The sequence below is a fragment of the Ruditapes philippinarum genome, unplaced genomic scaffold, assembly GCF_026571515.1.
Source record: "Ruditapes philippinarum isolate M1 unplaced genomic scaffold, ASM2657151v2 ctg3147_1_1_1_1, whole genome shotgun sequence".
NCBI lineage: Eukaryota > Metazoa > Mollusca > Bivalvia > Venerida > Veneridae > Ruditapes > Ruditapes philippinarum.
Window position 1 is genome coordinate 600 of NW_026865689.1, and position 72,089 is coordinate 72,688.

Genomic DNA, 72,089 nt, shown 5'->3' on the forward strand with positions numbered 1-72,089 from the left:
TGATTTTATTTTGAGTGTAAAAAAAATCTGAACATGTAAAAAATCTAACTGTCGACACTTGTATATTTATCTTGTTGTGTCGCCATAAATCATACACATTTACAAAAATGTATAAATGCTATTTATAACAGATGTTTACTATTTTATGATATCATCAGTTGATATAAATTTACAAAAAACTTTTCCCTTGTTGTTTTTGAAAAGGAGTAATCTTTATTAAAGACATTCGCTAAAGCTTATCATACGAACATCATAGATGCGTATGAAAAGTGTTACCGTAAAAAAAATCAAATTCAAGGGCAGGTAACTCAAAAATGGTTGGTCTGGGAGCATTATCCTAGTCATTTGCATGTCAAAATAAGAGCCCTAGGCATGTAAGAGTACTTCTCATCATGTCTATAGGACAAACACTCCACTTAATTTATGAACAAGGGATCAAGTAAAACCACATCTGTTCTAGCGTGAAGTAACTTCATAGTGTTTTAGAAAATTGGGTGATTTTCTAGCCATTGTTGAAAACTTTCACAATTTGTGAGGCTAGGTTGAATAGTTTTTATATATCATACTTAATGTTATATGACGTTCCACTATAGACAATTAGGAATGAGACTTAGTAGAAAATGAATCAACGCCAAATCATTATCATAATAATATATACATACAAGAACATTTCATCATGTTTAATTGCTCTTTGTATATAATTTATAATCTTTAACATATAACAACAATTATTTCGAAGGACAGAAAGGTTGAAAAGCGGCTGACCTTCAATATAAAATATAGAAAAATATTTGGTTCAATCAAACTCCTCCTACTTTATAATGGCTTAAAATATATGTAAACTTTTTATTTCTTCAATAAATATGGAATATAAATTATAAGATTTATTGTTAATATGACAGAAATGCGTGGTGTTAATAATGATTAATATAAATCAAATTTATATTTATAGAATAAGATTGATATACTAACAACGCAGTATGTGTTCTTTCTCGTCAAAGTTTACCGGATGTCGGAAGTTAGACGGTGATTGGCGGCTTCATCAAAAAAAGTTTACTAACACTGTTAAAGTTTTATTTTTTTAAACACTTCCTAGGATAAAGTTATATAAGAGGCTGTAAAACAAATTGATGTTTTTAAATTTTTATTTTTAGAAAATAAAACACAGTACTTCTGACTTCATAGTATTAGAGATATCCCCCACTCAGGCTTAAACATCGAAAGGACTTCAGCAGCCGGCTTCGGTCAATTTAACGTTTAATGGCTTACGGATCAAGTTTGATTTCACTTCGATACAATTTTCAAAAATTCTAAGGAACGTACCATTTAGATTCTGGTGCTATGTATAATTTGATCTTGGTACAAACATACCAACTTGTACTGTACCGTTTGATATGTTTGACAACTCATCACAAAATGAATGTACATAGGACCGGAATATTCTTTCAATATTAACCAATGTGATCCTGTAATTTCAAAATGCATGAACTAATTTTACACTAGATTTGTGGTTTTTCAGTATCAGATATATTGACAAAGTGGTATACAAATAAAATTCAACATCGTTATAAAAAAAAATAAAAGAATTGAATAATCTTTTGTTTTTTGTTTTTTTTTTCTTTTTGCCTTTTTAATGTCATTGATTTCCATGATTCTATGGTTTTTTTCCCACAGTTTTAAATCTTCGGAGGTCTGATAGAATACTTGACACTGTTAACGGTGTTCACAAGCAAGCATTCTGTCACTGACGATATTGTTTTACACGAAACATTTGATTCTCATTTTTATAATATGAGTTAAAGTTATGCAAGGATACACAACACTTCTTCTTGTTGTCTACATGTCATTTTATAACCTTTATCTACCAAAACAATATTCTGTTGAAATTCATATTTTACTAAAGTATGTTTTCCAAAAAGCATAGAAAATCATTTATAGTTTTTGTTATTCTTTTATTTATAATGGACATCATACTGGTATACAATTCCAGCAGGCATTTTACTGCAATTCCAATTGGAAACAGACATGGGATAGATAAATAAATAAATTAATTCATTAACGAATGACAACAATGTCATGCATCTGTCTGGATATTTAATAGTATACTTGAAGAAAAACTTATCATGACAAGGAGGGATAGTTTACTGAGCTTCCACGTCACAAACTGTTTCCTCACACAACACAAACTTCGTACACAAAATATAAACGCTTCTGTGACAATGCATCATCTGTTTGTGGCCATTAATCAGAAGTTAAAAGTGTCATTTAAAATACATTCTTGTCACTCTTACCTTTAATTAAATCCGAGTTTCTGGGCATCTAATCATTATTAATGCACAATAAATATGTATTTCCTTAAAGCGTATTCATGTGTGTCCAAAACCACTGTTATATCATATCATGCAGTGAAAATCGTCGCACTATTTCGTTTTTCGCGGAGATGCAGAAGGAATAAGTTGTATGAATGGGTGATAAAATGCGAGGAGTCTTGTTATTCTTGGTGATAGTGGCAGGTAGGATTTCAGATTACTCTTGTTTAAACACGGTCACCACAACGGCCAACATAACAACCCCTTTAAATAAAAAAAGACCAATGGGTTTTCTTTGTGAAAAATATATACTAGAAACGTTTAGTTTTTATCAATTCATTTGTCTTGTAAATAATATTGTTCATTTTTACGAGCAACGAAAATTAAACATACATTATCTGAAATAATTTATACTATCCTTCTAAACTTATCTATCTTTTTCTTTGCACCATTTATAGAGGAAGACATCAAAAAGCAGTTTTAAAAAGCTATTTAAAACTAAATTTAAATATTTTGAAAAAGGATGATATTACTAAATTAGTTATAGTATAATAATAGATACAAACGAAATGAGAGAAATAGTTTAAAGATGAAAAATAAATATAACTTTATGAGCACAAATTATATAAGCCTATAATCTGCAAGCGTAATATCAGAGACCAGAAGACATTTTCACAAAAATCTTACGACAATTGACAATTTTTTTATCTTAAGAGATTTTGTTTTTGTTTAAGTATATTTGCAGAAAGGTTTGAAAAAAAAGTTCCCTTTATAAGAACGGGAAAACAAACGAACTTAAATGCTGTTATGCAAACATATTATACTTGTTAAATGTTCTAAAACTTTACAAACCATTTGAAGCATAATAACCTAACAACTCGCTTTTTTTACTGTTTTTTATTAACACAAAGACAACGATGAATAAGGTTTACGAACGATATTAGACAAGCAAACAAAAAAACTATAAATGATAAATTCTTTACACTAAAAAGATGCAAAATTGTACATGTAATAAATTATTTATAAATCATTTATAGAGAAGTGTTTAAGCTTGATAAATATCTCATGTTATGCAATAGCAATATTTTATGCCAATCTACCAGTCAATTTAAGACTGCGATAATCAAGCCACCAGGTAACGATAATATTGAATGATAAAATTTGACCCGTACAATTTAAATCTTACATTATCGTAGAAAATATATTTGTCATTCAGGCTTTATTATCATTTCATATATTGAATACTTAAAAATTACAGTTTTATGCCTTCTTCTTTTACTTCCTGCAAGATTGAAAAAAAAAACATTATTCATACACAATTATAAGAGTTATATTTATAGATAAAACTTGTCAGGCACTTTGGTCTGTTAGTTTTCCATTTTCCATGTAATGCAACAAATTGAATGTTTTATGGTTTATTTTCTAATATATTAATTAAACATGCTTTTAGTAATAGTGTTCCTTTATTCTATGCATCTCCAACAATGTCTGTCAATGGTTGGAATTTACTTTTAATTATTGTAAGACAAGATATTCATAAAAAATATAATATTTTTGTACAAGGCAAATGGAAAACTAATGGACCAAAGTGCCTTACAAGTTTATCCGTTTAGGATTAGCAATGATTGTACAAATGGAAAAGGTTTTCACGTGCATTGGCATTGTCAATAGTGTTATTGGATAAAGCATTTAATGAAATTTCACAACACTGAATTTCAACACCAATTAACTTTGTGACAAAGCAGCATTTGCTTGAGAACTATGTCAATATTTTTATGACTTAATGCCATACTTTTGTATAACATTGACAATGAGAAGTTTGTGTAATGAACTTTTCATGCTATGAATTCAGAACTGTCCGCTGTTAGAATGTGAGGAAATCTGATATCGAGATGGAAGATTAGATAAGCCAACAATATGACATTTTTCAGAGTATTCATACGCTCTGGGTGACCTATACGCTGTCATAATATAATATTCAAGTCATTTTTACCGCTAATATTAAAACGGTTTGACCGTTTCTGTTTTCTGTGTTTGGTATGAATTCATTTAGTTATTATTTCGAAATATTTAAAACATGAAATATTGGAAATATGAACATTAGCTTGTATGTTACATGTAAATATGTCCCTTCCACCCGTCTTAATAGTATTTTCAATTATAAAAAGTACAAATTTAATTAGAAGACATTCAACCAAAAACCCTTCTCATGAATTGACAATAGTTCGTTTATAGAAACTAGAAATACGCACTAAACGTCACAATTATCCCAATGAGAAGCTGCGTTACATCATAAAACGCAAATGACGCCATAATGCACGTTTAAACGCTAGTGTGCACAATACTTTGCAATAAATATTCATATTTGAAAAAGACAGCTTGCGAGTTTTGTAAAAAGTCTCCCCGTACATTTAATCAATGATGTTATATTTTCGATCCTTTAAGATCGTTCAGCACGACATTATTGTTGTGTATACATGATTGTCATGTTATGTGGTACTTTTAGTTTCTTCTATTCGGCCATTTTCAACTTGGGTGGTTCCAGTATTCCTACTTGAATACTGTATATTCACCCTTAGGATATGTTGCCTGCTTTTTAAATTTGTCTTTTGACGTCTTATCTGTGATATGCAGGCTTCATAACCTCAGACCCCCTTTCAAAATTCCATTTTATCTAGTTCCGCCCATTGTTTTCTCGTTTAGGGCAAAAGCATTCTTTTACTTGGGGACCATACGCCGCCTTTCATGGAATGGCACTTCTGTGTCACATTGAAGGTTCCATGATAACCGTCGTATGAACACATCTGCGGATGTTTCTAAATTCAAAATTTCGCCATTTTCGTGTTAAATGTTGAATTCTGCTTAAGCCGGTGCTAGGGGGCGTGGACGGTAACTTGCACTTTACAGTACCGTCTATGAACAGGCTCAATCAAACCGAGCCTGCAACATTTTCAATTTTGTTGTGTTGGACTTTCTTTAGGGATTCTGTTTTTCTCTATTTTAATCGGTGTGCGGGTAATTTATTCGTCCATGAAGCATACAATCAACAGCTTTGGTTAATATTGGAAGATATCAGGTTTAAAGCTGTCATTAACTTGAATATATTACCAATTACATAAAGTGCAAATATTCTCTTTTGTGACCTGGCACTTTTTTCCAAGACCTCATACATATAAAATAAACTTTGTAATAAAAGGTTTGTTTGATCGCACAGCCTTAAAACCTTTGCCCAAGACCCCATACGAGTAAAACGAAGTTTGTAATTACTTTGTTTGATGGAACAATGATTTATGATCGGTAATTAGATGAGATGTGGTAATGCCTCTTATTGTATTCTTGTAATAATCTGCATAAGCACACAATTACAAAGCATTTTAAATGACATATATTCAGATAAGCACAGTTGCATGTTGTCAAAGCTTAATTGTAACACGTCTTTCCATCCATGTTATGTTTCAAAAATTAAAAGTTACAAAAATTTAAATGTGACTATTTTTTTTTCTTTTAAAACACGTCTGCGGATGATTCTAAATTAAAACGTTTACCATTTAATGTAAGTTTTGCTTAAGCCGGTGCTACGGGCGTGGACGGTAGATTGCAGTTACCACTATCGTCCATGAACAGACTCAAATGAAACAAGTCTGCAACATTTCTCAATTTTGCCGTTTTTTGGCGTTCTTTTGGAATTCCTTTTTAAATCCCTAAATTTTATAATGGATAGATGTACAAAAAAATAAAGCAAATTTCATTATTTCATGAGAGAAAATTATACGGTATTACCTCTTCCGAATTATTTTTTCTTGAATTAATCAGGACCGACAAATGCTTGAAAGCAATTTTCATAATTTGCATTCAGATTATGACATATACAAGTTACAAATGCTTTATGCAATGCATCATTGTCTCCTTACTTATCTTATGTCACTTATGATAAAAAAAAGATTTGGTCTCAGCGTTATGGTGACCGTGACTTTCATCTATATATAGCAGTTGTTTATTTTATCTCAATGAGTTATGGTGTTTTGTTTCAATTTTTATGTTTAGCTGGCATTTGATTAAACGGCGCATTAATTATACGGTATATAAAAAATTGTTGCAACATGAAGTTTCATGACAAAAAATGTAGGTCATTGTAACAAATCAAAATTCAAATACATTAAAGCCTTTTGTCTAATTGTCACCAATGTCTTAAAATGTTTTGTTGGCAAATTTGTTAACAATCACAATTGTATAGTTTATAATTATTTTTGTAACTGCACAGCATTTTTGTATTATACTGTATAATTGTGACGCCATTTTCATTAGACAACCGTGACGTTTACATTATCATTTATTTATTTATTTATTTATTTATTTATTAACAAACATTCAACATCTTATTTTCTTGAATTTGTGTTCAGGTTACTCTTAAAGTTTTGTCTTAACGAATTCAAAAGTCAACACCTTAAACATGCCACAAGAAACACATGTTGTTTTAAACAATATTTGACAAGTCATATGCTTACGTAGTTTCTACAATATAGAAATTTACAAAAAAATGTATTTATGCCTTATATTATATTCATGTTCAAGTCCCTATTTCGTGAATTAAGACAATGTTTTCTGGCATTAAACTCGTTCATGGACAGATTATTAATTATGATGACAGACATTTCTGCAGTGTGGCGTAGCATAATGTGCACCTGATAATGTATAGATACACGTGCATAATTTCAGTATCTTAAATCTAAATTATGACATTTAGACAATATAAAAATAGTCAAGAAAATAAGGCACAATGTTGTAAATTAAGAAAATTAAGAAATAAAAATTGGCAAAAATAGACTATGTGAAAGATACGCGATTTAGATTGGAAAAAATAACAATTTAATGCACTACTAACACGGAAAGGTGCGGGGAGAATTTTAATCTTTTTCATGTTATGTTCGGACAGTAACACGCTCAGTTGCTTCGCGAATCACGTGAAGTCGTTAGATATGTCGAGCTTATGTACTGTCAAGTGCATACTGATTGTACAAACAATGCACACATCATGTTTGGATAGAGTTTCAGCAGTTTCCTTGAGATTTACGTACACAAAGTGACACTGTGTGTCAGAAATTGAATAGGAGTATCATGGGACAGCTGTCTTAAGGTGTAGGCTTATATTTAAATCCCTTTACTTTCCTTACACATATTTGAACCGCGTCACGACAAAACCAACATAATATATTTGCGACCAGCATGGATCCAGACCAGCCTTCGCAACAGCGCAATGTGATCCGGATCCATGTTGTTCGCTTACAAACCCTATTACAAGTAGAGATACTGATAGCGAACAGCATGGATCCTGATCAGACTGCGCGGATGCGCAGCCTGGTCTGGATCCATGCTGGTCGCAAACCCATTACTTTGGTTTTGTCGTGACGCGGCTCATTTTTAAACATTACATACAGGGATTTTTTTAGCCATACAGACATTCTGTAAACTGTTCATTTTATCTTAGATATTATTATACTTTTGTAACAGATCCTTTAGATTGTATGGCGTGTAATGCACATATGCGATGTAAGCATGATCCATTGTTAACGCAAGCTGATACCTCAAACTTTTCAGATCCATTAAGCCCCATAAACGGTTTTATTTTTATTTCTCAAAAGCTTTTTATTGTTAATGTCATGTTATAGTATTGACCAATTTCCTGAGCCATCTTTTGCAACTGTTGCTTTTTGGCAACTAATGCAATAATAGTGACTAAATATTTTGTATTGCAGCCAAAATACCACTTTGATTACATTTTGTGATTACATTTTGATACTTTGATTAAAAAAATTCACAATCGGCGATATTTATCAGGTAATAAGCATTCAATATGCTCTTAACGTTATAAAACTCATAAGTGCCCTTTCTAATGAAGGAAAAAAAATATTCGTTTTGATTCATAAGGCATGTGATTTGAATATATGTATTACAAGATGGATACTTCTGATATTTCAGCGTCTAAATGTATGTATAACTGATGGGTGACTAAAAAATACGTGTACATTCTGTGAAAATGCCTGTCATCAATTTAAAAAAGTGTTGTTTTTTTGTTTGTTTGTTTTTTGTTGTTGTTTTTGTTGTTGTTTTTTTCGGAAGAAAATATTATATTTGCTACAAGATATTATATCTCGAATATTTGTGCAAATTGATGGCAGATATATAGTTTATTTTACCGGTACTTTTAAAGCTGCTTGTTTTTTTTCCTTCAAATTTTGAGCTCTTTTTGGTAATTAATGTTGATGTGTCGCCGTTTGCAATTCTTTGTTCATTTCACAATATATTACTTCAAAGTTGTCATTGAAATTAGCATGATTTTGTTGGCATGTTGCTTTAAATGAATTTATTCATTTAGGGACAATAACGATATCATGCACACAATTATCAAATAAAAATTCAACTTAAGTAAACCTTTAATTCAGTGTGTCCATTTTTATATTTTCAGTTTCATCTGTCAGATCACTGCATCCGCAACCGAAAGGCGAAACATCTAAAGTAAAAGACAATGCAAGCGCTAATAACAAAAATAGTTATGGATTTACCAAAACAAAAAAAGGTAAAAGGCCGAGCAGAATTGGAAATATCGACGTTAATTGGATAAGAACAGTTGGTGCTGATATCGGTCTACGTGGTCTAGCTCAAGCTAAAGCCACAAACGGTGGAACAGATGCACCAAACTACGCTAACTACGCGCCACCAGTAGATGGTTTGAAGAGCTACAACACTAATAATCAATATAAATCCAAAGATATTGACATCACTCAAAAGTACAGTAACAATAAATTAAATATAAGTAGAGAAATGTTAGGGAAATATTTAAGGGCATACGGAAATGGAGGCCAACAAACCGATAACTCAAATTCAAATGCACAACAATCAAACATGTCCTGGAAGTTTAAACAGACAAAGAATTACGACGGGAATGTTCAAATGGACGGAAACTCGGGAAAGCCAAAAATAAAGATCACTAAACAGAAATATTCAAACCAATTCAAAATAAACAAGGCTTATGATCCTTGGAAACCAGACTTTGGCACAAATGATTTCGGAAATAAAGAGAGTCAAGTTCAACAGGTAACCACTTATACCTCTGACTCCAACAAGTACAAAACAAAAGGATTTGCAAAACCTAGTAAGCCAGTGTCTTTAAATTACAAAACAGTGCAAACCCAATTGAAGCCTGATTTTGGTAAACCTGGTAAGCAAAAACTTCAAAGTCAACAAACATCGTATAAATCAGCTGAAAACCTTGAAAAATATACGTTATCAAAATCTAGTAAAAAATCTGTTACAAGTGAATCTATACATAATTCAAATGGGAAACAAGTAGAATACAAATCTTCGGAAATCAAATTCGGTAAACCTCAGGTACAAAAATCATACAAAACAAAGATGATACCGGAGGTTAGTTATAGAAACGCACAACCATCGACTCATAAAAAGATGCCCCACAACTCGCCTGTGACATTATTATCTTCAAACAACAAGAACAAGTTTGAAGACTTTGAAAAGGTTAATACGAAAACAGTACTTGAAACTTTAAGAAAAGAATATTATAAACAGCTAGGAAACATGAATGTGAAAATGTATTCCGTTGGAAAGCAATCGACTCTATATGATTCTGCTAAGAATGGTATGAATCAACACAAGATAAAGTATATAAATAATATAAATCCTGCTTATTCGAAACTGGACATGTCTGAAGTGCAAGGATCCTATGATAAAAAGTCAAATAATCTTGAACAAAATGTTAGAAGTTCGGTGACAATGGTGCAAAAGTCCGAAAAATTGAAACATTTGACATCTTACACAGGTAAATCTGACTCGGGATCTTCCTCAAATATGATGCCGGACTTTGGTAAGCCAGAGAAGTCAACAATCAACGTCAATAATGATAAAATCTACAAATCTGGAAAATCTACATTCCCGAAATCAGACTTTGGGAAGCCAGAAAGTGTTGTTACCTACATTAAAAATAATGATAAATCAGGAAAACCTTCATATTCAAAACCAGACTTTGGGAAGCCTGATAATTCTGGAAAATCTACATACCCGAAACCAGATTTTGGGAAGCCTGATAAATCTGTAAAATCTACATATCCAAAACCAGACTTCGGGAAGCCTGATAATTCTGTAAAATCTACATACCCGAAACCAGACTTTGGGAAACCTGGTAAATCCGGAAAATCTACATATCCAAAACCAGACTTTGGAAAGCCTGACACATCTGGAAAATCTACATACCAAAAACCAGACTTTGGGAAGCCAGATAATTCTGGAAAATCTACATACCCAAAACCAGACTTTGGGAAACCTGATAGATCTGGAAAATCTACATACCCAAAACCAGACTTTGGGAAGCCTGATAATTCTGGAAAATCTACATACCCGACACCAGACTTTGGGAAGCCTGGTAATTCTGGGAAATCAACATATCCGAAGATAGACCTTGTTAAGCAAGAAAGTGTTGTTACCTACATTAAAAATGATGATAAGGTAGGAAAATCTACATACACAAAACTAGACGTTGGGAAGCTTGATAATTCTGGAAAATCTACTTATCTGAAACCAGACTCTGGGATGCCTGGTAAGTCTGGAAAATCCACATACCCCAAACCAGACTTTGGAAAGCCTGGTAAATCTGGAAAATCCACATATCTGAAACCAAACTTTGGGAAGCCAGATAATTCTGGAAAATCTACATACCCAAAACCAGACTTTGGGAAACCTGATAAATCTGGAAAATCTACATATCCAAAACCAGACTTTGGAAAGCCTGATAATACTGGAAAATCTACATACCCGAAACCTGACTTCGGGAAGCCTGGTTATTCTGGGAAATCAACATATCCGAAGATAGACTTTGTAAAGCAAGAAAGTGTTGTCACCTACATTACAAATAATGATAAAGTAGGAAAATCTACATACACAAAACTAGACGTTGGGAAGCCAGATAATTCTGGAAAATCTACATACCCAAAACAAGACTTTGGGAAGCCTGATAAATCTGGAAAATCTACATATCCGAAACCAGACTTTGGGAAACCTGATAAATCTGGAAAATCTACTAATCTGAAACCAGACTTTGGGATGCCTGGTAATTCTGGGAAATCTACATACCCGAAACCGGACTTTGAGAAGCCAGATAGTCCTGGAAAATCAACATATTTGAAACCAGACTTTGGGAAGCCAGATAATTCTGGTAAATCTACATATCCAAAACCAGACTTTGGGAAACCTTATAAATCTGGAAAATCTACTTATCCGAAACAAAACTTTGGGAAGCCTGATAATTCTGGGAAATCAACATATCTGAAACCAGACTTTAGAAAGCAAGAAAGTGTTGTTACCTACATTAAAAATAATGAAAACATAGGAAAGTCTACATACACAAAACTAGACTTTGGGAAGATTGATAAATCTACTTATCTGAAACCAGACATTGGGATGCCTGGTTACTCTGAAAAGGCTACATACCCAAAACCAGACTTTGGAAAGCCAGGTAGTTCTGAAAAATCTGCATATCCCAAACCAGACTTTGGAAAACCTGACAAATCTGGTCAATCTGCATATCCAAAACCAGAGTTTGAGATGCCTGGCAAATTGGGAAAATCTACTTATCCGAAACCAGAATTTGGGATGCCTGATAATTCTGGAAAATCTACATATCCAAAACCAGACTTTAGGAAGCCCGATAATTCTGGAAAATCTACATACCCGAAACCAGACTTTGGGAAGCCTGATAAATCCGGAAAATCTACATATCCAAAACCAGACTTTGGAAAGCCTGACAAATCTGGGAAATCTACATACCAAAAACCAGACTTTGGGAAGCCTGATAATTCTGGAAAATCTACATACCCAAAACCAGACTTTGGGAAGCCTGATAATTCTGGAAAATCTACATACCCGAAACCAGACTTTGGGAAGCCTGATAATTCTGGGAAATCAACATATCCGAAGATAGACTTTGCAAAGCAAGAAAGTGTTGTTACCTACATTAAAAATAATGATAAAGTAGGAAAATCTACATACACAAAACTAGACTTTGGGAAGCTTGACAATTCTGGAAAATCTACATATCCAAAACCAGACTTTGGAAAGCCTGACAAATCTGGAAAATCTACATACCAGAAACCAGACTTTGGGAAGCCTGATAATTCTGGAAAATCTACATACCAAAAACCAGACTTTGGGGGGCCTGATAAATCTGGAAAATCTACATACCAGAAGCAAAACTTTGGGAAAACAGAAAGTGTGGTTACCTACGTTAATAAAAATCAAGCCGAAAAATCTACATATCCCAAACCAGATTTCGGCAAGCCTGATAAATCTGGAAAATCTACATACTCGAAACCTGACTTCGGGAAGCCAACAAGTGTAGCTTCTTATAACGGAAATAATGATAAACCAGGAAAATTATCATACCCGAAACCAGACTTTGGGAAGCCAGATAGTATTGTTTCCTACGTGAATAAAGATAAATCTGGAAAATCCATATACCCGAAACCAAACTTTGGAAAGCCTGGTAAACCTGAAAAATCTACATACCCGAAACCAGACTTTGGGAAGCCTGGTAAACCTGAAAAATCTACATATCCAAAACCAGATTTCGGGAAGCCAGAAAGTGTAGTTTCCTACGTAAATAAAGATAAATCTGGAAAATCCACATACCCGAAACCAGATTTTGGAAAGCCTGGTAAATCTGGACAAAACACATACCCGAAACCAAACTTTGGGAAGCCTGGTAAACCTGAAAAATCTACATACCCGAAACCAGACAGCTCAGTTACATACAATGGAAATAATAATAAACCAGGGAAATCAACATACTCGAAACCAGATTTCGGGAAGCCTGATAAACCTAAACAATCTACTTACTTGATACCAGACTTTGGGAAACCAGAAAGTGTAGTTTCCTACCAGGTAAATAATGATAAAAGCGTTGAAGCTAAAGGAAAGGTAATGAAAACAGTTTCCTTCACAGCAGCTAATAATAAACTTAAATCTGAAAAGTTTGAAAAACCTACAAATTCAAAAATAAGTTATGTAAAGCCTGAAAGTCCAGTTATCTACAAACCAGTTGATGGACAACAAAAGAAAGAAATTCAAGGGAATGCAAACTATGACAAACCAAGTCAAAAGGTAGGAAGTATTAAGTACATTAAACCGGACTTTCAAAAGCCGAGGGAGGCAAATTCCAACATGTATTCGGAAAATATCCCAGACAAACCAAACTTTGGTAAACCAGAAAAGTCAAAGGGCGCAGATTCTTACAGACCAACTAATGAAAATCAAAATCTGAACTTCGGAAAGCCTGGTAAAGCAAAACCATACAATGTACTTAATAATAAACCTTCTGTTGGCAAACCTTATAAGCCTACATTTAGAAATACAGAGACTAAAAGCATGAATGGAAACACATACAATCCATCAGAGGAAACGTATCTTACATCAGCATCTCAAAATATTGATATAAATGCAAAATCTGTTTTAGAAACCCTTAAAAGATTTTACATGCTTCAAAATAAAGGAACAACAGGATCAAATTCTGTCGCCGGCAAATTCGATTTTGGCAAGCCAGAAAAAGAAAATTCCTACAAACCAGTATCCAAAGGATCAACAAGCTATCAACCTGAGCAGAGCAAATCTAAAAAGATTATGATTGATAAATCAAAAGCTAACACTGACAAGGTCAAGCCTTATCAACCTAAATACGAACAAAAACAAAACAATTATCCATCAAAACCTTATTTCGGTAAACCGTCTAAACCAGATTCTATTAGCTCAAACACAGTTGTATCAAAACCAATCTCTAAGTCAAAAAAAGTTAAAACCATTTTTGAAGGAAAGGTTGTTTCTTCAGAAAACACAGTAGACTACAGTCAGTCACAACTTGATATCAGAGATATACTTTCAAAGAGTTCCCTTTTAAACAAATTATCTTCATCAAGTTCTAACAAATTTGATTTTGGAAATGCAAAGAGTGTGTTGGAGGCCTTGAACAACATGTATTTAACTCAAAACAATATGAACAATCAAAATCGTTTGGTAAAGGCGTCTAAATCTACCATGACACAATCACAGTCTTATCAGCCTACGTACGGACAGAATATGGATAATAGCAAAACGAAACCTAACTTTGGAAAGCCTTCAAAACCTCAAAACTATCAGCCTTCAAGCGGACAAAACAATGATAATAGTCAAGTAAAACCTAATTTTGGAACGCCTTCCAAACCTCAGACTTATAAACCTACAAGCGTAAATTACAAAGATACTAGTATTTCAAAACCTGACTTTGGAAAACCTTCAAAGCCTCAAATATATAAGCCTCAAAATGGGGACATGAGCAATAACAGTCCAGCGAAACCTGATTTTAGAAAACCTTCAAAACCCCAGCCCTACCAACCTCAAAATGGCAAAAACACCGACAACAGTCAAGTGAAACCTAACTTTGGAAAACCTTCAAAACCCCAGACGTATCAACCTCAAAACGGGCAAAACAATGATAACAGTCCAATGAAACCTGTTTTTGGAAAACCTTCAAAACCTGGGACTTATCAACCTCAAACTGGGCAAAACAATAATAACAGTCCAATGAAACCTAGTTTTGGAAAACCCTCAAAACCCCAGACTTACAAACCTCAAACTGGGCAAAACAATAATAACAGTCCAATGAAACCTGTTTTTGGAAAACCTTCAAAACCCAATGCTTACAAACCTCAAACTGGGCAAAACAATAATAATGGTCCAATGAAACCTGATTTTGGAAAACCGTCAAAACCCACGGCTCACCAACCACAAAACGGACAAAACAATGATAACAGTATAGTAAAACCAGACTTTGGAAAACCTTCAAAACCCCAGCCCTACCAACCTCAAAAAGGTCAAAACACAGACAACAGTCAATTGAAGCCTAACTTTGGAAAACCATCGAAACCCCAGACTTATCAACCTCAAACAGTACAAAACAATGATAACAGTCCAATGAAACCTGGTTTTGGAAAACCTTCAAAACCCAATACTTACCAACCTAAATCTGGGCAAAACAATGATAAAAGTCCGATGAAACCTGATTTTGGAAAACCTTCAAAACCCGGTACTTATCAACCTCAAACTGGACAAAACAATAATAACAGTCCAATGAAACCTGTTTTTGGAAAACCTTCAAAATCCCAGTCCTACCAACCTCAAACTGGGCAAAACAATAATAACAGTCCAATGAAACCTGGTTTTGGAAAACCTTCAAAACCCAATACTTACCAACCTAAATCTGGGCAAAACAATGATAAAAGTCCGATGAAACCTGATTTTGGAAAACCTTCAAAACCCGGTACTTATCAACCTCAAACTGGACAAAACAATAATAACAGTCCAATGAAACCTGTTTTTGGAAAACCTTCAAAATCCCAGTCCTACCAACCTCAAACTGGGCAAAACAATAATAACAGTCCAATGAAACCTGGTTTTGGAAAACCCTCAAAACCCAATACTTACCAACCTCAAACTGGGAAAAACAATAATAATGGTCCAACGAAACCTGATTTTGGAAAACCTTCAAAACCCGGTACTTATCAACCTCAAACTGGGCAAAACAATGATAACAGTCCAATGAAACCTGTTTTTGGAAAACCCTCAAAACCCAATGCTTACCAACCACAAAACGGGCAAAACAATGATAATGGTCCAATGAAACCTGATTTTGGAAAACCGTCAAAACCAACAGCTTACCAACCACAAAACGGACAAAACAAGGATAACAGTCAAGTAAAACCAGACTTTGGAAAACCTTCAAAACCCCAGCTCTACCAATCTCAAACTGGGCAAAGCAATGATAACAGTCCAATGCAACCTGTTTTTGGAAAACCCTCAAAACCCAATGCTTACCAACCACAAAACGGGCAAAACAATGATAATGGTCCAATGAAACCTGATTTTGGAAAACCGTCAAAACCAACAGCTTACCAACCACAAAACGGACAAAACAAGGATAACAGTCAAGTAAAACCAGACTTTGGAAAACCTTCAAAACCCCAGCTCTACCAACCTCAAAATGGCAAAAACACAGACAACAGTCAAATGAAACCTAACTTTGGAAAACCATTGAAACCCCAGACTTATCAACCTCAAACTGGGCAAAGCAATAATAATGATCCAATTAAACCTGATTTTGGAAAACCTTCAAAACCCAATGCTTACCAACCACAAACTGGGCAAAACAATAATAATGGTCCAATTAAACCTGATTTTGGAAAACCGTCAAAACCCAATGCTTACCAACCACAAAACAGACAAAACAATGATAACAGTCAAGTAAAACCAGACTTTGGAAAACCATCGAAGCCCCAGACGTACCAAGCTCAAAAAGGGCAAAACACGGATAACAGTCAAATAAAACCTAACTTTAGAAAACCTTCAAAACCCGAGACTTACCAACCTAAAATTGGACAAAACAAAGCTAACGGTCCAACTAAACCAGACTTTGGAAAGCCTTCAAAACCTCAGAATTATCATACCTCAGATATGAACAATGCATTAGAGAAAACCGGACAAACTCAATCTGAAGTGAAGTACGGTACGTCAAAGCAAAATAATGTCAAACAAAATTTTGCAAAAGATGTATTCTTTAAGAAATATTTATCATCGTCAACTCAAACTTTAAATTTGAAAAATGCTAAAAATATGTTGGAACAACTAAAAAAGATGTATTTGATTAACAGAATAAAATCAACCACTGGGTTTGGCAAGAACATCCAAAATTACCAAGGACAAAACAAAGATAACAGTCAAACAAAATATAGTGCTAAAACTATGCCAAATAAACATTTGCCAACATTCGGAAAACCAGACAAACCAGATGTTAACAACAACGGATATACTGTTAAAACTATGCCGGATAAACCTTTACCGAAATTCGGAAAACCAGACAAACCAGATTTTAACAACAATCGATATCCTGGTAAAACTATGCCAAATAAACCTTTACCGAAATTCGGAAAACCGGATAAGCCAGATGTTAACAACAACGGATATACTGGTAAAACTATGCCGGATAAACCTTTACCGAAATCCGGAAAACCAGACAAACCAGATGTTAACAACAACGGATACACTGGTAAAACTATGCCAAATAAACCTTTACCGAAATTCGGAAAGCCAGATAAACCGGATTTTAACAACAACGGATATCCTGGTAAAACTATGCCAAATAAACCATTACCTAAATTCGGAAAACCAGACAAACCAGATTTTAACAACAACGGATATGCTGCTAAAACTATGCCAAATAAACCATTACCGAAATTCGGAAAACCGGGTAAGCCAAATTTTAACAACAACGGTTATACTGGTAAAACAATGCCAAATAAACCTGTACCGAAATTTGGAAAACCAGACAAACCAGATATTAACAACAACGGATATCCTGGTAAAACTATGCCAAATAAACCATTACCGAAATTTGGAAAACCAGACAAACCAGATATAAACAACAACGGATATGCTGCTAAAACTATGCCAAATAAACCATTACCGAAATTCGGAAAACCGGGTAAGCCAAATTTTAACAACAACGGTTATACTGGTAAAACAATGCCAAATAAACCTTTACCGAAATTTGGAAAACCAGACAAACCAGATATTAACAACAACGGATATACTGGTAAAACTATGCCAAATAAGCCTTTACCGAAATTCGGAAAACCGGGTAAGCCAGATATTAACAACAACGGATATACTGGTAAAACAATGCCAAATAAACCTTTACCAAAATTCGGAAAACCGGATAAGCCAGATATTAACAACAACGGATATACTGGTAAAACAATGCCAAATAAACCTTTACCAAAATTCGGAAAACCGGATAAGCCAGATGTTAACAATAACGGATATGCTGCCAAAACAATGCCAAATAAACCTTTACCTAATTTTGGAAAACCAGACAAACCAGATTTTAACAACAACGGATATCCTGGTAAAACTATGCCAAATAAACCTTTACGGAAATTCGGAAAACCGGATAAGCCAGATGTTAACAATAACGGATATGTTGCTAAAACTATGCCAAATAAACCATTACCGACATTTGGAAAACCAGACAAACCAGATTTTAACAACAATGGATATCCTGGTAAAACTATGCCAAATAAACCTTTACCGAAATTTGGAAAACCGGATAAGCCAGATGTTAACAACAACAGATATACTGGTAAAACAATGCCAAATAAGCCTTTACCGAAATTCGGAAAACCAAATCAGCAAGAACTGACTAATAACGGTTATAAGGTAAAAACTATGCCAAGTAAACTACCGAAATTTGGAAACAAAAATAAGCCGGAAATGAACAACAACGTTTATGGACAAAACGCAACACCTATCAAATATATTTCAAGCTCCGGTAAATCGGGAAATCTTAAAATTCTTAACAAACAATTACTGAACATTGAGAAGTCAAACAATCAAAACTCTTATAGTGGATATAGTTCAATAAATAACAAACCAAACTTCGGAAAACCGGGAAAGCCAGAATTTAACAACAATGGTTACATTTCAAAAACAGCTTCAAATTCAAACAATCAAAATGACAAAGCTGTTTATCAACCTACGCCTATATCCGGTAAACCTGTATTCAAAAACAACAAATACGATTCATCAAGAGGGAACCAAATGCAGTCTAAAATCACTAGCCAAACTTCACGCTCTGGAAGTGTTAACTATGATATCAATTACAAATATCAAAGACAAAATGCAGGACAAACATCAGGAAAACAATATTCTACAGCAGAACTTAACTTGTATGATATAACAAGTACAAACCCAGAAAAAACGAGCTTCGTTTTAAAAACTATGAGAAAACTGTATTTAGAACAGCAAGGCAATCTTCTAAACAATAATCAAGCAACTGGACAAAATACATATCAATCACAAAACAATGTCAATACAGCACCGGTTAAACCGTATCAGCAAAACATACAACAATATGCAAAGCAAAACAATGTAAATGTCACATATAATTCACAACAGCAGAACCTCCCCTCAAACAACACACCCCAAAAAGCCTATCTACCGAACAAACCTGATGCACCAAACCAAAATAAACCAAACTACGAATCGCCTATTGTGATAACCAAATCGTCCAAACAAACTAATTATGGTACAAATTCTGCTGTTTCGAGTACATCAACTGAAAAAACTAGTGAAACTACATATAACACTGACATCGTAATCGAAGTAAGTAACGGAGCAAACGGCAATGGGGTTATATATGGCACAAATGCACAACCGGACAACGTACAAGGAGCATCTGCAAATAATAATCAAGGCACCGGAGCACACAACTGTACAGTTATTAAACCTTGCTGTGGAAATGACGATTTCACTTATTTGTCAGAGTGTTTCTTACCGGCGTAAGTATCAACCATCACATGATTGTCGTTGGCTGTGTAAACGTATACAATGTCTTTTTGCTCTGCTTAAACGATCACTAAAATGCCTTTCTAAAAAAGAAATATTTTCCAATACTAACGAACTTTGCTTTTTTTGTTGTAACAAATTCAACATAACGATAATTATTAATAATATTGTTTTTCATGGACCCGTGATAACATATGCTCTAGTTAGACATAGTTAGACTGTTCATGCATATTGCAGTTAACACAAATGTACAAATTATGATATTTTGTATTAAACACTTTAGTGATTAAGTGAATGGGCATGTCAAACCGCAGAGTTCTGAGGACTTGCAACAAATCGTTCTTCATTAAGGTCTTAACATAATGAGATGCATATTAGCTATGTGTAAAGAACGAAAAATGTGTTTAATTTTCAGATCTGTAAAGAAAAAGTGTGATGGTTTCTGTCCATGCCCAGCTTTGACTACATATACCGACACTGCAGGTTTAAAACCTATAGTTTCATCAAACAACGGTAATAACGGCGTTAGTGGGGTTGGGGCTAATAATCAGGCCAGCGTGACTTATGGAGCTGGGGGAGGAGATGCGGCTAACGGGAACGAAGGAACTAGTTACGGAGGAGGGGCTGATCAGGGGCAGGGAGGCTATAGTAAGACGGGATCTCTGAGACAATTTTGCGCCCAAAAATGTAGAGGTACCAGATTTAGCCCAGTGTGTACAGCGCAAGGTAGCACCTTTAACAATGAGTGTATTGCAAGATGCAGGTAAATACAAAGTATTACAAATGTGTATGTTTTATATTGTCAAACCAAAAGTAAAAAAAGTTTTCAAATATTACCATACATAAAATAAATAGTGATGTTGGTGTTTAATTTATAACAAACATTAAGCATAATTAAGCAATATATGGACGAATCATTGAGTTTTTGTAAGTATCAAATCACTATTTGATATATTTCTTTGATAATTTCTCGTAGGAAAAAAATTTAAATTGTAGCCTAACAATATGAAGTTTGGTAACATGTAGTTATTAAACAGACAAGTCCATAGACTAAAAAGCATTAAAGCTACATGCCTCCATATAAGCCAAAATATTTCAATAAAATCAAACTTGAGAAAAATGTACTTAGATTTCAGGAAAAGTAAATATCTTTCAGATTTAAGTAATTATTTACATATTTTGTGCAATTAATGACTGATTTTTCAGTATTTGTAACTATATTTCTACTGCGTTACTAACGCAGGAGTGGCTATTTTTGCAAATTTTAACTCTGTTTGGTAATTTACATGGGTTTAAAGTGCCATTGATAATGTGTGAATTGCTTCCTTTTAGTTTCTTGACGATATTATTCACTTCAACAAATTTTTCAATTTTTTTTATGAAAATAAGCGTTCTGCTTTAATTGTTAAATGTTTAACTATTAAATAGGGGCGAGGTACCAGCATGTAAAGGGGCGTGTCCATGTAATAATGATAACATAGACGCAGGATATAATGGGAATAGAAACGCTGACAGCGGCGGTCATAACCGGGATGACATAGATATGGTAAGTCTATGGTGAAAATCTTGTTCTAAAACTAATTTTACTACTCTATATAATGTTTTCAAATAACTACGTCATATTATATAATAATATTATTATGTAATAGTCAAAAAATATATTTTATTAACTATTTTGTCGTAAAACGTGACCTGGAAGTGATGCATGTCAGAGATGAATGCGCATGAATAACTTAAAGATCATGTAACTCAATTTTTTTATGGTTTTATATGCTTAAATGAAGATTTATCAATATTATATGTTCAAAAAAGCATTATTTGTAAAGATATTACTGTATTTACATTTCATGTAAATAAAGGGAAGTAATTAGAGATCTATTTCGATAAAGTCTAAGCCAAATTTTTCAATAAGTAGATAAGAGTCCATAGATTTTAATGATAAAACATTTTCAGTACATATTTAACATATTCTTGGATGTTTGGAAATAATTATATACATTCACTTAAGTGTTGTTACATCCTTCATTACAACATACAGAATCTTTAAGCTTTAGTCACCTTTAAAAGTAATCAAAAGCCAACTTAAATATGTTTTATTTAGTACTAAACTGTCTGTCCGGTATTGTCTAACATATTATATTGTATTTAATGTTTATAATAATATAGCATAACAGGTAGAGGAAAATACTCATATTATGCTAACAAACTTATATACATGTCATATACATATATGAATAACTAACTGTATAACTGAACAAATTGTACGTCAGGTGAATTTCTCAAAAACAAATTGAAACATTTTTTCAACCTTTGAAATAGTAAAAAGTGCGAATAGAATTTTTACTGTCTATGTAACTTGGAAAGTTATATAGACGCATTTATAAGACGAATTTCTAGTCAGTATACATATAAATGTTTATCGTAACTTTTTTTCTTCCTTGAAGAAATAATCACCAAGGTAAACAACTACCAGTATGTGTTTACCTTTTTCATTAAAAAATATCTTGGAAATATTTAGAACGTGACGACAGTCTATTGAGCAATATATTAGATTAAATGCGAGTATATTTTCTTTTTTATATACTTATAAATATTGATAAATATTGATGAAATAAAATGCCTATTTCATTTTCCGTATTTTCAGTGTAAACATTCATTTTTCACTGCAGTGAAACATTTTCCGTATTTTCACTGGTGTCTTGCCGGACTACTTTCTTCCACATTAGGCAATACACAAAATTTAAGGGGAAGTCTGCAATGAAGAAGAGAAAAATGTATACAATAAACAAACAAAGTTTTTTCTCTAGACACAAGATTTATTTTCATTTTGTGGTATGAAAATTATCATATTTTACTACTGGCTACCGCCACTCATGAAATAATTATTTTCATACCACTCGATAAAAAATAAATCCTTTATTTAAAGAAAATACTTAAAAATCCTCTATATATCTATATCAAACATTAGCAGAAACATATAAGTAAAAATACATGTATATAAAAATATACATGTCGATATATTTGTATGATTTACAGACCTCTATCCCTTTGAAATACAATACTCAGAAATTTTAAACTTTTATATTTATATTATGCATTTCAGCTAAGGAAGTTAAAGAAATTAAGGGAAATAAAGAAGTTAATACCGTGACGAAATGGGTACTTGAAACTAAGTTTTCTATAGATTGATTACATGTTTGTCTGAAAGACGCACAGAAATGATGTTTTTTGTAAAGGGGCACGCTTTCGTCACAACTTGTGTAATACGTCACATAGATACGGGTAACCAAACGATTACCAGCCAATGGTCAGTTACTTGGTCATCTTAACTCTTTACATCGTGTGATAGAGCTTTACGAACGAAGGACAAACTATAGACTATATTTAACTAAATTTTCGTCTTATAAATTTTAATGCTTTTGTTACTTCAGTGCAAATAGTATGCATAAAAAAGCCTGATATATCGTGTGTATAGTTTTTACATTTATAAACTTGAAAGCGTGCCCCTTTATTTGTTGCACAGTCTCGCGGTAAAGAAACAGAGACCATCCCTCACATTGTAAAAAGTAGGGGGAAAAACGCACTGCAAAATTAAGAATAATTATTCATTCTAAGGCCTTGAAATAATAAGAAAGAAATACCGATGTTTACTATTTTCTTTAGATTCCACTCTGAGTTTACAAATATTACAATATGAAATAAGTTCCAATATGATACCATATTTATATGATATCACATTTTTATATCATTTTAACCCAGTGTTGCAGTTTTAGAACCATACTTCATCAATAGCTTTTTAAGAACGATAACTTTGGTTTTATTGCGGTCAGTTATTACTGACTAAGGTTGCTTTTCATGCACGCTTTTGCACCGGAAACCACAAAACAGAAAGAAAGAACACTGAAAAACATGATGCCGCTTTTGCAAACATACATGCAGCTTTTTAAATATCGGAGACAATCCTTATCCGAAGACTGGCGGAAAGGGCCGAAAAGTTGCGATTGTCTCGGAGACGCTGTTGCTGTAAAAGAATAAAATAAAAGTTTTATATTTATACCACCGAAAAAAATGTTATTTTATTCTTTTGTTTTCAGCTTATGTTAAATTAAATGACTTGATCGACAATAAGGCACAAATAAGGCATAATTTTTGTTTTCCCTTTTATAACCTCTATATTGCATATAAATACACGTTATATTATATATCTTAAAATCAATGATGTTTTGATTTTCGTCATGAAAATATCTTGCATATGTGTTTAAACTACCTTTTAAATCATTTTTTTTTTTCATTTTGAAAATTAAAGAATAAGCAGACAAACTAAATAAAAAGAATTTATTATTACGTTAACGTTTGTACGATTTTTTTGTGTTGTTGTTAAATTAAGTGCGCGCCTGTCAGTGTAATGCCGGAACTTTAAAAAGACAGGCGTTCACAGTTTTGCTGACTTTCAACTTTCTATTTTTAAATTTTACACGTAAGCATGCGGTAGATTGCGTGCAGGTATTTGTCAAATAAAATTCATGATACATAATTATAACGCATAATAATATAATGTACAGTTGTTGTTGTCGTCGTTGACTTACAAAGGCTGTGAACTTCTACTTCATTGAAATATATGCATACATTGCGTAAATTTAAATATTTACGTTTGGGTCTTGTACATACCTTATTATGTTTTATCCTTTTTTTAAATAATAAATAAGACGAGTTTCTGCAAAATATATACAGATCTATGGTATTAATTGCTACTTTTCTTCATTACAAAGTCACCTTAGTATAAAATATCATCATCTCAAAAAGGACAATCTAAAAATATCAGAAACTATCAAGAGGATATGGAATTCCGGTGTCGCTGCAAAAATTACTGTAATAATTATTTTACTTTTATTGTTGTTTTTTTTTTTTTCAAATAGGAGAACACAGTAAAATGCATTGATTTTGACGGATCGAGTGACATAATGAAATTGTTAATTTTTTATTGGGACCACGTACTTTTCTTCCATGAATATATGTTAGTTTAGAAATGTATTCATTGCAATATTTTGTTGTGAATTTTAGCACATGCGTTAATTCCTCGGGTGCCTTTGCTTATGCCTCGGTCATAAATGATTGTATAGTACCCTCAGAGAAATTCTATAAGACTCGTCGTTGTTTCTTATGCATTTTCCTGTGTGGTTGAATGCATACATGTATGTATTAATATTGGGAATGACAATACATTTAACAGTTAGGACAGACTGACACTATACTTTCGTGTGCTTACATACTGAAACTCCGCTAAGATATTAACAATCGACTCGTTCAAATTCAAAGGACAGGTCCATTGTATAATTTTACTGAAGAAATTGTTAAATGAGCAAAGTAATGGAATGTGATTCTTTGTTTAAATACGTACCTAGTAAAAGTTTTAAATAACTATATTTAGCCGAAATTTATTTTTGGTTCCAGGGCGCAGTAACGTTTTAAGACAACTAACCTATTGTGCAGAAATGCTGTCATTTATTGTGACAACAAGTAAAATGCGCAGCTTTTACCTTGCTTGTTTGTTTTTACAGTTTAATGACAGCATCGAATTTTACTGCCCACTAATATGAATAATATTTCAATACTGTATTCATACGTTAGGCGGTACATGCCGACTTTGACGCATTCTAATGATTATTAACATTAAATATTTGACAGACGATCCAGCTTTGACATTTTCCTAACAGTGTGTTTAAATGACAAATTATGCTATAAAATAAATTTGAAAAGTGCTGTACAACGAAAAGTGTCTGTTTTGGCACACGTTTCCGCAATTTGAAACTAATATTAATATGCACTAAATAAAATTAATGTAAATCGTGATTCAGTTTTTAAAGTGTTATTTATGATGAAAAGGCTTTCAAAAAAGTGAAATAAAATAGACAAGTAAGTATTATCCCCGAAGTAACGTGATAAGTCTAGACTTGTCAAATGTTTATTACGTAGAGAATTACTTGCTGCAATGTTTTAGTGAAGATCATAAATAATCCCGCCGCGATATTTTGGTGATATTTAAAATTTTATGCCAAAATACTTTATTAATTTTAAAGTGTTTAAAGGCACATTATGCCTCCAAAATCCACATTATTTTAATTCTTTAGAAAAGTTCCTACATGTATTTGATAATGTTATGATAATGGATTAAGAGCATTTTAGATGTTTAACAACTGAAGAACTAGTGCTGAACATGCGGTAATGTGTTGTAAAGGTAACAAAATGTAAACAAAGTATTATTTTGGCTTCCTTGCAAACTACTAATTCACTATAATTGTACCAATTGCCATTGTACCAATTGCCAACAAAGCAAAATCCGCAAAATGTATTTTATGGATATTTTTGAAAACTGTAACAAGAAATTAAAGTTTTTGAGAATAAAAATGTTAGCACTTCTGAGGTATAATGGGCCTGACGTGTATGGTGAACTTTTATGTTTGACGCTTTAGTGTTATTTTTTCTGTTGATATCATTTAACTATAAGATTACTGTTAATTGTATCTATGCAATGTATTAACTAATAATTATTTCATCCGGCCTTAACAATTCACTTTAATATACATAAATGCCTGTTTTAAGTATATTTTGTTACATATCACTGCCTGTCATAATATTATGCTATGCTTGTCCTCATGGACTTTTTAGCCTAAGGAATTGATTAATAAACTTGTCTTATCATCATGAATAATTCAATATTAAGATATTTGAGTGTTTATAGATATTATGGATGTTATGTAAGTAAAATTGCAACATTCTAGCAATATCTAAAAGGTATATTCCAAATTATAACTGGTATTTTAAAGTGTATGCCACTAATATTTAAATGATATATTGCAGGATATTCCGCAGTCTTTTATGATGTTTTGTAAATACTTCTGCAAAAACTATAAATAACGACATTCTATTTCAGTGTTTACAGTAGTGATATTTTATAAACACACATCAATACTTTAATGAACATTATTTACAATGCCGCAATATTTTTGTGAAACACGTGTCACAATATTTCAGCCATATTCAAATTAAATAAATTGTAATTAATAATGATGACGCAACATTTTAGTGACATTTGTTGAAATAATGAATATTGTTTTTCTAAATACAAATGTACATGTATTGTCATAGTAACTAAATGACGTTTAAAAGTGCATGTATTTGTGCTGCAATATTTACGTATTTTTAAAGCTAAAAATACCCTCTTTTTCTCAGCAGCTCTACTTAAAGCATATATTCACGTTTTAAACAGTATGTATTGTCTGTGCCAAAAGTCAAAACATTGACACAAATCATTTCTTTTATACCAAATTTATAGCAGCTTCTGATTTAGCAGGGGGGGGGAAGGAACCCTTAAAACATATATGAAAATACATGTAATAAAATGAAGTACCTTTAATTAACAAAACAAGAATTTACTTAAAATGTTTCAAATTGTTTAAGAATAAATATAATGTGTGATGCTAAGCAATGAACAGTATCAAATAAATTTGTTCTTTTTTATTTTCTTTCAGAAATAAAACCATTTTCGACACAGTTGAAGGATACCAACATACAAAGAGGGACCCGGTATAATAGAAAATTATTTTGACACTTGTTCAGATTAATCAACTCTGAAAAAAAAAGTATCTCGATCATTTAAGACAACAATGTGTTTTAATGTTTAACCGAAAATATTCCGTATAGAAGACCTATTAAAAGTGAACGTTAACAATTTACTTAAAATACTCGGCGTCAACGTGAACACTCGTTTGTTTTTTCGTTTTGTATCACACTGTTATTGGTTGGTTTCATTAAAAACCAGGAATTCAACCGGTTGTGTTTGTGTTGTTTATTTCTATGTTAATAAATATATCTTGTTAATGAATAATTAACATTGAATAAAATTCTGTCTCATATTGCAAAGTATGTGTTCCTTTTCTTTTACATTCAAGAAATCAGAAGCGATTGTATAAGACAGTATTTTACTGAAGGGTGTGTGGGGGGAGGGGGATTTTACGTCACACCAGCACAACAGATCATATGGTGAATTTCCAGCTTTACTGGTGGAAGAAGACCCCAAGGTGCGCCTCTGTACATTATTCAAGGGACAATCTGGCACCGGAGTAGAACCACCGACATTCCGTAAGCTAGCTGGAGAGCTTTCTCACAAGAAGAATCCGACAACCCCTGTACGGCTCAAACCTGCAGCGACAAGAACCGTCAAGACAATTTCATAAGCGAAAAAATAAAAATACAATTATATCTGATATGACCAGGGTTCCTTAACAGATAATACACATTTTAAAAATGACCTTAAAATGAAAAGAACATTTAAATGCTTTAAACTCAAATTAAAAACCATTCTGACTATTGACTCAATTTAGTTCTCGAGTATATTTCTTTTTAACTTTTTCTCTTATCTTTTTCATAATTTCCGTTTTAAGTGGCCTAATTAATCTATGTCAGATTTTCAATATTACATTTTAAGGCTTTAGATCTCACTGGAGTTCCTTTAATATTTATAATGTCATCAACTTTTCCTGTCACACAGAAAAATCACCAAACTCTATCAATGTTTCATTGTTTATTTCAAATCTCACATGATCTATATTGAAATATTAGACAAAATGGAATTCAAATTCAAGCAACAGAACCTTTTTTAATCTCGCATTTTAAATACGAATTTTGAACACTTTCTCTTTTAAATAGAAATAATGAGAAAATGTAATTTTCTTAAGCCATGCGATTGGTCTGTCCGTTATATACAATACTTTAAAAAATAAATTTACAGTGAATCCATGGTCAGTGGACCTGACACTCAGCAGGTGGGCTTTTCTTTACATTAATAGTACAAGTATGGATTTTCCACAGTGTGCACTGCCAGAGTTAATTATCCTAGAATTTGTTTGGTTTTAAATAACAACAACACTGGTCTGGTCATGTGGTGAGACTCCAGCTTTAATGGCTAAGGAAGACCTTAGTAGCCCCTTTGTGTGTTATTTCAGGCACAAGCAGGTACCAGAGTAGTACCACCGACGTTCCCTAAGCAACCTGGATAGCTGCTTCACAGGAAAGTACCTGGTGGGAATTGAATCCACAGCAGTGAGGGGCAAGTGGTTCAGAGTAAACACCCTCAACCACTCTGCCATGGACTACACCATTTTTCTGGTTCCAATCCTTGATGTAAAATCTTTTAACAAAACTGTCCTTCAATTTCAACCTTTTTTCGAATTTCCTTTGAATATTTGTCCACACGAAAGTGCACTTGGAATCCAAACACGTGAAGGTTTGTGCAATTAATTTATAAATAATGTGTTCCCAATATCATAAATACATCACATTTTGAACAGAATATAGCTCCACAATCTTTTTTAACGCTTCCTCTGCCCTTGGATTTTCCTGAAATAAAAAAAGACTATTGAAAATAATACTTCCTTATATGGTGCATAGTAATTTGTTAGTAAATAAACTTATAGGCAAAGTAACCTCCAAGTGGTTATGGCCATTTACATTGAAACACTTGCCCCTAACTGCTATGGGATTAAAACCCCACAGAGACTCAAGGCTTTAATGTGAAGAAACTATCTAGCTAGCTTATGAAATATATGTACAGGTGCCCTTTCTTTCCAGAATTATTAGAAAGATGAGTACTGGAGGTTTTCCTCCCAACCATTTTGGTGCAGATAGTGTCTGAAACCATGTGGTAAAGGCTCTTGACTTCATATTACTTGCCTATACCAATGTGGGTTTGAATCCTGTCAGAGAGTTTGAATGATTTCATGTGAGGAAGCTATCCAGTGTGTATCTATAATGCACAGAAGAGCACCTGAGGTCTTCCTCCACCAGTAAACCTGGAAAGTTGCCATATGACCTTAACAAGGTCATTGTGACTTCCAATCTAATAACAATAATATAACCACAGACAGTTTCACTTATGCATGGACAAGTAGAACTGCCCTTACAATTTGTTGAACAAGTGAGCATAAAATCTTCAGGATGAATGTTTATGCAAGATACCAACATACAAAATGTCAAGTGCATTGAATCCAGGTTTATAGAACAATGCTTACAAGAAAATTTGATTTCTTATTTCTGAATGCTACTTGTCAAATATCTTAAGCTCTTGGACAATACAGGTTCACACAAAAAGGCGTGAATATATTTTCTTAAATAACTGTATATTTAAACTAAGTGAACCTTGGGGTGTGGCCAATTTTAATCAAATGGGCATGGTTTATATAGCATGGTGTTGCAACATGCCAAATATCTCGTTGGGCATTGCAGTTTCTGAGGTTTTTTTTAAAGATTCTATTTTAAAGTCTATCTTTAGACTTTTTTAACCTACAGTACTTATACATCAGACTGTATATATAGCTCTTTTATAGAGAGCCACCTATGAACTGTAAAGTTTAGCCAAAATCCAGGACATGTTATATACAGACATTGCGGACACTACATGTGCTCAGGTAAGCTCAACTGAACATTTATTGAAATAGAAAAAAATATTTAGTAACAAGAGAATCACAATTTTACCTGTATAAGATCTCTAATTGGGGTTGACTGTAGTAAAGGATGGAATATCCTTATAGAGGCATAGTCCGGATATACTGAATCTGTGTAACAAATGTATAATACAGTTTTCAGATCCTTCATCTGTGCATATGTTAACACTGAAACATAAAAAAATACATACTGTTACATAACATATAGAGATACAAATACATTTTATAGCTTGTTATGTAACATCTCAAATCTTATAAATCTTACCTTAGTGCAGTAACGGGTTAACTCCCATTGAAATTTAATAGGAATAATTCCATTACTGCAATAAGCAGACAATATGTAATTCTTGTTAAAAAATTACAAGTGTGTTTTCCTCATATTAAGTTTGACGGTGTGCTCACTGCTACATAACATGGTGTTTAAAGTTCTGCTCAGGTTAATGACTGCAAAAAGAGGTTTGACAAAGGACCTTGTAAGGTTGATATTTACACATAAAGTCTAGAAGAGGTCCTATCATTACTTCTTGAAAACCTGTGATTAAATTCTTCTTTTTTTCTTCCTTTCTTTTGACTGTATATCAATTTGAATTTTTTTTCAAAGTGGAGACAATTATGATTCATCACAAATGCATCTTTTTTCTTCTTTCAACAACATATTCACATAATGGTCTTTTATGTTATTATATTATGGTAAAAGTGAACAAAATCACAATGAAAGTAGTATTAAATACATGTACATTTGTTGTAATATAACAATACATTTGTGAATGAGTCTAGAATACTGATATCAAGTAAGACTGTGGAAAGAAGTTACACATTTCTGGAACAAATTTAATGTGACATGTCAACAAATGACCAAAACTTTAATATCCTTTTTTAATCATGGGTAACTTTTTTGCCAGAAAACACCAAACAACAGCAAAATCACAATTAGACATATATTTTGATATCAAACAAAGTAATTTAAAGAACTTTTTTCTCACATGCCTTAAGATTATATTACTTACATTGAGCTGGCAAGCCGGAGACAAGATTAGGCTGTTCTAGGTATGGTCCTAACGGTGTTCCAGGAAATTTGTTGGTCTTTAGTGATCGGAGAAATGGTGGATTCATGTCAGAGACAGGCACGTCACTTTTATACTCGCTTGTCATACACGAACATAATATTGACATATAGAAATGTGGCGAGTCGGAACTGATGCAGGAAAATAACTGAAAATGTAATATAGATACGGGTACTACAAAATCAGAATTATTTGGGGGATATTAATTTTTGAGGTATTTCAATCAATGAAATTTAGGATCCAGTGAAATCTTACACCTTCTACTGTACTGGGGTCCTACATATTTACCGGACAATCAGTTTACCGGACAAAAGCTATTACTGCTGAATAGTGCTTTATTTTTTGCTTCAATTAAAAATCATACATTCTGAATTGTACACACACTTTCTATTTCAAAGTAAATAACAACAAAACCACTCTCAGGTAAATATTGTTGATTAAGTTCTTTATCTACTAACATGCCCTTTTGTTTACTAGTTATTTCATGACCTGGTCATGCGAGGGATTAATCTGTTCTGCGCAGGTCCGAATATGGAGACCCTTAATGGGTTTTTTTAGATAGATTTTACTTTTAACTCGTTTCAACGTTACCTCAAGAGACAATCGTAACATAATCATATTTTAATGATAAAAGTAATTTTAAAGAGCTAGGTTCACTAACCATGGATTTTTGCCCAAGATTTTTGCAAAAAATAATTTGATGAAAAGTTCTTGTTTTTAGGTTTTATTTATAAGTTCAATCCTTAAACTGTTAAAAAGTTATGAATTTATAGACATATGTTTACATTTAGTATAATTTATTTTCTATGGAAATACCCCTATTTCCAGCATAATTAGGAAAATTCACGTATTTTTGGTGTTTTAAACGAAAATTAAAGTATCAGCACAGTCCAGCCCCAACAAAATCATTACACCATTGTGTTGTAATGTATCAAAGGCTTCAACTATATCAATATAAAGTTGGGGCCTGCCTGTGCTCTATTCCAAAATAAGATTTTTATCTAATATCTAAACGTCATTTTCTGGCATTAATTTCAGTAAATGCAAACAATGGAGCATGTATATTGCACTCAACATTATTAATTTTTATTCTAAGTTGTTGAAATATGATTCATAACATATATTTTAATAAATGTTTGCAGGAAAATCATTTCTAGTAAATTAAAGGCACTTTCACTAAAATTAGTACGATTATGTTTTGGTACGAGTTCGACGGTTTCCACTGTAACAGTTGTAAACAAAACTCTGGCAGGTTAAAAGAATTATATGTAAACGCTTATAAATAAATGCTGAAATTCTACTTATGCCCTAAATATTTCATTCTTAGAATTAGCAAGGTGTTGTTATGTAATTTTATTGATTCATTGAAAGAAGTTATGCTGTTCAAGCTATTTTATTGCTGAATACTTGATCTGGGTCCGGTTCTTTCGCCCTCACAAAAAAACAACAACAACAACATACAACTGTGGTCTAAGTTGTCTTTTACAAAGAAGTGCAAATTAAAAAACATATAAGGAAACGGGTTACGCCCATGGGAGGAAACTCTACATGAAATAAATGTAAATAAAATTGATTTTATGGCTTTTGTAACATGCTACATGATGACAAAAAGGAAACTGTATGACAAAGAACAGAAGAACAGAATTCCATTTGATAATTAAAATGTTTTATACGTTTAAGGATCATGAGGGATCAATACGTTAATTGAGTTAATAGTTTTAATTTCAATTACACCCTAAATATTGGCCTCTTCATTACAGGCATTGCTGCCGTATCTATTTCTAGTGACATACTGGGTTTTTCAAATATCTTATTCTTGCCATTCAATAGCCGTAGCTTCCTTGCTGGTTATTTAAAGATTAATTTCAATTCACGACTTCAAAAAATTTTGAAACACAATGTCCGGTAAATTGAGTTGTTTACACGATTTTTTTCCTATTATAATGCCCTACTTTAAAGACACATTTCTACAGTCAAATGTTTAATTTCATGTTTGATAAAGGAATGTTTACGTGCATTAAGAACCCAAAATTATTTGGGTAAAATTACATTCTTTTTTATTATTTTAAATAAAAGTTACAGATAAAAAACTTCATATTTTGTCCGGTAATATGTAGGACCCCAGTAAGATTATTATGATTTACAATTTTTACATATTTTGCAAAGTCAGAATTCAAGAACCAACGAAACTGTCCTTTCTGACAAAACCACAAAATTTCATACCTAAAACATTCAATTATTTTACAGCATTGTTATATCATTTTAAGATTGCAGGTGGCAACAAAATATATCCATGTAGACCAGTGCAGAAAATGTATCTGTAGTTTTACCTTAGCCGGCTGGCGTCGATGGAAAATACCAATGCAACCAGTGCAGACCAAGACATCCAGTATATCTGTGTTGTTTGATCATGGTCTACACTGTTCGCTTAAATTTCAGTACATTTCTTTAAAATTTCCCTAAAAATGATAAATTGTTTTGATGGTTTTGAACTTTAGTCAAGCTTGAACAATAGACAAGTCCATTTAACATATTTAGCATGGTAAGGGTAAAATAATATTTGGACAGCGCGAAGATTGTAATAATGTGAAGGATTAACAGCAAAATTATTATAGTCAGAAATCTTAACAAACCACAACAGTATTATTTTAAATTATAAATCATTATACAAAAAGAATATTAAATCTACCTGTTCTGTAAATGAATATGACTGCTCTGGACTGACATCTGTTTTACACAAGCAGAGAAATGCATCTGGAATTTGTCTACATCTGTAGATATAACAAGTCTTGTCTGTGGGTGACAGCTGATCAAATGTGTTTATATCAGTATCTTCCAGTCCACTGAATAATGCACCAACTACATAGTAATTCTCAGTGAGGATGTATGACTGAGCAAATGCTGGAAAAAATAAGTGATAAAGAAGATCTTTGTCACATATTTCAATCATATATTCATATGAAAATAGAGACAAGAATGTATTTTATAATTTAACCCTTACCTTGATGGAATCAAAGTGATAATAGTCTAGTAAAAATAAAATATGACCCAGAACTAATTGCAAAAGTTTTGAATCTTTGTTCATTGAATAGGTCTGGTATATGTATATGTCAGAAAAAAAGTTGCACATATAACTCTGTGCACAACTTTTTTTACAAGCGTTCAAAGTTCACGAATTTTAACTTTATATTTTAAGACCCGAACTGTACACCATACACGCAGTTTTTTCCTATGACGTAACAATTTTACGTAGGCACGCGCGTCATTGAAAACTTGTCATATGATTTCGTGAAACTTCCGTCGAAAAATAAATATCATTTTTCATCAACAATAGCCTTTGGATGGCAAAGGTAAGTTTGTTTTGTGTATTTTACATTTACTTTTATCATTTATGCCTTTTTACTTTCACTATAAGTGCCATAGTTAAATAAAACTACGATTTTATGTTAAATATTTTTGGAAATAAACAGCAAACCAATATCACCAGTAAATGTTAGTATTTGATTTTTTTCTATTCCTAAAATAAACGATATATATATATTTATAAGAAAACGATGTTAATAAGACATATTTAATATGAAAACTTTGTATTTTCGACATTATATTGTTACTTTGAAATGAACAAATTTCACGATTTTTTAATCTACGGAAGACAAAACGGGCCATAATTTACGTCGTGAATATGCATTATTTTATTATAACAATGTATTTTATTGTTCTGGTCGGGGACCATCAAACGAACACTTTTTGAACAATTTTCCGTACAAATTTCATAATTTCTAACCTAGAGACCTTAAAATTTGACACAGTTCAGCTAGGTTCTTCTCCTAACTTACAAACTGGTTTGTTTATTTCTGATTGTATTGACACTTATATCTGAGGCTCTACAAGGAGGGTATCAAAATTACCTAAATTGTCTACACTACAGTACAATGTGTCCAGACAGATATGTACATCACATGATTTAATTAAGATAAAAGCTTGGGGTGTTTTGATTTTAGATTTTTAACATGATATACAATATTTCAGCAACAAATGCTGAAGTTTTGGATATTCTATTGTTTACTCTGCAAATGATTATAGCTGGTATATGAGGTCAGACAATGCTTTCTTGACCCCCAAATTTCAACGTCAACATTCTAGAAATAGACAATAAAAATATTACTTTACGTAGGTTGAAATAAATTTATTTACTTAATTTTAGAAGAAATATGCATTTATTGTTGATGAAAAAGTGACTGACAACCACTGAACAAAGAAAATACTAAATAAAGCATTTTCGGGGCCGTCCGGGTTTGGTGGTTGTCTGGTTTTGGTGGTCCCAAACCAGTATATAAAACAATATTCAGATTTACATGTACGTATATATAAATTTATATTTAGATATATATTTTGCATTATTAAACATGTAAATGTACATAAATAAAATCAATTATACTTAATTTCAGATAGGACATCCATGATTTACATGATGATTATCTAATGTTCAGCTATCTCTTGTATCAAGGTGAGTCATACTTTAAGTGTTATCTATGCACAATTTCTATCTATAATATATGAACAATGTCTGTTTTAACTTGTCCTTTTTTTAAATATGCTATTATGTGAAATGAACCACACCAGTAGCTCTTCATAGGAAATTTGCAAAATCGCTCCCGAGCTTTCATACTACATGATTGCCCGGAACATACAATACATTCCTTATATGTTCACCTTCCTCGGTCTGTTGTGATTGTATAACTTACTGATTTAATATTTTAAAAATGCAAAGTATAACATAGTACGGATATTTTTTGTTATTGCCTACATTTAACACCTATGGAAAGTAATGCCGAATATTCATATTGGCATTGGCAAAATGAAGTCACGCTTTATTAATCAAAGTGGAAAAATGAAATGAACGATTATGTCATTTGAGTATCTGTTCATGCAAAATATACTTGTTTCTTTTAAATACAAAGTTAATATGCTAATATAAATATATGCTAAATTCATACATGATTTCTCACAAAATATGTCTTTTATTTCTATAGATGATACAAGCCACATTACCAAACCATGCTGATGGAACAAACAACGATTTGAAGGACGTTGCATTTCGGTATGTTTATACTGACTACTGTATATTAAATAAATAAAAAAGTCATGACAATTTCTCTGTAAATATACACATGCTTGCCACTAAGTTTTCGGACAAAGGTTTAATGTATGTTAAATGCAGGGAAATAACATAGGCTATTTAAGGTAGGCTGAAATAAATGCACATTTTATACTGAATATTTTTTTTTCCAGAAACCCGTTGTGCATTTCTGATTTCGGGATCTACAAGTAAATATCAACATGACAACAGGTATATTTTGTTTTTACCAATGTCGGATGGTTTATACATTCATCATGTTCCCATGTGTCGATATTGGTCTGAATAGTAAGAAAATCAATACACAAACATATATAAAATAACATATTTCATAAGTTATATACATGTTTATTCATATTTTATACTACATAATACTATCGTTACTGTGAAATAATGCATATACAAAATAATAATATATACAGATCTGTAGATTTAAAATATGCTTTCAGATTCTACAACGTGCGTATTTTGTGCGCAGGATATCCAGAATTGGTCCCAATTGTCACTCTCAGAGAGAAGGGAAGCAACAGTGTTAACCATGCTAGCGATCTGAGTAATTCAAGTATACAAGTATACGAACAATTACAGGCCAAATTGTGCACCAAGACTGCAGAAAGGATTTTATTCACAATAGAAACATTTCAAATAGTTCCAATGTTAAGTGTGACCAAGTTAAAATACCTTTAAGATCAAATTCTAACTTTGCTTTTAAGTGTAATTGCTTGTTCTGTGGTAAGCCTGCTAAAGTTGCATCTGGTAAACGTAGATGTTCATCCTGGTAGAAGTTTTGATTGTCAGGAAACACATCGTCGGAACCCACGGTACACATTCCGTATATACTACATTTTATAAATAGCCTGGGTTACCGAGGATGCAGGAAACAATACAACTCAAATGTTCTGAGAGAAACAATCTGTGGGGAAATGTTGTTTTAAACAGACTGTTGTCAGTTTTAGATTTTCGTCAGATTCGAAGAATGTATATTTCAGATAAGACAATGAAAACCCAAATAGTTTGGCATATATATTCAAAAGACACCAAAATGTGATTGGAATAGATATTTGTTATCTCCTACCATTCCTGCACGCTTTCTATGGTATAATGTGTAAAAATGAAGTGTTCCGGCAAAATGCTGCAATATTTCATTCGCCAACAAACAAAGAAGAAATTATTACAGGCGGTGAAAATGCCATGAGGATATTATATGATGGAGCTAGGGAGATAAATTTGAACAGACTGATATTTCACAAATTTGTAAGTAAAACCATGTCAAGTTGATCTGTTGTTCAAATTCAAAGCATTCCGCCTACGTCTGATGCTGCGGCGCAACACTCTATGCAGTCATATTTTCAAACACAAACATGGATTGGAAATGATAAATTAGATCCAACTGAATGGGGATAGGAACTTCTCGAAGGACTCTTGTACCCACAAAATCTACACAACCCGCTGCTCCAGATTTTCTTTTAAATATTATCAGATGCAATTGCAAAAAATGCCACTCTGTCGCAAACATGACCTCGAATGTTCGGTTGGTTGTGGAGAATGTCATTGTATTAGCTGTTCAAACTGTCGGTCCATTTCAGATATTGATTTTGCAGACATGGAGGACTAGATCTTGTATCGACACAATGCTCTTAGAACTAAGTTGTCAATTTTTACCTGTTTTGTATTGAAATGTATTCATATTTTGTGTTATTATTGGCAATGTTCATGCATCTGGCATCTTGTTTTTACATAAGCAATAGAGGTTTCACTTTAAGTTATTCATATAAAACTTTGCAGACAAATATGTTCTATATATTGAACAGTCTCACATTCCTCGCGAAGTAAATACAATGTAGCTTGTAATTAAAACAAAAGATTTATAATAATGCTCTTTTTGCTTTCCATATGAAGTAGTTCTTTAGTATTGTAGTTATACTCTTTTATCCAGTGTCAAATTATACTAAAATTTATGCACAATACTTTACAGTAGTAGTATTGTACATTTAGAGTTAGATTGTTTATTGAATACATAATTATCAATGCTTTCTTATATTTGCTTGTGTTGCTACACACTGTTTTTTCTCTAATTGTCAATGTCAAAGTTCACCTTAAATAAAAAATGTATTACTATACTCTCTGAAATACAGAACGATAATTTCAAATTTATAGAAGTGGTCTTATATGTTGTAGACTGTTATGTGTTAGTACAAGCATGACAAAAATGTAGTTCTTGTGAATGAAACAGCCTGTATATTCGTGTTCTTTATATTTATTATCACTACATTGTTGCTTGCCAAATTAGGTAGCTCTTCGGTACATTTGTACATTTGTAATATAGTTTTATTCCGTGTGTAATGTCAAATTTCAACAAGTGACACTTAAATGTATATACTACAATTTCTCCATAGACCGTATAGTTTTGGTAATTGTAACTCGCTCTTAATTATACTTACTTGTTGTTGTTGTTCTTTTTTTTGCTTGAAACAAACAAATTATTCACAATGCGTTGGATGTTCAGAATGTTAGCTAAACAAAGTGTACCTGAATTATTCAACATTTATCTAAAAACACATGTTTGTCCATTTTAATTCATATGAATACAGTTGACATAATTTACAAAGTACTTCTTCATGCATAAATATGTTATTATGTATTGTTTTTACTGTAAATATGCATGGAATGGATGATTTGCTGCTTATATATCGGAATTTGACTGGTTAAAAATTTTAACATAAAGTGGGTGGGGTAATGACACCAGTTTGTCATAGAATTGCCCACCAACAAATTTTTATTTATTTTAAATGCATAAATTTTTGTGTCAACATGGACAAAAATTTGTTTGTATGAAGTTTGCATGTAATAAATATGTTTAACTTATATACAAAATGTATAGAAGTGTTTTTTTAGTATCATCGGAAATTAACAAATTACGCCGATTTTATAACTGAAATTTAAGGGTGTCAACTTGAAAGCTAGAATTATCACATTTCCCCTTCAGCAAAAGAGTGCAACTTTTTTCCTAATATCAAGCAGATATGGTACCATCATAAAATTCCAAAACAAAAACTTTTGCAATTAGTTCTAGGTTAGCTTGATTTTCGGGCTAATTTGACTAGACTATAAGACTTTGCCACCGATATAGAGGCAAAACAGCCTGCATAATGTGACCAGGCTTTATACTGTTGGCTGACTAACTTTAAGCACCAAAATTGCTAATGGACAGTACCAAAAAGAAAAGCTGGTCTAGTACATTTAAGAAATTCAGCAAGTTTTGGTTTTAAAGATTTAAGATCAATATCTCAAATATAGATATTTCATTTACAGTGGTGCAATAATTGACAGAAATAATAGTCTAAAATTATAAATGATTATTTTCAAATATACAGAATGCACATTCTTCATATACTTATCAATTCATTATGGTGAGATATACATACATTCAAAATCTTTTGACTCAAAATTAAAAGATTTATAGCAGGACAACACAAAATATACATTGTACATTGAACTCTAGTCTTAACAACTACATGTATCATGCAAAAAACAAATGGTTGACAAGACACACAGACAGACAGATGGAAGACAAACAGCAATTGATCCTAAAAGCTAGAAAAACGTGCAATGTCTAAATGAAAATTGTGTGCTGCTGACAAGATAACTAAACATGCAAACAAATCAACATAATGATACACAGGCATTCTGTTATAATGGTCCTTGACCTTTGAGTTAATGTAATAATGGGCCTGAATTGGGTGGTAGAGCAGTATTACCTGATGCTGCAGGGCCAATTGCTATAATAAGACTCTGACACGGTAATTTCCCATCTGGTTTTTTGAGAACTTCCGCTCGCACTACAGGAGACCATCTTATATTTGTCCTAATAAAAAGTAAAATCACTTCATAAGTCACATGGTACATGGTTCAGTCAAATCCAAAGTTATATTTATGATTTAATAATGAATAGTTTAAGTTAGAAGGTCGTTGTTTTGTATGCTAATGCTTTGAATTACTAAATCTTCTTTTTTTTTTAAATTATAAGCAAATGGAATACATAATCATTACAGACAAACAAGCTTGTTTTCTTCGCTTTAAAAAAAAAACGCATTCTCAGTAGAACCATAGCGATGTGTGTTTAAATGTATAATTGTATTTTTAAATAGACAAATATTGATCATAGAGCTAAATGTATGTATATCTGTGATAATTATCGAACAATAAGCCTAAATTAAAGCCTATAAAGGGACTGACAATAGAATTTTAGAATGTGTTTCACGGAACAAGCAAGCTTTCGTTAATGATCAATGGACAAACTTCTACTGTTAGTAATTGACGCAATTATCAGAGCCCAACAACAATTATTTTCGGTACTTTTTTCATTTTAAAGGGGTTGAAAAATAAACTTATTTAAACAAAAAAGGATTATTATAATAATTATGTAAACAATTTTAAACGATGTTGATCAATTGCAACTAAACGCTTTTTTTTTCTCGCCATATGGAGATGACAAAGATCGTTATTCATACTTTCTTTACTGTAGCCAACATTGGCGATTATAATCTCTAACATACAAAGAAAATTGCTGTTTCTTCCTTAAAATCTTCACTTAAAGACATAAAATTGCATAAAAATTTTTGACTTTCATATAATTTTGAAAAGTGCCATACGGCTCGACCAATACATGCAACGTGTCCTAGCTAGCCATTTCCTCTTTATTACTTTATAAGGTTATTTACATGTATTTAAAAATGCCAAACCGCTTGCCTCAACAGTGTGTATAGGCTACAGTAGTCTTATGTGACTCACATACGGCTAGAACTTTTGGCTAGCAAGTACGGCTAGCCACTGCCTTTAATCAAACACTGACCATTTATCAGCCAATACTTTCTTTATTCACAAGAATGTTATCATGTAAATATCGTTTTGGTTGTATGTACTAATTACTTTTTTGAAAATGTTACAATTAAGAACAATTAGAAATTGTTGTGAACAAACTATGTCCATTAGAAATTGTTGTGAACAAACTATGTCGCGAAAACACATGTCACTTTAAAAAAACCTTTTTGAAAAAAAAAATATTCCTGGTAAAATGGAAATATAAAATGATAACACACGTGGAAATAGTTGGACAGTCCAATTCATCTTCGTCTTCATCAACGGCTCTGGAACGTGACTGAATAATTTCTCCAAAGAAACTTGCCATTTCATGAAGGTTTCAGTGTACTAAATTTGGGGATTTACGTTGATTTATTTCGGCCCAAGAAAGTTCGACCCAGACATATTGGTCCACGACTACCCATTGTATACGCACCGGTCTCAAATATCAGTAAGACCGGTGTACACAATGCACGACTACCAACTTTTACAAGATATGAATTTCGAGGTTTTATACTATATCTCAAATGTTATTTTTAAAAGTAGATCAATAAATAAATGAATTTCATTGTCCCATTCTGCAGAACAGACACCATGAAGTTCTCCTTTGTACCTTAATTCGGCTATCCGCCTGTGGAACCAGCTTCCAGAGCACCTAGCCACAGCAGTCAACCTTGAGGCCTTCAAGGGAGGACTAGTCATGGGGCCCTAATATGCCGGAGTTGATTTTATTTTTACCATGTTCTTCTTTTAAATCTGCACTTATTCGCCGCACAACACTTTGTACACACACCCTGTAGGTTAATGCCCAAGAGTGTGTTATGTGCAGTATTGGAAGAAGAAGAAGATTTCATCTTAAAGGAATTAAGATTTTACAAACCTCATAATAAGAGTAAAAAGTTCTATCATTAAAAGTACTCTTTCATTAAATCAAACAAGACAGAAAACTGTAAATGTGGAGTAGCATCTTAAAAGAGTGATGGTCGATCACCCTTTACAGATCCTGAAATGAAAGTAGACATACTAAATAAACAATATTATGAGTCTGTTTTCTCCCGCCCCCAACCATATTAAGTCAGGTCCCCAACCAGCTCTCCCTAAGTTTATTGAAAGAACTTCATACTGAAAGTGCCCCGTTCTCACACATATCTTCCACATTTCCCTTAAAACCGATATTGTCCAAAATGATCGGAAGCATGCTGGCATTGTCCCTGTTAATAATAAAGGCTCAAAATGTAAGCCTTGTAACTACAGGCCTACATGTAAATTTATTTCATTCACATGCATTTCCTCGAAGCTAATGGAACATATACTAGTCTCCAATATCATGTCTTTCTACGATAAGCATGACATCCTCAGCCATTTTCAACATGGTTTCAGGTCAAAACATAGCTGCGAAACCCAGCTTATCAGTTTCACTTCACAGGAAGTTCATGACAACTTAAAGCAAGGCCAACAGACTGATGTCATTGTCATGGACTTTAGCAAAATATGAGTAAAATCATTTAAAAAAACACTACAAACTTCTCCTAAACTACAAATACTAGGCGTTAACTCTGAGTTCATAACATGGACAAGGTCATTCTAAATATGGTCGCACCCAACATTTTGCTGTTGATGGTCAAAACTATGACAACCTACCTAGCTGTTCCCTTTGGTGTCCCTCAAGGCTCGGTTTTGGGACCTTGCCTTTTCTTATCCTATATTAATGATCTCCCTGACAGTGTTAAGGGCAGGCATTAACTACTAGTATTTTCAGACGACACAATAGTATATCTTACAATTAAATTAGCCCAAAATTCCCCAAACCCTCCAAAAAGATCTAAACAGCATTGAAAACTGAAAATTTGATTGGTCCTTGGAATTTAATCTCGATAAATGCGAAGTCCTGAGAATAAGCCACAAAAAAACATCCAGTAATATTCCCTTATAAACTTCATGGTCAACAACTAAAATCCACCGAGGCTGCAAATATTTAGATGTTACAATAAGTAAAGATCTATCTTGGACCAACTATAAATAACATAGAAATGTAACAGCAAAAGCAAAATTAATAACAAAAGAAATGTCAAAACTTCCAACAAAAAGGTCAAAGAAACTGTCGATAAAACTTACATAAGGCCCCAGTTAGAATACTGTTCCGTGGTTTGGCATCCTTGAGGAAGAAATCTGGTTTACAAATTAGAACAAGTTCAAATGCCAGCTGCCAGATACCTATTTAATGACTACAATTACACTATTTTAAAATACATTTGTTTTAACAGTTATTCCCAGACAACGCACCTGCTTAGTTTAATTGTAAACGATTTCGAAGCATTAATTATGATATAGACGTAGAAGATGTATTTAATTAAACAAAGAATGCATGATTGTTAATTATGGTGTGAACATCATCTTATCATAGAAAGAGGCGACTCCAGTTTGGCCCAGTAGTACGTTAAATAATGCTGTGCCGGATTATGTTCTTGTCGGTTCCATACGATATTGTCAAAAGTGTACTCCCTCGGGGCTTGGCAGAGATTTTTTTCGGATGACTTGAATGCTTATGAAAAGTGAATTATTGATTAGCTTATTTCTTTCAAATCTTCTATTGAATATGAAAGTTACAGTGGCAGAAAGGTGTAGAACACTATACTTTACTACTGCAATCTATAAGTCATTGTTTTCTTCACTAAAAGTCAAAGCAGAGGCATAAATTACAGAGATAGGCAACTTCCTAGCCAGTTAAGATATCACGTGTGCTTGCTAAACTTAAAACTTTTGTAAAGTAAATCTTATTAACCAGACATCAAAATCATTATAAAGAAATTAGAAACGTACTAAAAGCAGTTCAAAACAGCAGACAGTTTAATAATGATAATATTGAATGCTGCGTTAAGATAAAATGTATTACTACAAACTTTATTGAATTTACCCCCTTATATTTATCTTGACAGAACATTGTTTATTCAAGCAGCTAAGACTTAGATAACAAAATAACAAAAGAAAATAAATAGTGTTGTAAAATCATCAAAAAGGCGCCACCCCTCCTACAACCACCCCATTCAATTTATTTTACTCAGCTCCTATGATATCACGGGTTCTATGATATCACGGTATTTACATTTTCTGTGACTGCTAGTAAAAGCAACACACGATGATGCTAATATTTTTAAAACTGGCACACTAAATTCATTGTCATCTGTCAGTAAATTTAATTTTGTTAATAATGAATGTATTCGTGGAAAGAAAACTATTTTATAAATCTTCATATTTGACTTCTATTTCCCTTAAAGGGACTCCATTGAGTTTGTTTTTTTTTTACGTAAAGGGACCGAAAAATATTTTTTCAATATTTTTGTATAACTATATGTATGTTTAGACCAATAACTCATGTACAGAATTTCAGATCATTCGCTCACTCCGTTTCCCAGAAATAATCAATTTTATTGTGCAAATTGGCCCAATAAATGAAAACCGTTTAACTGCTTTTCGATCAAATCGGCCAAAAATCGCATAAAAATCGATTATCAATTTCATACCGTGTATATTTATATATCATCTGTTCCTTAGTTTCAAATTTAAATGTACCAGTCGATTTAAGAAACAATTTCAAAATTTATTATTTTAGGCTAATTAATTGGACCCCAGTGGAATTCCTTTAATTGTTCTTACACACTCAAATAAAATATGTTATAATCACATATGCTGACATATCGTCTGTTCATATGGTTTGAATTTTATAGCAAGTTAACTCTTGGAAGTTTTCCACAACTTAACTTGAAGATTTTGACCCATCTATCCTTCCATACTTGCATTTTGGGGGATTACCGTGATACATTAGTAACCTCCTCTTAAATTACCAAAAATGGCAAACAATGCAAATAGTTTAAAAAATGAGATTAAGTTAGATCTTCAGAAATAAATTTTGACATACAGTCATTGAAAAGGATCAATTATTAAATAGAAGAAGAATCTCATTGATGTATGATATTTATATGATAAACGTTAAATACCGTGATATCATCAAATTTAAGGGCCGGCACAGTGTTTGGATAGTGTAAAAAAGTAATTTTAGAAAAAAATATAGTTTATATATAATATATACAGTAGACATTACATATAAACTATATATTTTTTTCTAGAATTACTTTTTTACACTATCCCAACACTGTGCCGGGTCCCTATGGATATCATAGAATCCCGGGCTATAAGATGCTAACCCAATCTTCATAAAAAAGCAACAGAAGAAAAAGATGATACAGGTAATTGGCAAACAAGTACCTTTTTGGAAACTCTAATAGGACATTAAATATTAAAAGTTTTTCAGAAATAAAAAATGGGACAATACCAGCCTTTAAAATATGTTGCCAATGGTACCATTTGATAGACAGAGCATAAGTTTTATTTTTCAATTAAGCTTGAACGTATTTTTTTTAAACAAATATAGACAATTAATAAAACAACTAATCAACTAATTAACAATCGTGTGAGAGAGGATCAGATATAAGTTAGTTTAATACCATATCCACCCCCCCCCCCCTTTAATAAAGGAGTCATTTTCGTTATTTAGTCGTACCGCGTATCTCTTTTCGTTTAAAAAAATCCGGAAGTCATTTCTCAGCTCAGTCTATTTGCTTTCTTTTATCTTTTCTTTTCTAATTTTCAAGTATTCATTTTTTGATAACGTTTTATCCATATTTATCAAAGGCGAAGGAAAATACACAACAGTTATAAATCAATTAATCGCAAGGTTAAAAAATAATTTCTAGTACGCAATAATATCAACTTCCGGTTTAGTCATTCACCTTCGACTGTTGTTTACATTTTGGCACAAAAGTAAGTTACGATTCTTACAACACTAGCCATGTTTAAGAACGTATCCAAGTGGCTAGGTGTTGTAGACAATACTGAGGAAGAAGAGACATTAGCTGTCAATGCAAAAGGAGAGGAGAAAGTTGTTGAGCATCAAGTGAAACCCACTGACACGGTTCAGAATCAGAATACTCAAGAAAGTGAAAGTGATACGGAAAGTAAAAAAGAAAATGACTTAATTTCACCTGAAACTAAACAGACATTAGAGGAAGTTTCGGCTAAAGCAATAAGCACAGCAAAGGAATGGGGAAGTAAGTTGCAAAAGATTTTTAATAACATCATGATCTAGATTTAGCCTTAGGTCCTATGAAACTTTGTTTTGAAATCCTTCATTGGTTGCAAATAATCCCGTGTGAATTTCACCTGACCGGGTGATGAGCGGAAAGTTGCATCTATAGCAGGGACGTTGCAGTGACAATCCACCATTTAAAGAAATCGCAGGGATCGGTGGACTCTGACAAAATGATAAAGCTGAACTGTACCTTCCTGATAAAAAAAATTGCATCACACACAAAAATTTTGTTAAAATCTCCAGATTCAATGCATGAATTGATTAAAGACATGTCACATGATAATTGTTTGTTTCTCACAAAATTATTTTGTTTCTACACGCAGATATATGAAGAGATTTAATTGTAATTAAAGGTATTTTCGTTCTACAATCGTTCAACAACAATAATAGCACACATGCATAATTACATTAATAACAATTACCACTATTATCAAGCTGTTTGAATTTTAAAATGACTAATTTTGATTAAGGCACAAATTCTAAGTTAATAACCTTCTTTTATCCAAAATAGGATGTTTCACAGAAGTAATTCTAAGGCCGATTTAACTTATTTGAGGCCGATTTAACTAATTTTGGGGCCAATTTGACTAATTTTGTGGCTGATTTGCCTTTTTAGCTCGACTTTTCGAAGAATATGAGAGCTATTGTAGTCGCCCCGGCGTCGGCGTCAGCGTCCGCGTCGGCGTCTGCGTTGGTTAAAGTTTTTTGTAAAGTCAAATATCTCAATTATTACTTGAGATATTCAACTGAAACTTACAATACTTATTTATAGTAACAAGGTACATCAGATTGACAAGTTTGATAACTCTGCCTACAATATTGACAGAATTATGCCCCTTTTTAACTTAGAAATTTTGGTTAAAGTTTTTTGTAAAGTCAAATATCTCAATTATTGCTTGAGATATTCAATTGACACTTACAATACTTATTTATAGTAACAAGGTACATCAGATAGACAAGTTGGATAACTCTGCCTACAATATTGACAGAATTATGCCCCTTTTTAACTTAGAAATTTTGGTTAAAGTTTTTTGTAAAGTCAAATATCTCAATTATTGCTTGAGATATTCAATTTAAACTTACAATACTTATTTATAGTAACAAGGTACATCAGATTGACAAGTGGGATAACTCTGCCTACAATATTTACAGAATTATGCCCCTTTTTAACTTAGAAATTTTGGTTAAAGTTTTTTGTAAAGTCAAATATCTCAATTATTGCTTGAGATATTCAATTTAAACTTACAATACTTATTTAAAGTAACAAGGTACATCAGATTGACAAGTGGGATAACTCTGCCTACAATATTGACAGAATTATGCTCCTTTGGAACTTAGAAATTTTTGTTAAAGTTTTTTTGTAAAGTCAAATATCTCAATTATTGCTTGAGATATTCAATTGAAATTTAAAATACTTTTTTGTTGTAACAATGTACATCAGTGTGCAAAATTGCATAACTCTGCCTGCAATATTTGCAGAATTATTTGCCCCTTTGAAACTTAGTAATTTTGGTTAAAGGTTAAAGGTATTCAAAGATATTTACTTGAAACTTTACACATGCACTTAGGGTCATAATTGGAGGGTCATAATTGTATGTCACTGACCAAGTTCCATAACTCTATCTTGCATTAAGGCTGATTCATATCCCCTTTTCTACTTAGTCTCTTGGTTAATTTTTACATGCAAGTTTTACATATCTCAATAACTATTAAAGATATTTATTTAAAACTTCACATATGCATTTAGGGTTATAATTGTAGGTCACTGACAAAGATCAATAATTCTATCTTGCATTTAGGCTGATTTTTCTCCCCTTTTTCAACTTAGAAATTCATGGTAAAGTTTTGTTTGTAAGCTGTTATCTCAATAACTACTGAAGGGTTTGTCACTTTGTGCCTTTTTTGGGACAATTTTATGCATTCATTATAATAAAAAAGCAGTGATTTCTTGATAAAACATCTTAATAACAAGCCTTTGTACCTTTTCTGTCAAATTTATGTATTCATAGGTAATTAGTATTATTATATTCAATAAAACACCCTTGTGACATTACCTTTCGAATAGTCAAGCCAATACTGTATAATTAGACTCTCTCTAAGGCCTATAACATGAATTTATAAAAAAAAAATTAGCCCTTTTGTGAACTTAAAAAATTTAACATTATCAAGGCTCTTTTACTATCAAGCACTTAGAATAGTCGAGCGTGCTGTCCTTCCGACAGCTCTTGTTAAAAATGTATTGAGGCAGATTTGACTATTTTGAAGCCGATTGCTAGTTAGATCTGGGACTGATTTGACTTAATTGTTTGCCGTTGGCAAATGAGTGATTATTTTGAAAACTACATTAATAACAGGACACCAAAACTAAAGAGATTTGAGAAATAAAAATTTAAGCATTTCTGGAGCATTCACCCAGAAGATCAACAAATATCCTTTCACTTCATACAGTTAAAAGATTTATCCAGTTTTCAAACAATGTCACTTTGTGGACTTAATCTCAAACAAATAAATTCTTAACACTCCTTGCATATTTTTAACTGAAAACAATATTTTTGCTATTTTTAAACTGGTTGTCACGTTATCATTTGTAGGTCAATGTTCAAATGCAAAATCTTAGTTTCTAAGTAAAGTTTTTGGAAACAAACCTTATTTTAGTGACACCTGATGAAATTTATCAATGCAGGTTGTTTTTATGAACATAAAAAGAAATATTTTGTCTATTTTGTTTTTCAGGCTATTTGTATACTTTTGGTGTTCATGCAACTGAAAAAGTTTCTGAGAAGGCAAAAGAGATAACAAAGTCAGTGGAAGAAAAGGTAAAACATTCTGTTACTAGAAATAATGAATGAAGTACCAGTGTGCATAAATTTCACAAATAACTCAGACCTTGAAAAAAAAAATGAATTTTCAAATTTGATATTCACTCTTTAAATGCTTAGAGGCAGTAATGGCTTGCTCAAGATCGTATTATGTATGCCACTTGTATAAAATAGGCTGGTTTGGATAATTTTCCTGTCTGATGTGATATATATTAAAGTTTTAAACACTTCTTTTTGCATCATTTTGATGAATGATATTGGGTCATGTTCCAAATCTCAAAAGCATGTTATTTTCCCAATTTCAGGAGAAAATTTCCAATTAAAGTTCCTCAGCAAATCCAAATAATTAAATGTGTTTATGAGTGAAGTGTTTTAAAGTACTAATAAAAAAAAGGAATTGAATCAACAAAATATTTGATTTGTTTGTTTTATTTGATATATGTAATATTGTGTGATTTTTTCCAATTTGTATAAAACAATGCTAAAATCCTAATTTTGGGGTTGGGCCATGTTTCCCAGAATGGTGAGAAAAAACCTTGTTTTTTTACCCTGTTTAAAAATGGTATTAAGGTTTAGAATATACATAAAAATGAATTCACATACATGTACATTTAATATTGGCTTGATACAAACATATTCTTGTATTAAAGCTGGTGCTAAGCTAATAAGTATAATTTTGACAACAATATATTGCAATAAAACTATGCAATGTTTTATTGTATTAAATCAATTTCCAATTTTTCTAGAACTTAATATATATTCTTTCATATATATACATGTATATTGTGACTGGGTAGGTAATTTAAGGAGTATGATCTGAATAAATCTCTTGAGTTTTAATCTACATGTATGGCAGAAGGCACAATGTTCAAAATGAGAGAAAATCCATTCTCTCTGTTACGGAAACTCACCTGCAGGATGAGTGGCAAATAAGATGGAGAATTTTCTTAAATATTTTATTTTAGATTTTCATAATCTGCATATAAGACTTCTAAGGTGTTCAGTAATTACCATATAATTAACCTTTTACCCCATGAGCATATTGCGAAAAATGGCCGTTTTCATTGAAAAGCCTCCTGTAACAAGTTCAAACTGCTATGAAACTATGAAAAATGCGTCAATACTGATGAAACTTGGCACAAATGTTGACTAGACCATAGCCTCTGTAACAGCATTCAGTTCTAATAGAGACAAAAAATAATATTGAAAGAAGAAATTTATATCAATAAATATTTCATACAAATAAATGTAGGTCTTAAAGAGTTTTGCTTGTAATCATGACTTGCTTGATTAACATAATGACTTGTGTGATACAAGTAACAGTGAAGAATATAAATACATGCATTCAATTTAGATAAGGTTATTGGCAATTATTGCTTTGCATAATAAAACAATAAAAACATTAGTTGCTTTAGAAAGAAAAGTGAAAGTTTTTTTCTTTTGAAAAAAAAAAGTGATTTAAATATGCCCTCTGGGAATATTTTATTCAACAGATAATTTATGTAAAAGATGGTCATCTTACCAGTATTACTTAATTGTTGATTTATAATTGTTGATTTATATTTTAGACATTTTTACATGACTTCAACAAAGAGCAGTTGTGTTTTGTTGAAGAGAAAAAAGAGCGAGACAAAAAATCAGAGGCAGCTGTGCCCCCGTGGGTGGGGTATAACGAAGAAGATGCCATGAAATCTCAAATTCTTGCATTGTCTCAGGTAAGAGGTAAACTTTACAAATAGTTTTAAACTGCATGTATTTCTGTATTCAGACAATCATTGGTGACTTCAACAATGAACAAGACATTTTTGTGTCTGAGAAGATGGAAAGAGTTAAGAAATCGGAGGCTGCTGTGCCCCCGTGGATCGGTTATTCTGAGGAAGAAACAATGAAATCTCAAATACTTGCATTGTCACAGGTATAAATGTGGGCAACATACTCATAGAGGGATAAAATTAATAATTATATGGTATCCTAAAATTTTGACAGGTTATATATGACTCAGTATAAATGGCTGGAAGCAGATATTATCCAAGCCATAAAGACAAGATTTATATTGCTAACAACCATTTATACATGACCATGTAATCTATCAAAAGTCTATATATTGTTTTTATGATACTGCGCAATTGCTTTCTTTGATTTGTAATAAAGTCATAAACTTGCACCAGCTGTGTATATAGATTAGATTACAAAAAGATCACGATTATCCAATGAAAATCAACATTATAAATGTGCAGTATTATAATATTGGATTTATAGACTTATGTAATGTATAGGAACGAGAAAATATTATGTGGTTGGCACTATTTATATATTGATAATAGTGAGTTTCTTTTTTATTAGAGTTTGCTTTTTGTTTTATGCTTCTTTTAGTTTGATGCTTCCATTGATGTAGAATACAGCAGCAGCAATTCTCAGTTTTTAGCTCGACTATTCGAAGAATATGAGAGCTATTGTAGTCGCCCCGGCGTCGGCGTCGGCGTCAGCGTCCGCGTCGGCGTCTGCGTTGGTTAAAGTTTTTTGTAAAGTCAAATATTTCAATTATTACTTGAGATATTCAATTGAAACTTACAATACTTATTTATAGTAACAATGTACATCACATTGACAAGTTGGATAACTCTGCCTACAATATTGACAGAATTATGCCCCTTTTTTAACTTAGAAATTTTTGGTTTAAAGTTTTTTGTAAAGTCAAATATCTCAATTATTGCTTGAGATATTCATTGAAACTTACAATACTTATTTATAGTTAACAAGGTACATCAGATTGACAAGTGGATAACTCTGCCTTACAATATTGACAGAATAATGCCCCTTTTTAACTTAGAAATTTTGGTTAAAGTTTTTTGTAAAGTCAAATATCTCAATTATTGCTTGAGATATTCAATTGAAACTTACAAATACTTATTTATAGTAACAATGTACATCAACATTGACAAGTTGGATAACTCTGCCTACAATATTGACAGAATTATGCCCCTTTGGAACTTAAAAATTTTTGGTTAAAGTTTTTTTTGTAAAGTCAATATCTCAAATTATTGCTTAAAAGATATTCAATTGAAATTTAAAATACTTATTTATAGTAACAATGTGCATCAGTTTTTGCAAAAATTGCACTAACTCTGTCTGCAATATTTGCAGAATTATTTGCCCCTTTGAACTTAGAAATTTTGGTTAAAGGTTAACGGTCTTCAAAGATATTTACTTGAAACTTTACACATGCACTTAGGGTCATAATTGGAGGGTCATAATTGTATGTCACTGACCAAGTTCCATAACTCTATCTTGCATTAAGGCTGATTCATATCCCCTTTTCTACTTAGTTTCTTGGTTAAGGTTTACATGCAAGTTTTACATATCTCAATAACTATTTAAAATATTTATTTAAAACTTCAATATGCATTTAGGGTCATAATTGTAGGTCACTGACAAAGATCCATAATTCTATCTTGCATTTAGGCTGATCTTTTCTCCCCTTTTCAACTTAGGAAATTCATGGTAAAGTTTTGCTTGTAAGCTGTTATCTCAAATAACTACTGAAGGGTTTGTGCCTTTTTTTGGGACAATTTTTATGCATTCATAATAATAAAGCAGTGATTTACTTGATAAAAACATCTTAATAACAAACCTTTGTACCTTTCTGTCAATTTATGTATTCATAGGTAATTAGTATTATTATACTCAAGAAAAAAAACCCTGTGTGACATTACCTTCCGAATAGTCAAGCCAATTCTGTATAATTAGACTCTCTCTAAGGCCTATAACATGAATTTATAAAAAAAAATTAGCCCTTTTGTGAACTTAAAAAATTTAACAATATCAAGGCTCTTTTACTATCAAGCACTTAGAATAGTCGAGCATGCTGTCCTACCGACAGCTCTTGTTTTTTTGTGTCCTAGCTCTTAAACTGTTTGAATTTACCAGATAATACCTTACCTAGTTTGCCAACAACATGGTGTCCGGCCAATCTGTATATCCATAAACTCTAATTTTTTATAGTATATTAATAGTAACATCCCATAAACACCGAAGATTTTTTACTTGACCTGACTAGAAATTATTTTTTAAAGATAAATGTTCCATTTGATGGAGGTCTAGACTAATAACTTGTATACAAAATTGTAGGTAATTTGCTCTCTCAATTTTTTTCAGAATAACTATTTGAATTGCAAAAAATGACTCAAAATTAAAAATAAGGTTTCAACACCTATAACTCAAATCGGGCTAAAAATAGCACAAATATACAATTTTCAATTTATTCGGATTATATTTCTTAAATATCTTTTGCATATCTTTCAGTTTTAAGTGACCCAGCAGATCTTTGTAAGGAATTCAAAGTTTTGTTTTTAGGCTTTTGGACCTTAGTGGAGTTCCTTTTATAGGCAGTTTCATTTTCAAATGTGGTTGGGTATGAGTTATCATGAGTTATTATTTTAGAAAACATGTTTTGACCAAAAAAAAAAATGTGGATGGTAAAAATGATGGTGGCTCTTTTCCAGTGTTAATTGTAAAAAATAACTAATAATATCATTTTGATGAGTGGGTCAGTCAAATAACTCAAACCTTTTGGAAAAAAAACTGAATGTAGCAAAAAAGGTTAAGTTTTGTTAAGTTAAATAGCATAATACATTGATTGACAGCAAAGTAGCAGAGGACTGGCTATTCTTATCAGTAGAATTGCGAGTAAAGATAACCAGTTGTGTATCTCACTGTATAAATTGTATGTAAAAAAGGTCTGACTTGTGGTAGGTTTAACCGTAAATTTAAATACCTTCAGTGTCAAACTAAGTGTTAAAAAATAAACTGAGACGAAGCTAAGATCATGTGCTTTTCATTAGTGTAACAAATTGTAAAATCGACCATTAAATTGTCTCTAAGTTGCGGTTTAAAAATGGCTAAATTTGTATTGTTTTCGCATTAGAGATATCGATTTTACTCGAAGATAAGGAAAACAACACATATTATTTCACTCGATATTCTTCATATAGAGACTGTCAATGAATTATTTTAAGTTCAATAGCATAACTGGTCATACTTCATACTGGTAATGTATGCTGTTATTTCATAAAAAATACATTTATTAAAAAATATTTAAACAAATTAAAACCAAATATTAAAATATTATGTAATTATTTAATTGAATTGAACAGGTTATTTATAGCACAAAGCAGCTTTATACATGGACTTCATACCCTTTCATTGTATGTCATTACTTTATATGAGCCGTGTCACGACAAAACCAACATAGTGGGTTTGCGACCAGCATGGATCCAGACCAGCCTGCACATCCGCGCAGTCTGATCAGGATCCATGCTGTTCGCTATCAGTTTCTCTATTTGTTATAGGGTGTGTAAGCGAACAGCATGGATCCTGATCAGACTGCGCGGATGTGCAGGCTGGTCTGGATCCATGCTGGTCGCAAACCCATTATGTTGGTTTTGTCGTGACACGGCTCAATTATATATTCCACTATCTTATGCTCATTGTGACATTAATGATTATAATAAAAAATCATATAATAATAGTTATGATCAAAATTCATTTGGATAGTAATGATTATAAAAATCATAAACAGTGTTTAAGATCCTGTATGTTGTAATTGAGGTTGTATACCACACTTAAGTGAAATTATGTATATGTATATAATTATGCTTATAGAACAATTTTCAAACATCAAAGAATATGTAAAATATGTACTGCAAATATTTGTACATATTATATGTAATCATTAAAATATATGCATTCATTTCTTATTGAAAAATTTGATTTAGACTTTATAGAAAATAATGTTTTTATTACCTGCTTTTATTTACATGAAATGTGAAATTTGGTTATATCTTAATAAATAATGCTTTTGGAACTTACAAAATTGATAAATCTTAATTTGAGCATCATATTTATGATATAAAACTTAACCATAAAAAATTTGTGTTACAGGATCTTTAAACTTGAGCGTAAAATTTCACCAAATTTATTTGTTTTTAACTTTGCAGATGCATCAATCATCCAACACTACAACAGATTGTGTTTCAGTTTTTCTTTATGTCTATTCAGGGCAGTATTTTTTGCATCTTCACTTTGTATAGGTACTGGTATATCAGCAACCAGATCTATATAAACATTGAATTAAATAAATATAGTAATTTAAATTTTTGAGTGTGTTTGTACATTTACAGGACAAGAGAAATTTTCTTAGAAATCCACCAACTGGTATACAGTTCCAGTTTGACTTTGATTCAGTTTTCCCTGTTGCCATGGCTACGCTTCAAGAAGATCCCAATTTACAGAAAATGAGATTTGAGCTGGTTCCTAAACAGTAAGTAATCCATATTGATGAATTAAGTTTTTATAACCCCCGAAACGAAGTTTTGGGTGTATATAGGACTTGGTCGGTTGGTCGGTCCAGCCGTCCGTTGCATTTTCGTTGTCCGGAGCATAACTTGCAGACTAGTGGTTGGAATTCAATACAACTTCATACAATGGTCAAGCACATTAAGAGGAAGTGCAGTGCACAAGAACCATAACTATCTAAAGTAACTATAGAGTTATTCCCCTTTGCTACTTTTCCATTGCTTTCTTTTGTCTGGACCATAACTTGAAGACTAATTGTTGGAATTCACTATAACTTCATACAATGGTCAAGCACATTGAGTGGAAGTGCAGTGCTTAAGAACCATAACTCCATCTTCACTTATTACAGAGTTATTGCCCTTTGTTACTTCTCCTTGTCCGGTGCATAACTTGAAAAGTATTGGTTTGAATTCAAAACAACTTTATCAAACAGTCAAGCACAATAAGAGGAAGTGAAGTGCACAAGAACCATAACTATATCTAAAGTAATTACAGAGTTATTGCCCTTGGGTGGAATTCAAAACAACTTCATACAATGATCAAGCACATTGAGAGGACATTGTGCACATTGTGCAGTGCACAAGAACCATAACGTCATCTTCACTAATTACAGAGTTATTGCCCTTTGTTAATTTTCCTTGTCCGGAGCATAACTTGAAAACTACTAGTTGGAATTCAATACAACTTCATTAAGAGGAAGTGCAGTGCACAAAAACCATAACACCATTTTGACAAATTACAGAGTTATTGCCCTTTGATACTTTTCCTTGTCGGGAGCCTAACTGGAAAAGTACTGGTTGGAATTCAAAATAAGTTCATACAATTGTCAAGCACTATAAGAGGAAGTGCAGTGCACAAGAACCATAACTCTGTTCAGAGTAATTATAGAGTTATTGCCCTTTGTTCCTTTTCCATTGCTTTTTTCTTGTCCAGAGCATAACTGAAAACTAGTAGTTGGAATTCAATACAACTTCATACAATGGTCAAGGGCAATGAGAGGAAGTGCAGTGTACAATAACCATAACTCTATCTTCAGTATTTGTAGAGTTATTGCCCTTTGTTCCTTTTTCTTGTCAGATGCATAACTTAAAAACTAATGTTTAGAATTCAATGCAACTTCATACAATGGTCAAGCCCAATGAGAGGAAGTGCAGTGCTCAAGAAGCGTAACTCTTTCTGGACTTATTACAGAGTAATTCAATAAAACTTCATCAAAGGTCAACCTCATTGAAAGGAAATGCAGCATACAAGAACCACAACTATCTTTAATTGCCCACAACCATAACTCTATTTCAATTCTTTTGCAAGATATTCTGTTACTAGTTACTTCCTCATTTCCAAAGCAGTCTTGCAGGGGTATCAATCACATTTAGTGATAGTTCTAGTTTGGTTTCCAGCTTTCTTTTGGTGAAGGAAAACTGAGAAAGCTTCTTTGGTTTAAAATATACTTAGACAGGTATCTGGTACACAGCTTTGGGAGTTAAATATATATCATTGTGCAAACAATATTTTGAAGTATATTTGTACCTTGAATGGAATTTGTCAACTTTATAGAATATATAGATACACAAATGAATAGAATAACATAAGTTAGATCTTTAAAATAAGTTGCAAACTAAATTTGAATAGATTAACATGATAAGTTAGATTTTAAAAATAAGTTGCAGACTATTTTGTAACAGAGTTGTTAGCAAATCTACATCTTCTGACAACCATGAAAAGTTTTTTGTATCTCAATGGATAACCCCTTGTGTTTTGTTTCAGTTTGTTGCAACATTATTGGTTTCCATTTCAGAATCAAGGAAGAGATGTTTTGGAGGAATTATTTTTACAGAGTTTCTTTAATAAAACAGTCTACCCAACTCACAACTCTGGCTCAACATTCAGGTGTGTATACTTGCCTATGACATTCTCTGGTCAATAACTTGCTGCAATTGTAGGTGATTAGCTTATACCAGTATAGAGCCAGGCCAAAGCCACCTCCATGCAGTCTGACCAGGCTCCATGCTATTGGCTGAGTAATTTACACTTTCGTTTTGATATCCATGAAAAAAAATTATTAACCCTTGACCTGCTGATTAACCTTTGCCACCAGTATAGTGCCAGGCAAACCTGCAAAATCTGTGCCGTCTAACCAAGCTCTGTACTGTTTGTAGCACAAGTTTTGTATTTTGATTTTGAAATCTCATTAAATTAAACTTTGACTAGGCTGTTCCAAATTCACAGCGTGGCAAATGAATTAGACAAATTCAGCTGGTCGATGGTTAGTAATGAGCAAGTATAATTTATTTTGTTTATCTATTTACAGATGGTAAATCTCATGGATCTCGGGAATCCCTGTCTAGCAGTGGTAAGTATAAATAATGTAAGGTGATAGTTGTAGGTCTGGTCAGCATTGATGTTAAAGAATGAGTCTAATGGTCATTTGTTTCTCATTGCTGATTCAGATCTCATGTAGGAATAGTAGTTGGTACTTGTTGGGAAATTGGTTAGTTATCCAGGAAAGCGTGTAAGATGGACTGACTGCTGAGATATGGCCCAAAATGTGTTAAAATCTGCATTTAAGCCAAACAAACATTATTTTGTGATTAGACATGATACTTTGATAATGACTGCATCGGGTGATATTTTACTAAAGCAATGCTGTCAGTCATTTTACTAAAGTAATGCATCAATATTGATGATTATGCTCATTGCTTATATTACAGCTAAATTGGGCCAGTTTAAATATCTGTTGCTTAATTGCATTATATATTTTGTACCACACATGCATTGTACTTCTGTACAAATTCAATGTTGTGACATTTTTTTGTTTAAATTATTAGCATATAGTGCATTGTAAAATATTGTGGATTTTATCTTTCAATCTTATTTTATGACTTAATTGACCAAATAAATATAGCTTTATAGTAATACTTGTAAGTGGTTGAGTTAGTGACACAGAAATATTTTCGAATTTTGCGGAATGACAAAAATCTCTTAAATTTCTTCTAAAGTAAATATCAACCAACCTGTCATTTACTTCTACCCTTGCATGATTCGCTAATATTTCCTCAGCGAAATGTCTGGAATTTTAAATTCGCTAAATTTTTGTCACACAGAAATATTCACTCGACACTTATACAGTATTATTTTTATTTGAGACATTTAAAGCATTGGTTAATTAACATAATTTTAATTGCATTAATTTCAACTATAAAACATTTGAATTAATGTAGGTAAATCTTCCCCAAAACCTATCAAGAAACAAGACGAGGAAGTTAACGAAGCCAGCAGTCCACAGGAGAACGAGTTTGTTAGCGATACATTCCAGGATGATGGAAATATCAGTGACGAGGATTTGAAGAAAGAAATGCAAATGCTTGGTATGGAGGATGACCTTAAAAAAGATGAAGGTCAGTAAATGAAGGTCAAAGGTCACATGTTATGTAGTCTAAAAGACAAGGAATGTTGAATGTTGTTTGAACTTATTTTATGATCCATATAGAATAGTGTAATGATTTGTGTATCTGTATCAGTCAGTTTGCACTTGAGAAACCTCATACGAGGACAGAATGTTGATAAGCTGAAGGTCAAGGTCACAGTGACCCTGAAACGTTGTAACGTTTTCAGAGCTATTGTCTTTGGTTTCCAAATTACTCATGATTTCTCCTATGGTAAGAGTACCAAGGCAAGTTACACAAAATGATAAAAAACAACACTTGAATCATTCAGCTTGATACCATTCTTGATATCGCTCAACTTTCTCTTAACTTGTCTGTTAACTATGGTTGTTTTCTAAAAATTTCATGATCGGGTAGTTCCCCTTTTTGACAATTACACCTGTTTTTTATTCCATTTTTTGAATTCTTTGGTATGGGTTTAGAGATTAATATTATCATTTAAATTTAAGCTGCAAATTAATGTGTAGCTGATTTTTTATAAAGGTTTTGCACGCTTGAACTCTGTACAGCTATTTTAAAATTTAAGGGATTTCAATACAGGAAAAAATGAGCTACCAACTGGTGGCAGAGGTTAACCAATTTTGGCTATACAGAATGTGAAGGGTTAAGCATATTAAATTTACCACAAAGCTGAACACTATGGTGTGAATATTGTAACAGCAACACTGACTGATCGGATAAAGTAAAGCTATGATCTTGTGTCATGTTAACCATTTAGCCTGCATGGATGAACAGATTCTACCCATGTGACCAGTACAAACCAAGATCAGCTGGCACACCGATGCATTCAGTACATAGTTTGAAATATTCCCTAGAAATGATGAATAGTTTACTTCAGGTTAAAAGATGGACCACTCCATTTAAGATGTTTAAGTAAGTTTGATGTGGTTTAGAATTTTAGATACTTTATATTGGGTATTTTTGCAAATGTTTAAAAGATGACTTTTCACACAAAAGTATGATTAAGGATAAGCATGCTGTGATAAAGACATTTATTTTTTATTGTCCGTGACATATGTACATGTTAAAGTGTAATTGTGGCCCTGTAAGTTAGCCATGTGTTTATATATCATCTCTTTACTACAGTAATGGGTTAACAGGGCTCCAGATAAGATGTGTATACGCGTAAATTACGCATGGAAATAACACGTTTACGCATTCAAAACAAAATTTAAGCGTATGAAAAGGCACACAAAGTTCAGGTTATGCATTGAGCAACATTTCTTTCGCAAAGTAAATTTGGTGATTATCTGATTTTTAATTTCGTCTGAACGCTTTGCAAGCGTCTACCGGTAACTTCCTGTAGTTCCGACCATCATCGGTTGTTATCGTATGTATAGTATGGTGGTGGAATTAACTTCGTATGAACGCTTTGCAACGTGTAATGGTAAACTTCCTGAAGTTCCGACTATCATCGGTTGTTATCGTATGTATAGTAAGGTGGTGGAATTAACGCAATTTCATAAACATCAGGTACAATGTCACTGTCAAAAGACTCGTATTTTCAGCCGAAAAAAAGCGACCCAAAAGTAATTGTGAAGGTTATCATTAATGAAATAATTAGCGCTGCGACATATAAGCAACAGAAACATCCCTCAGGTTCAGATAAAACGTATGACGTTTGGAAATGCAAGATTATAAAACAAGGGAGTCCAAAAAGCAAAAGAAATGACTGACATATCTTGTATAACAAGTATGATAATGCAATAAGCATGGAAGCATAATAAATGTTTTACTCTTTTACATACATTTTAAGTTGTAAAAATACTCTTGCCAAATTTCAGATTTCATGTTTTACTCATTCACAAAAAAATCAATGAGTAAATACTCATTGCCCTAAAAAATTATCTGGAACCCTGGGTTAACTCCTTATATTATTTAATAGCAGTTAACTTGTTACTGCCCCAATGTGATGCATGTATTATAGTTGTGCAATATTTGTTTCTATAGTAAATTTAGTATTTAAGGTTCACATTGTCACCTGTGAAATATGTGTTACTGCTATATTATTAGCATGGTTAAACTATCTTGCATGGTTTTGAAATATTTACTTTAGCTGAACAACAATGTACATAGAAACAGCAGGGCTATGATCTTCTCTCAGGGCATGAATGTAACACTGGGCTATGGTTTTGCATGCAAGTCGTACCGCATCAACCCATAGCCTGTTGAATTTGTGTAATGATTTTCCCTTCTTTGAAAATGGAGCAGTCAGATTAAAGTTTAAATTTGTATTTAACAATTTGTTTGGTCATGAACTGTAACAAGAGCAAGTAAGGGTACAATTTGATTGAAATGATGGGACACTTAAAATGTGGGCAGTATTTGATAGCATGTTTGATCAAATGTCATATTTTACTTTTGATGAAAAAATTATGATTAAATTTGGATTAATGTACAATGTTCCATACATAAAATGCTAGAGGGAAAAACAAGTATTGCATGTAGCCTGATCTACCTTTTCCCAGTTGAAATTCCTTGTGCACCAAGAAATTTGCAATAGTCAATCCAAAATAAAAAGACAGATAAATCAATATTGACATATATCATAGATGCCACAATTAATCATTATCTTAGCATTTAAATCTATGACTGTTTATAGAAAATTGAATTATTCCCACTCGCACTTTGTTTTTATTTAACATTTTTTTTAATATTATCTCATTCTGTCTAGTGTGTGAAATGTTTTGTACTAATTTCAGCATCATGTCAGCAGAAAATGCTCTTTTTTATGCCACCGCAGCATCTGCGATGTGGTGGCATATAGCGATTCACCTGTGTGTGTGTGTTATATAGATTATATAGTGAACTTAAAAAATCTTAATGTGAAAAACCACTAGTCCAATTTCAACCAAACTTGGCAGGATTGTTCCTTGGGTGAAGGGCTTCCAAAGTTGTTCAAAGAATTTCAGTCCATGCAGAAATCTGGTTGCCATGGCAACCAAAAGGAATTATAAGAATAAATTTAAAAAATCTTCTTGTAAAGACCCAAAAGGCCTAGAGCTTAGATATTTTGCATAAGGCATTGTCTGATAGACCTCTAACAAGATTGTTCAAATTATAGCCCTGGGGTCAAAATTGGCCCCGCCCCGGGGGTCATTGATTTTCACTATGTAATATAGTAAAAACTTGAAATACCTTCTTGTAAAAACCCAAAAGGCTTAGAGCTTAGATATTTTGCATAAGGCATCATCTGGTAGACCCTTACCACGATTGTTCAAATTATAGCCCTTGGGTCAAAATCGGCCCCGCCCCGGGGTCATTGATTTTCGCTATATGTACATATAGTAAAAACTTCAGGGTTCCCACGCTGTCCGGGAAAACGGGAAATGTCCGTGAATTTGAAAACAGGAGCTCCCGGCCTTGAAAAGTCCGGGAATTAGTGTTGATACATAAAAAAGTCCGGGAAGGTACGGGAATTAGTCTGGTAAAGGGGAGGTAAATCAAACAACCAAAATGGCGGTCTTAGCACAGTATATTGACTTCTGCATCTTGAATGTTGATGATTTTTCGATTTACAAGTGTTTTGGGAGGCCAAGTTTGACATTTATGAGATTTAACATTTATTTTCTGGTTACTATGGCGGTTTTGTTTGGAAAATGTTATTAGACAGTCACAAATCGACCACAAGTTTGCTTGATTGGCCCGTGCTAAGAAACATGAAAGCTCACAGGTCTGGTTGTTTCCTTGGGCAATTTGTTTAACCTTATTGCTCACAACCATGCTAAAAGCCAAAGGTAAATCAATATAAAATAAACAATAGTATTACATACATGAACTATTGTCAAGGCAGAGCACAGCCAGTTGGCCACACCATATTTAGGTAGCAAGAAATACCAAAATATTAGCCACAATATACTAAAAATGAATGTGTTATACTAAAAAAAGTGCTGTTTTAATCATGAATACAATATACACTTTCACTAAGATGTAATCAAACATACCCAAAATTTCATTTTTGAACCAAAATATACCCAAATACAGTATACTCCATGAAAACTATTAAATAAAAAAAATAATACGAATGAACTTGTATGAAATTACAACAAAATTATACCCTTCAAATTTAAATGTAGACAACAAATCTCATATCTTGCAAGTACATTTGTCTATTCATTAATGAACCTAACAGTTAGAAAAGCAAATGTCACTTTTTTTCTTACAACATCTGAACTGCCAATTTCAATGGAATGAATGAAAGTAATAGTTGGCTAAGTCACATTATTTTGAAAATATCGATTCATTTTCTCATTAAAATCTATATTGTATACAAATCAAAATGAATATTGCTATAATTGTGTGTGTTTGGGTATTTTGTGCTGCTGCCATATTTTGTAGAACCCGTAGCACTGGCTTAAGCAGAGTACAACATTTAAACATGAAAGTTGTGAAATTTTTAATGTAGAAACACCTGCAGGCAGTTTTCATATACCCTTCAGTGTGACATGCTTTTGCCATTCTATGCACCTAAGTGGACTGAGGTCAAATGTGAGGTTACTTATTAAGTACTATGAATATCTTGTAAAAAAGTGATCCCTTGGAAGCATTAAAAACACCAAAATTACATGAAAATTGCAGACAACCTGCAACAGTTGCTGTCACAAAGTAAATTTCATTACTTATAGACACTGAATGTATTTCTTAGATAGAGTTAGATTTATGTCATGAACTACATGTATTATATTGTTATTAAATGTTGTTTTAAACATTACCATGAAAATATTCATAAGACAAAAAAATCGAATAGCTTGAAATTCAATCTTCTAAAAAGTCCTTAAAAAATCAAAAAAGGTCCTTGATAAGTCCTGGAAAAGTCCTTAAATTTTCAAAATATCTAAGAGTGGGAACCCTGAAACTTAAAACACCTTCTTGTAAAGACCCAAAAGGCCTAGAGCTTAGATATTTTGCATAAGGCATTGTCTGGTAGACCTTTACCCAGATTGTTCAAATTATAGCCCTGGGGTCAAAACCGGCCTGCCCCAGGGGTCATTGGTTTTCCTTATATGTATATAGTAAAAACTTAAAAAAAATTCTTCTAGCAATTGACAAACGCTAGAAGTTAGATATTTTGCATGAAACATTGTGTTGTAAAACTCTAGCAAGATTGTTCAAATTATAGCCCTGGGGTCAAAATTGCCCCCGCCCTGGGGGTCATTGATTTCAATATATACATACAGTAAAAAAAAAAAAATCTTATTGTCTGAAGGTACAAGGCTTAGAGCTTTAATATTTGTTAAATAATATCATCTAAAGGTACTCTACCAAAGTTGTTCAAATTTTGCCATAGCCCTTGGGTCAAAATCGGCCCGCCCCGGGGTCATTGATTTTCGCTATATGTACATATAGTAAAAACTTAAAACACCTTCTTGTAAAGACCCAAAAGGCCTAGAGCTTAGATATTTTGCATAAGGCATTGTCTGGTAGACCTCTACCCAGATTGTTCAAATTATAGCCCTGGGGTCAAAATCGGCCCGCCCCAGGGGTCATTGGTTTTCCTTATATGTATATAGTAAAAACTTTAAAAAAATTATTCTAGCAATTGACAAATGCTAGAGGTTAGATATTTTGCATAAAAACATTGTGTTGTAAAACTCTAGCAAGATTGTTCAAATTATAGCCCTGGGGTCAAAATTGCCCCCGCCCTGGGGGTCATTGATTTCAATATATACATATAGTAAAAAATAAAAAAAATCTTATTGTCTGAAGGTACAAGGCTTAGAGCTTTAATATTTGTTAAATAATATCATCTATAGGTACTCTACCAAAGTTGTTCAAATTATGCCTCTTGTGTCAAAATTAGCCCCGCCCCTGGGAGCCAGAGGTTTATCTCATATGTATATAGTTAAAACTTAAAAAATCATCTTCTCTAAATTTACAAAGGATAGAGTTAAGATATTTTGCATGAAACATTGTGTAGTGAACCTCTAGCAAGATTGTTCAAATTATAGCCCTGGGGTCAAAATTGGTTCCGCCCCGGGGGTCATTGATTTTCATAATGTACATATAGTGAAAAAAATTGTCTGAAGGTTCAAGGCATAGATCTTTGATGTTTGATATATAATATCATATATAGGTCCTCTACCAAAGTTGTTCAAATGTCAAAAATTGGCCCTGCCCGGGGGCAGTGATTCTCATTATGTACACGTAGTAAAAACAGAAAATAAAACAAATGTTTTCTGAATGGGAGAAAGCTATAGCTTAGATATTTGACGTGAAATGTTGAGTGGTGGACCTGTATCAAGATTGTTATTAAACCCTTGCGTCAAAAGTATGCCTTGCCCAAGGGGACAGTGACCTACTTTCTTGTCCTTTGATGTACAGCAATGACATTTTGACCATGTGCACAGTTTTAGTTGTAAAATTTAACTTTGACCTAGATTTTGATGATATGACCTACTTTCTTGTCCTTTGATGTACAGCTATGAAATTTGAACCATGCGGTGGCATAGCATTTTTCTCAAATGCAATCTTGTTTTAAAGATGAATGCAGAAAGTGTTCAAAATTGTAAAGACAGTCAAATGTATAATCCTTACCCAACTAAATATCTTAAATGAATGCTCTTTCTTTAAAGAAGAAAATGCAGAAAGTGTTCAAAATTGTAAAGACAGTCAAATGTATAATCCTTACCCAACTAAATATCTTAAATGAATGCTCTTTCTTTAAAGAAGAAAATGCAGAAAGTGTTCAAAATTGTAAAGACAGTCAAATGTATAATCCTTACCCAACTAAATATCTTAAATGAATGCTCTTTCTTTAAAGAAGAAAATGCAGAAAGTGTTCAAAAATTGTAAAGACAGTCAAATGTATAATCCTTACCCAACTAAATATCTTAAATGAATGCTCTTTCTTTAAAGAAGAAAATGCAGAAAGTGTTCAAAATTGTAAAGACAGTCAAATGTATAATCCTTACCCAACTAAATATCTTAAATGAATGCTCTTTCTTTAAAGAAGAAAATGCAGAAAGTGTTCAAAATTGTAAAGACAGTCAAATGTATAATCCTTACCCAACTAAATATCTGAAATGGACTTCTCTATCTTTCAATGTGAATAAAACCATTCATCATTTTAAGGGAAAATTTTAAATTATGTTTTTACTGAAAAGTGAAATGTGCAGACAGATGAGTTGACTTATTGTGGTCTGTGCTGCTGGTGGCATGGGTTTACTCAGTTGAAGCACGTTTGATTAAAATGATAAATTTTGTTTGTTTTGCAAAGGGTCACATCATGTGTGAATATACATTTCTTAATCTCTTTGTATAATTGTTTCCATGATTGATTCTTTCGTAAAATGTTTACACACTATATAGATGTATGCAGCTTTAAAGAATTTGGAAATCTTACTCTGCACAAAATGTATCTTATTAGCTTTTTATGTCAGAGTGTTGATTGTGTGCCATCTGTTTGTCCACACTTTCTGGAACATCTCTGAACCTTTAACAAGCAAAGTGATCATATTATTGTAAAGATTTTGAACAACTCTTAAACAGATCATCATATAACATGTCCATGATTATTATCAACATGCATGGGAAATCGTGACTAGAATTATTATTTTGGCAAGATGAATTTTTAACCTTGTCAAAAAAAAAAAAAAAAAAAAAAAAAACCATTCTTAGTTAAAGAAGATTGGTGGTTCTACGTTGCATAAAATGAAATGTACAGAATGACGCCTGGAGATTTTCTTATACAGTAAAAACTTATTTTATATACTGGACTTTGAATTGGAAACAGTCCAGTATTAATATGAGGGATTCTGATATCCAAATAATTGAATAATGAATATTAAGCAGTCAACTTTATAGATCATGCTCAAATTACACAGATGAACAAGCTGATCTAGGTTTAAACTTGTGGCATTGGCAAGTCTTGAATGTCCATAGCCCTCATTAAGGCTCAATGTAGATCGAAAAAAAAGTAATAATTTTAGAATATTTGGGAAAAAATAAAGAAATAGACTGACCACAGAAATGAATACAGCATTTCATAGATACTGGATTTCTAAAATTAGCATACAATTACATAAATGGTTGATGATATGTCTGTCTGTGCAGGAAATGATGAAGATGATGATTGGGAACAAGCTCTTATTGATGAATATTTAGCTTTGCACCAGGAACAAAAACAAGATGAGCAACAAAATTCTTAGGTAGGACCACAGAGGGCACATCATCTTTACTTATATATTCCAATAACATGTTAGGCTTTGATTGATTAACATGGCTATTATTGGGGCTAGTATTTAGTGTATTATTGGGTAGAAATCTTTCAGAAATACTTGCAGCGATGCAAAATTTTTAGATAAAGATCTTAACAGATTAATTATTTTTCAAATTTCTTATTTGGCTATCTAATAATTTGTTCAAAACATAACTTTTTATACCATTCAAGATGTATGGTTTAATTATTTCTATAAATAAGATCTTTATCTGAGAAAGGAGGCTAAGGGCGATAACTATGTTAACATTCAATTGTTACAGGAGTTAGTTCCCTTGAAAACAACAAATTGTACAGATGTAAGTCAGTCAAATATAACATATAATAAAAATTTGTATATTTATATGTAGGTGTTTTCTAAAGCAATTTGATTTTGTATTTTACCAATAGTGAAGCTGTCTTAAAACATATTGATTAGGCAATGATGAGTCATTGACTGATTTTGTTAAATTAATGATAGAAAATATTTAAAATAACATTTTCATGCTTTAAAAGTAATGCCTAAATAGTGGTTCTGTTATATCTACAAAACGGACCAAGAATTAATTTATTGTGCTATTAAGGTGCAATTTTTAATATTTAAAAGTACATAATGCATTTTTAGCTTTATTTAGTATTTTACAGTAAAGCAATCATGTCCATTTGATTTTAAATCCCTTACATAAATATAATTGCTTCAAGAGGAATTAATAAAGTATTTCTTTAACCGTGGGTTGTTCTTCCTTATGTACACTGTCTTTCTGTTGTCTTGCATGCCATCCTAGCTTCCTTCTCGTGCTTGTAATTAAACCAACTCCTGTAAGATCTTATATATATTATGTCTAAAGCAGGACACCTCCAGGCTTGTGTTGATTTTTGTGAAAACTACAGTTACTCATATAAGTAAAATGTTGTCAAATGTATTTAATTTAGCTTAGCCTTAACCATTCCCTATACAGAAATAACCTTTTAATTGTTAAGAAATACAAAAAATTCTTACATGGGGGTTTTCCATTTTAATTTTGAAAGTTAATAGAACTTGTTAGACTGTAAAATAGTAATTCAATGTATTACTTATAGACCACTTTGGTTCTTCATTAAAAATTTGACATCATTATTATATAAGTAGGTCATAATTCTTGTACAGGTATTGTTTACCTTAGAGATACATGTTTATTTTTATTGTTTACTTTTTTGTTTCATTGTACAGAATTTAATAAAGATTTTAAGTAATAACTTGTCACTTCATCATATAAGTTCAGACCTATAAAAGTTGTGCGTGTGTGTATGCGTTTGTTTACCCTCGCCACAGGAAAAAGACCATATGGGCGAGCAAAAAAGTAGTTCTACTGTATTTCTTATATAAACTGGTCCACCTTTCAATCTAGGACTGTTCCATGACCAATTTTAGGTATATTAGTCAACAAACAGTATAGGGCCTGGTCAGACTGTACATCTGTGAAGTCTAGCCTGGTTCTATACTGGTGGTAACAGCTTATAAATTTTTGGTTCCAGCAAGTTAGGGGTTGATTTGCAAGAAAGATTGATTTTAAATATTTCACTGTCAAGGAATACAACAGTTTTGTTTTCTCATTACAGCAGCTGCTGTTTTCCCTGTTTACAAAAAAATGAACATATGTAATTACTTTCCATAAATGGCACCTAGAAAAAACCATAAATGGTACTTAGAAAAAACCATAAATGGCACTTAGAAAAAAAAGTTATAGGAAGACTTGATTTTTTGTGTAACAATATAAATACATTATTTAAAGCATAATTATGTTTTATGATAAAAAATAATCTGTTGAAAACAGGTAATATGCAAGTCTGATTTAATAAACTAAAATACTGAGCATCATTCTAGGGCTGTCTTTTTTTCCCTCTAAGTATATACTGATACAGGGTTTCTTTGCACTTAACAAAGTATGAATTGCACTTTACAAATGTTACTAGAAATTGGTAATCAAAATTAGAAATGTTGTGATTTTGTAAGATTGTAGAAAGTGTATTGCAGAATAAGTTTTGTTTTTAAACCATACCCACATTTATACATTTATCATAAATGGACTTGTCCAGCATTCAATATGGACAAACTCATTCATCATTTTTAGGGAAAATTTCAAAATATATATCGCCTTAATAGCAAACAGTGCAGACAATGATTGAATTGCAAAAATGTGACAGCTGATCTTGGTTTGCACTGGTCACAAGGGTAGAATAAGTTGCCCTCAGCAGACCAAAGGAAAAACAAATAATTTTAGCTTATGTTGTTTGTTGGAATTTGCTTATTTCTTTAGAAAACAATTTTGTAGTTGCAGAAAGCTGTTATCACCTTATGCATGTACACCCGCTATGATCCTTTTTATGAAAATGGTTGATTCATTAGTCTTGTGCAACAATGATTCAGTTCGCAATGTGCAATCCCTCTTAAAGAGGAACATAAACTTTGGTACTAATCTGTTTTTAGTCTGTAACAATATATTTAAACTACATGTATAACTAACTTTTTAGATTTTAAAGTTAATGAAAGTGAAGTAATAACAAATTTAGCATTAACAGTAATGTTTACAACTGTCTATTTTCAGATATGAAATTTGAAAAACCAGACGTACCAGAATGGGAAGAAGAATTACAACGCGAGCTTCAGGAATACGAAATGGTTAATGACGGAGACGATATCGATGACCCCGATATCGAAAACGAAATTCTTAAACAAATAGAACAAGAGTCCTCACAAACTTAGTCCTTTGTTATCAAGTGAATTTATTGAAAATAATTACTTGTTCTTGTTATAGAATTGAATCCTTAATGTTGATGTAAATATTAATCATTTGGCTTGTGTTTTTTTTTTCTTGGTTATTGCATATTCTAATATGCTGAATGTATGTTTTTTTTAAGTAGTTTTTTATGGTGAACTGTATAAGGAACTGAAAGAAATGCTACAAGTGCAAGCTTAAACTTAGTTGTGTATTCCTGAAGTGTATAGACTTTATTGGGGGTATTTTTGTTTTTTATAAAAAGAAATTGCTTATTGTGCTGGGACAATGGTTGTGTATAGTTTATTATCAAATATTGACAAGTATATTTGAGGGACATGTTAAGGTATAAATTTTACAATCATGATCAACAAACCATACCATATGATAGAGAGACCATAATTATCTTTATGGGACCAGTGACTTGGAGTCATTCATTTTCTAAATAGATCAGAATTTTTATTTGAATTATTCATTCTTGTGGGATACAAAATGTATGCAAGTTCTTAGTTGGTCCTTAACCGGCTTAATTTGTGCAACCGATTTGTCTACCTTTATATATGCAAAAGTCCATTTTAAAAAAAAGTTCTCAATCAAAATAGAAAAGTGGAGAATGCCAACAGTAAAGAGCCTGATAGGAATGTATCTAGGCTGGCCTGACTATACTTTGGCTAGCCTGGCTCTATACTGGTGACAAAGGCTAAACATTCTTTGTTTCAACAGGTTATGGGTTGTTAATAAATACAGTTATTTAATTTATTATAATGTTGTGTGTTAAGATTTTACAGCATTTAAATACATTAGAGCATTTCAATGAGGATAACTTTATATCAATTTGAGCTTTATTATTGTAAAATGTCAAGATCTGTTATCAGTCTATCATACAATGATGCATTCACAATTTAAATACTAACAGCTTAGCTAATGTGTTAGGAAATTTTCTGTAAATGTCAACAAATTTCATCACTGACACTAACCAGATTGTACGGTACTTTAACAATTTTGTCAGCTTAATTCAGCCTCATTTTATTTGCATTGATTTTAAAATATTTTTCAGTTTGTAATATTGTTGGTATTGGATGCAGTGATATCATAGGCTGTCTTATTTATTGATATATATTAACTTTGTTGATGTTAGCAGCAGGAATGAGTTACTTATGCTAACAGTAAACATGGGCCAGCCTATACATATCAATCCTTGCAGTCACACTTCACAACTTTGTTAATGGTTGCTTAATTACACCCTGGTATTACAACAGCCAGTTCCATATCAAAAGAAGGTCGAGCACATTATGCAAATTTAGCTGTAAAAGAGTAAAAAAATGAGTAAAACAAAGGTCTACATGTGTAATAAAGATTATTACATTGTATAGGCATGTTGCTCATTTTTGGAATGCATTTGGATAAAACACAGATATTCTTTTTTCATAATATGAAAATCATAGACTGTCATGCTATGTTTATTACCCATGTTTAATTCTGCTGATTTTGTACAATAGAACTGTCAAGCTTTAAATTTTGAAGTATTTCAAAATAATACAAACCAGCAGTCGACTCTGTGCAATCTGAACATATAGGGCATATGTGTGTACATGCTGACCGGACTGTACTGGAGGCATAGGTCCAAATATCCCAGCTATTGGTCTTAAGTGTTGAAAATGCGATATTAAATTTTATTGTGCTTATCAATTATTGTCAGGAGAGGGTTTTTTTGCTGCTATATTTACTGTAAAGCATAGGAGATTCTTTATATAAGAAATACTGTGATATGAACTGTTTTGGTGTGTATATAAACATAAGTAGACATAACTATTTAAAATGTACATAGGAGGGTTATTTCAATATTTTATTGTTCATTGGTCTATGTACACTAAAATGTGATTGTTTGATTTTGAATTCCTTCCAGATATTGGTTAACTAAAATTTGCAGGTAGATTCATTTTGCAAAAGGGATTTTTTTTTTTTCAAAACTTCTTTTGATCAGTGTGAATTTAGTAATTTTGGACAGACTCCATTTGTCAGTAAATTTCAAAAAGCAAAATAGAAATGCCATTGCTCTTTTTTAAAGAAATGTACTA

At 32.3% G+C, this 72,089-nt stretch overlaps 3 protein-coding genes and 1 long non-coding RNA gene across 8 annotated transcripts in view; 3 read left to right on the top strand and 1 right to left on the bottom strand.

Annotated features, from left to right (window-relative positions):
- Positions 1-2,355: 2,355 nt before the first annotated feature.
- Positions 2,356-27,566, top strand: LOC132729994 (uncharacterized). Of its 3 annotated transcripts, XM_060715831.1 has the most exons (6): positions 2,356-2,513; positions 8,773-13,336; positions 13,373-19,732; positions 20,155-20,502; positions 21,168-21,285; positions 22,843-22,898. In XM_060715831.1, exons 1-6 carry the CDS (start codon positions 2,465-2,467, stop codon positions 22,888-22,890), a joined length of 11,487 nt encoding a protein of 3,828 aa, XP_060571814.1. In that variant the 5' UTR covers positions 2,356-2,464; the 3' UTR covers positions 22,891-22,898. The 3 variants fall into 3 exon arrangements, with proteins under 3 accessions (XP_060571814.1, XP_060571815.1, XP_060571813.1); XM_060715832.1 differs by lacking the exon at positions 22,843-22,898 and adding an exon at positions 27,269-27,566 and having other exon boundaries at positions 8,773-19,732; XM_060715830.1 differs by having other exon boundaries at positions 8,773-19,732.
- A 741-nt stretch (positions 27,567-28,307) lies between these two features.
- On the bottom strand, positions 28,308-41,696 carry LOC132729995 (proteasome assembly chaperone 1-like). The gene is made up of 6 exons (XM_060715834.1): positions 41,539-41,696; positions 40,198-40,304; positions 33,992-34,203; positions 31,246-31,450; positions 30,270-30,406; positions 28,308-29,135 (listed from the first exon to the last, which is right to left on the bottom strand). Exons 1-6 carry the CDS (start codon positions 41,625-41,627, stop codon positions 29,061-29,063), a joined length of 825 nt encoding a protein of 274 aa, XP_060571817.1. The 5' UTR covers positions 41,628-41,696; the 3' UTR covers positions 28,308-29,060.
- On the top strand, positions 34,324-37,503 carry LOC132729996 (uncharacterized). The gene is made up of 4 exons (XR_009625707.1): positions 34,324-35,809; positions 36,336-36,403; positions 36,595-36,652; positions 36,889-37,503. It is a non-coding gene; the product is annotated as an uncharacterized LOC132729996 (long non-coding RNA).
- Positions 41,697-45,882: 4,186 nt separating the features above from the next.
- The window catches only part of LOC132729998 (synapse-associated protein 1-like), a 27,436-nt gene continuing 1,229 nt past the window's right edge, over positions 45,883-72,089 (top strand). The window contains exons 1-9 of one of the 3 annotated variants that reach the window (XM_060715838.1): positions 45,885-46,404; positions 49,179-49,261; positions 50,833-50,979; positions 55,444-55,583; positions 57,414-57,505; positions 57,927-57,968; positions 58,837-59,013; positions 67,114-67,208; positions 69,841-70,031. In XM_060715838.1, coding sequence (XP_060571821.1) covers positions 46,146-46,404; positions 49,179-49,261; positions 50,833-50,979; positions 55,444-55,583; positions 57,414-57,505; positions 57,927-57,968; positions 58,837-59,013; positions 67,114-67,208 — 1,035 coding nt within the window. In that variant the 5' untranslated portion in view covers positions 45,885-46,145 and the 3' untranslated portion in view covers positions 69,841-70,031. Of the gene's footprint in view, positions 46,405-49,178; positions 49,262-50,832; positions 50,980-51,032; positions 51,180-55,443; positions 55,584-57,413; positions 57,506-57,926; positions 57,969-58,836; positions 59,014-67,113; positions 67,209-69,840 lie in introns of all 3 variants that reach the window. The other 2 variants (XM_060715837.1, XM_060715836.1) reach the window with 2 other exon arrangements.

Coding starts and splice junctions, on each gene's coding strand:
- LOC132729994 (XM_060715830.1), top strand. CDS start 2,465: ATGGGTGATAAAATGCGAGGAGTCTTGTTATTCTTGGTGATAGTGGCA. Junction 2,514..8,772: donor ATTCTTGGTGATAGTGGCAG/GTAGGATTTCAG, acceptor TTATATTTTCAG/TTTCATCTGTCAGATCACTG. Junction 20,503..21,167: donor GAGTGTATTGCAAGATGCAG/GTAAATACAAAG, acceptor ACTATTAAATAG/GGGCGAGGTACCAGCATGTA.
- LOC132729995 (XM_060715834.1), bottom strand. CDS start 41,627: ATGGCAAGTTTCTTTGGAGAAATTATTCAGTCACGTTCCAGAGCCGTT. Junction 30,407..31,245: donor CTCCGGCTTGCCAGCTCAAT/GTAAGTAATATA, acceptor TTTATGTTTCAG/TGTTAACATATGCACAGATG. Junction 29,136..30,269: donor CAATTAGAGATCTTATACAG/GTAAAATTGTGA, acceptor TTTTTATTTCAG/GAAAATCCAAGGGCAGAGGA.